Source organism: Diadema antillarum, unplaced genomic scaffold (genome assembly GCF_040938485.1).
Source record: "Diadema antillarum isolate AM-2024a unplaced genomic scaffold, OU_Dant_1.0 seq00000358_RagTag, whole genome shotgun sequence".
NCBI lineage: Eukaryota > Metazoa > Echinodermata > Echinoidea > Diadematoida > Diadematidae > Diadema > Diadema antillarum.
Genome location: NW_027271364.1, coordinates 1,296,616 through 1,355,059, shown reverse-complemented (window position 1 = coordinate 1,355,059; position 58,444 = coordinate 1,296,616). Strand labels below are relative to the sequence as shown.

General features: G+C 39.6%; 1 protein-coding gene across 1 annotated transcript; it reads left to right on the top strand.

Annotated features, from left to right (window-relative positions):
- Positions 1-11,091: 11,091 nt before the first annotated feature.
- Positions 11,092-53,145, top strand: LOC139731119 (coiled-coil domain-containing protein 77-like). Its single transcript, XM_071642000.1, has 10 exons — positions 11,092-11,394; positions 13,171-13,334; positions 14,511-14,635; positions 15,626-15,751; positions 16,404-16,528; positions 19,113-19,207; positions 19,816-20,035; positions 50,262-50,387; positions 52,034-52,186; positions 52,999-53,145. The coding sequence occupies exons 1-10, from the start codon at positions 11,092-11,094 to the stop codon at positions 53,143-53,145; spliced, it is 1,584 nt and encodes a 527-aa protein (XP_071498101.1).
- Positions 53,146-58,444: the final 5,299 nt, after the last annotated feature.

Genomic DNA, 58,444 nt, shown 5'->3' with positions numbered 1-58,444 from the left:
ACATCATACTTCATCACCTGTTGTAACTTGAAAATCACCCAGAATAGCTTCAAATGATAAGCAATCAAGGAAAACTGTACAGCACAAACAGCCAATGACCAATTACAGAGAAAAAATTAATGTAATGCTGCACTTACAAAAGGTGCACTTTTTTCACGGACTGATGACGCTGATGTTACTATTTATGGTGATGACACATGGAAAGAGACCCCCAAACAGCGGTAGACGTCCATTATGATGGTAGATGCCTGTTTGTAGTTGTGAATATTCAATAGTACGATTATGATTCAGCAAATTTACAACATTAAAAAAAAAAGCCATTCCTGTTTTCGAGCTCAGCATCGTAATACAACGTAGTCTTCACAGCCATGCTTCGTAAACTGTCAACATTTTGACCCTTGCAGCAACTGCTGAAGATAAAAAAATGCTTGTTTTTACAGCTTTCAGCTTATTATAAAATCATGCACCTCTGTAAACTGAAGAGATTGCTTGAACTCACTCGTAGAAAGGTCACAGAAAAAGTTGTTTGCGGAAACCAGACTTCTCTTCATGTGTGCAACCATGGGTAGGATCATATGACAAATTTTTCTAACTTGCTTGTTTTTTGAATTGTGATTTGCTGGCTGGCAAACGAGACTCAGAAGTTTTTGTTTCAATTTGTGGTATTTCTCATGTCTGATGCAGGTGGTAGGAGCCGTGCTTATTTTATTATGTTGATGTATTAAAGTATTTGATGTATTGTATGTAGGCGAAGTATATGTCACTCTTTGACGTAGGTCCATAATTTCATATTGAAATTGGCCTTCGGTAAAGTTAGTACCATGCACATGGGTCTTGATTCAGGCTGTTACTGCAGCAAAACTGGCTGTTGTGTGATTAGGCGGAGCATGTAGCAAAAGAGATGATTTGAGTTTGGGGGTCATGTCTCGGGCGTACCCTCTGACCTGATGGTGATGATACGTCAGGTTGTTTGCAAATCTTTCAATCCATAAGGGCTGCACTAGGTTCGGAAGAAGATTTCAAACTTGACTGAGCAAGAGGTAACCTGTGAGATAATGGAAAATGTACCTTGCCTGTTATCCCAAATTGTACAGGACTATGAATACAGTGCAATGATTTGTCATAGAAAAAACAAAACAAAACACCGATTTGCAAGATCAATGAAATCTTAAAAGTTTTTATTATTCCCAAGCTTGTAAAAGTGTGTAATTTTCATTTTTTTTTTAAATGTGTAATTCATTGCTTTGAGCAGTTGCTTTAATTTATTATCAGCAGTCAAGAGCACTAAATTGCAAGCTGTCACAATGTTATATATCTAGATATATATGAGTTTGTTTATTGAAAAGGTATATTATTTTCATTCTTGAAAAAAAAAATTGTGTTCATTTACAGTATATACAGCTCGTGCATATAATTTGCAGTAAAATGTTAGTGAAAAATATATGATAGTCACATGGTTACATTGTGTTGAATATGTTGGTAATTTATCTTAGATATTGAATATGTGAATGTTTGTACATTGTAACACATGCATGTAAATGTAATGTAAAGAGAGCTTCAAATTTTCTTTTTAAAAGGAGATGAAACAAACACAACAAAAAAAGAATTGTCTATTATTTCAATAAATTATGAAAATCAAAATGGCTTGTGTCCTGTTGTTCATGTGCAGTAATGCGATCTGTAGTTTGCTACAATATTTAGCCTGTAGTGGTCCATCTTCAAAATTCAGCCACTCGGGTTTGGTACCTGGTAGTCAATGTATGACCTGAAGATAATTGACAAGATTTTACTCTTTTTTTTTATATTCAAATTGCAGTTTGGAGATATATAAATATATATAAGATCAATATATTTTAATGTTTGTACAGTGTAGGTAAATGTACATGTATACATACATATATATATATATATATATATATATATATATATATATATATATATATATATATATATATATATATAATACACTGAAAACGTAACTTTTCAATCACCATCATACATAAGATCAATAACAAGCTATAGCAAGACAAGCATTTGTTTACAAAAGTCGGGCTGGTTCATACAGGCAACTTATTGATGCAACATCCTAAAAGTACAAGGTACAATAAGGCTTATGAGGTTATAAATACATCAGTTCGTTATTCTGAAAGTTCTTTAATTTCCGAAAGCGAAAGAAGGGTCGTGAGTTACGCACCTTTTTCTCCACGCATTTTCTGGTTAACGATCATGACATATTCGTTTTCGGATTAAAACGTCTATGTACACTGATTTTGTGTGTTTCGGAATAGCGAATCTTCAGAATAACGAACGACAACGACAATCATCACCAACCCCTGCAGCTGTATAGCAATGGCACGATACCGCCATGTTGTTGGAGGGCATATTAATAACCTGTTTATGTCGCATTGCTGGTTTTGTTTGATTACAGTATGATTTCGTTCAATTTTTGTTGCAATACCCCATTGGTTGATTTTCGTCATGTTGATTTCCAAAAGCCATGAAGAAGACCAGTTAAAAAGGTCGAAAGCTTATATTGGCATTAAAGGCATTCAAATCGAATTCTATACCTGCGTCTGCTGGCTTCCACTTGTCGAATTTTTTTAAATGAGGCAGCGCCCATCACTTGAGGTGGTGGTCAAGGCAACTCTACTCTATACTTTTCATACTCCGAGTCCTTCTGGCTCTTGGTCCGCACCTCGGGATTCCCTACTCGGGATTACATCCCAGATCCGTGTGGGGAAGGATTACAGATCACACCATCGGAATTGAATACTTGCACCACTATAACGCTATAGCAACCACCACTCCAACAACAACGACAACACAATCGTTAACAGCAACAACAACAACAACAACACCATCACCAAAGGCAACAACCCTCTGGGCAGTAACCTGAAATTGCACGACACTGCCAGGTCGGAAATCGTATCGATTCATGATAATGTCATATTGGTTTCGTTTGTTGTTGTTGTTGTTGTTGCTTAACTAGGATTTTGTTCAATATTTGATGCAATTGGTTGCTCTTCGTTATTATGTTGAATTCCAAAAGCCCTCGAAGAAAACTCGGAATAACGGTATAACACTTTGATCAAATCACAGCATGTCTTTTAGAGTTGGGAAATACGCCATTATTTTTCCTTGATAAAATTATCTCATCCATCAGAAACGTATTTTTACTATGATAGTTTACAAGTAACCTCTTGTTTATGCTCATACAAATAAACCAATCTCCTCAAAGAAAATATTCAAAGTATGTGATTTATTCTTGTATAACGACTATATGCATAATATATCCCCAGATGATCTCCCCGGTGTAAACATGGGAAAGACAAATTCTTTTTCAACTGTAAATTGCATGTAAAAAAATGCATTTTTTATAACTGCTATAGGAATTACAATGTATATACCATACGTCTCATACCAGAAATGTTTATAATGTAGGTTATCCACTTCATATCATTAATTCTCTTGTTTGTTGCATTCGACAAATCGAACATTCAATTCTTGATATGTATATGATTTACGTTGAGTATGAACATGAAAATAACAACAAACAAATTCCATATATATTTTCAACCCATAAAGACATCCATTCCATTTACCAGAAATGGAGAAAACAATCAAGCATATTATAAACACGATAACGTCCTAAAATCTTTGATGACCTCCCTGATGACGTCACTATTAGCCCTTCCCTTCCCATTTCAAAAGCCACATTAAGATATTTATTATCATAAAGACGCGACAAGGAAACCATTTCGTGTGCACGTTGATAACAACATTGTCTCTCCATTATTTTTTTTTTTTTTGGCGTTCAGGCAATTTGAGATTCAGTTTGACATGTTTCCATGCTTTTCCATTAAAAAAAATGGTTAGAGAGGTGCTTATTAAAGTTCACTGTCCATTACCATGTCACTATCATTTCAAGCATATATAGGATTATAGACGGGCGGTCTATTTAAACTGCATTTTTTCCCTTCATGAATAAAGTATATATATTCCTTTTCTTTGACATTGATTAGTCTTCGTTCATAAATAAAAAAAGACAAGTTCTATTTAGATTGTTTACTCTGTCGTCAGTTTGTTGAAAAACAATTATCAATGATGTTATTTTGTATTGACATGGGATCATAGAAAAATGCAGAAATAAAACCGAAATAAACCAAACCAAACACGGTACTTTTTGTTACTGTATTTCTTTTTCTTTTCCGATTTCTTGGTTTTTTTTTCTTTAGGATAAGCACAACTTGACAGGATTATTCTTATCCTCAGGAATAATCTATGCCTCAAAATTATTATTTTTCTCCAACCACGAGACGCACTCGACCGAGTGAATCGACTATATAGTTTCGCTACAAGCATTATACGTCATTTTCACACTCTTCCTCGTTAGCAGAACAACTTTGGTTTCGTCATTTTGTTTAAATCTAACCTTGTTTTGTCATTAGCCTGAATATGCATGTTCTCCTTTTGTCAGTTTGTGATTTATAGTTTCTATGTTCATATCATGTATTTTGATGATTTTGGGATTGTTATGTTCACTGATTTGTATCATACTTTGCTTTTGTTGCTGTTGTGAAATAAAACGAATAAACTCAATTAATTTTAATTTCCATGAGCAGGCATGAAACTTACAGTTTCATGATTTGCGTATCCAGACATTGATGTCCGATACTGTATCGATCATTATCAAAATCAATTTATAGAAATCAATTTATGGAAGGACCCGGAGCCAGATGTCCACGGGGAAGGGGGAAGGGAGGGGAAGGGTAGTTGGGAGAGGGAGGGGGAGGGGGAGGGGGAGGGGGTGATTAAAGAGAATATCGATTCCATTTGGTTGTATATCGATTTTATTTGGGTGTATATTGATGTGTTGAATATTCTTATTTTCTTATGAAGCACTGTCATGCTGAAAGTACAGCTCCATTTAATATAAATATTCTTTTTTTTTTAATGAATGCATGCACTGTCATGCTAAAAGGACAGCTCCATTTGATTTTGATGAAAGCAAGTAAGCAGTGTATGTTGGTTTTTTTTTCGGTGCATTGTATATTCTTTACGAATGCACTGTTTCTGCTGAAAGTACAGCTTGGCTTGATTTCATTATAATTGTGTTTTGTTGAATTGTGGATTCTGTAATACATGTGATTCGATTTATCATGAAATTGTATGGAATATGGAATCAATAAAAGATTATGGAAAAAAATTAACGGAATATCATTGGTATACAACACATATTGGACGTTTCATTTTCATTTCGTTTATTTTTTCATATTTCTCAATAAATAATAAAAATACATCAAATGTAACAAAATGAATAATACATGATACACGTGCATGAATGCAACGGAAGAAACTTTGTAATAACTATCAGAATATTATTCCACGATGCGTCTTGAACTTAATTTCTTTCTTTTTTTTTAATGGACGCGCGGATTAGTGGATATCAAAAGAAACCAAAACCCCAAAAGAAATGTGGATTGAGTGAAAGCAACAACATACGTAGAACACAACAGTGAGAGTTTGAGGGAAATCGGACAATCGATGCAAAAGTTATAGATTTTTAAAGTTTTGGTGTTGGAACCAATCGATGAGGAGACTACTTTAGTTTATGACATCATTGTGGACAACAATACCACATTATAAAGATAATTCAACATGCTTTCACTTTTCTAGCGCATTGAAAGAGCATTTGACTTACCACTTTTAGAAAGCAGGGGAATAATAATTTTCATAAGAATGAATTTATGTGGAATTCTCTTTATATTGTACGAACCAACCTTTTTTTTTTTTTTTTTCGTTTCCGGAGCTACATATCACTTTCATCAGGCTCTGATTTATTTTATTTTTATTTTTTTTAATTTGGGATTAATGACTCTTGGGACGAACTCTATTCTTTTTTGGATAAACAAATCGTGGACTAACGAACCTTACTCATCTCTTTCGGATCAACAAACCTTCAAAATAACGAAAATTATTTCATTTTCGGATTGACGAACCGTCATGATAACGAACCATGCGTTCCTTTTCGGAGAAACAAACTTTTGGAAAACTGGATACACTTTATGCATAGATGAAAAAGAATGACAAAATAAACGGAATGTGTTTGTGAGTACGGGGTGTAATACGTTGTAGTCCTATTTATGTAGGACATCGTCCATGAATTTGCAACTGATTGACAAATTGCCCTACATTGACGTAAAGGCACTGAATTGATCAGTGTTTTAGAAGTAGCCATGATAAAAATCATGGGCGTATACATACACACTCGACCAGGATTCGAACTCACGACCTCCTGATACACTGGACAGGCGTCATCTCCACTAGACCACCGAGCTTTCGCCCGACAGCAAGTGCTGGTTCTAATCCTTATAAAAAAAAGCATGCAGCGGGTATACTGCGTAATTATTCAAATTCATGAAATTCTTCCGTCGAGATGTTTTCATTGCAACTGACTGACAAATTGCCCTACATCGACGTAAAAGCACTGAATTGATCAGTGTTTTAGTAGTAGCCATGATAAAAATCATGGGCGTACATACTCGAGCAGGATTCGAACTCACGACCTCCTGATCACCGGACTGATCAATTCAGTGCTTATTTACGTCGTTGCAATGAAAACATCTCGACGGAAGAATTTCATGAATTTGAATCGTCCATGAAGTCAAACTTCTAGGCAATTCCATCTTGGAGGTTGGGGATCGGAGAGATGTTGACACTTATACAATATCATAACCACACCAGTTCTAATATCAATCATTAATTGAGTACAGATAGTGTGTGCATGACATGGGGTTAAAACGGTTGTACATGTATTTCAATATCTCAGAGTCAATCTTAAGCTGTTCTAGGCAATTTCATAAACTTATACTTCAGTACCATATACCGGTAACGAATAACATAATTTTGAGTTATTTTATGTATAGTTAATTGTATAAGAAGTGGTAGGTTACATACAAAGCTAGACGTGATACATCATGAAGGATTATTACATCAAGATTATTAGTTAGGTTATGTTAATAATCATACCAATGAATGAAATCTTGGTTTAGCAGGTGCAGGCAGAGCCTTCTACTATAGTATCTTGTGGAAGGCTCTGGGTGCAGGTAGAGTACCTACATAAGGTATACTAGTACTCTAGGTGCAGGGCAAAGAGATTTTTCTCCTCCCCACCGGCACCTGTCCACCAGTCACTGGGGAAAATCTCTTTGGTGCAGGGTCTGTGTGCTGCCCTCAACGGCAATTGTGCGGTATTAAGAAAAAATTTACCAGTAGAAACGAGGTAAACCTGAGCGAGCGAAAAGCTCATTCGACAACACCTAGATCTACAGCTTTTTATTCCAGATGAGTCAGTGAAAGGTATGTTATTAAGCTTGGGTAGCGAGAGTATCTGGGAGCTAGACAGTTGTATCTGAAAAGCCACTTTTTGTTTTGTGCAACTCAACGACATCAAACTGAGCTACACTATTATTACAACTGCAGCTGCACTCGTATGGCGGCAACATTTGAACTCAAGACAGCGTAACTCGTCTAACATTTGCGTAGACTCTAACGTTAGATTCTAGACTCTAATTAATGATATGTCAATGATATTAGTTTGTAGATAGCCTAAGAATGTGGTATAGATCTATATTCTGCTAGTATACAAGTAACTAGTTCGAATATAATCCCAGAAAAACCAGTCTTTTTACGCCCATTTTATTTTTTTACTGGAACTGCCTAGAGTCTAGACCTAACCAGGTTAATGAATGAAGTATGAATGATCTAGTATGACTAGCAGTACATCTTGTCTAGAAACTGTTGTCTAGTAGTAGTAGGTTCTCAAACTTACACTGGACTGTGTGTGTGTGTGTGTGTGTATGTGGACTTTACTGTGCACTCTGCTATTTTTTTATTTTTTTTATTTTTTTTGGGGGGAAGGGGCAATAAACAGGATGTCACCAGTCAGTCTGAGCAGTGAAAACTTCATAGCATTCAGCCTTTCTTTTTGTTTTCCTTTTTTTACTAGTTTAATAGTAGGAGATGTTTATGTCCACAAGTCGCACTCGAGCTCCATGAACCCCTGTGTTATCACAAGGTCAATGATTTTTACTGTATGAGGATTTCTGAAGCAAGATTTGTTGTCGGGCAGAATAGCCAGGTGCCCGCACCTCGTCAGGGGCCCGAATACCGTCACCCCGCTTAAAATCGTTTTGAGCGCACTGAACAAAAATGTATGCCCGGGACTGTGCTCTGTACGCTTGAAACTTGGCAGGACTACCACAACCAAGCAAATTGTGGTGAAAACCGAACAGTTTTTCGCGAAAATCTGAAATTTTAATAGGGCTATAGGAATATGTGTTATATATGTCACCCGCACGCATCTTTTACGTGTATGTCTATGGGAACATCACGGTCACCCGCACACGTCTTTTACGTGCTAAGTCTATGGGAGAGCGGGTGACGAGTTGCGGGCCTCTTCCTTAGCGCGCAACTTTTTCGCATCGTTCGCCTTTGACGACGATAGCTGCGAATTTTCAATATCAATCAGTGAACTTGTGATTCCATTGGAATTTTCAGCATTTTTCCTGTATGTGAGTTGGATTTCAAAGGATTTCAATGGCGAAATGTGATTCAATTATGGGCAAACATTAACTATGACGAGGTGCGGGTCACCCAAGTAAACATCCCCTGAATATAGACAGCTGGCTGAACTGACTTTGTGCCAGAGAAGCTCCAGAGAAGACTTCTGGAAAATGCCATTTTTTCCCTAGTTCTCTGTAGAAGCGCAATGCTGTTTTTTTTAGCTGCACTTGGTTATCATGTAGTTACTGTAGTTTATATGGCACTGTACATACACCATAGTGCACCAGACCCGCCAAACAGTGCGAAAATACACCAGATGCAGGGATGCCAAGTTCAAAAAATTTTTATGAGTGAGATTTTCATGACTCGGCATCTCGGCGAGCGAATGTGCTTGTGAGCGAGGGTGTGGGAGGGTTTTTTTTCCCCTGTGGCCTCCCACGGTAGGGAGCTTTTTCAATTTTTAGCTCTTAATCAGTAATGGTGCGATCAGGTGCATACTTCAGTGATATTTTGAAAGACAAAAGGGAAATACCTTCAATTGCAACTATTACTTTAAAGGACAAGTTCACCTTCATAGACGTGTGGGTTGAGTGAATGCAGCAATATTAGTAGAGCACATCACTGAGAGTTTGAGGAAAATCAGACAATCCGTTCAAAAGTTATGAATTTTTGAAGTTTCTGCTCAGCCACGGCTGGATGAGAAGACTAATATAGCTTGTGATGTCACATGAGTACAACGATATAAAGAAAGTATGAAGAAAATCCAACATATTTTCACTTTTCTCGCATAACAAAAGAACACTTGACTTCTCTCTTTCAGAAGGCAAGGGGAATAATATTTCCCTTAACACACGTCAGTAACGAGTTGAAGAATAATGTGCACTTTATTCAAAAACAAAGTTTTGTGAAATTCTCTTTTTATTTCCCTTATACCGTTGTACGCGTGTGACATCATACACTGTAGTAGTCTCCTCATTCAGCAGTGATTACGCAGATGCTTTAAAAATTCATAACTTCTGAACAGATTGTCAGATATTCCCCAAACTTTCAATGATGTGTTGTACTAATATTGTTGCTTTCACTCAATCCATATGTATATGAAGGTGAACTTGTCCTTTAATCTTTTGAGCTATGCTCATTATTCATGTTTAGATTACAGGCCCAAAATGCAGACTTCGCTCGATGCGTGAGAAAAATGGGTGCCGTGCGTGAGATCGTGAGATGGCCCCTAAATTCTTGAGTCTCACGTAGAATGCGTGAGACTTGGTAGATCTGCAGATGGTGGACTGCACTTAATACTTGGAAGAAGAAGGGATGCTAGTTCCAGATACTTAGAGATATACTCCCCCCGCCCTTTCAAGGACAAGTCCGCTTTCATATACTGTACATATATATATGTGAATAGAGATTACGCAGCAATTTGAGTAGAACACAGTGAAAGATTTTTAACTGGCCATCAAAAATTATGAATTTTCAAAGTTCCTATGTACATGTAGTCACTGCTGGATGACAAGACTACTACAGTTGATGATGTCACGTGCGTAGAATGATATAAAAGGGAAATATAAAAACAAAATTTAATTTCATGAAAAAAGTACACATTCCCTCAGCTTGTAACTGACATATATACATGTATGTTAAGGGTAATGTTACTCCTCCTGCACTGCCTTTAGAAAGAAGCAAGCCGTGTGTTCTTTTGTTATGCAAGAAAAATGAAAATATGTTGATATTTCTTTATATTTTCTCTATATTCTACACATACTGTATGAGTAATTTGACATCACCAGCTGTAGTAGTCTCCATCCAGTGATACCGAAACTAAAACTTCAAAAATTCATAATTTTTGAATGGATTGTCTGATTTTACTCAAACTTTCACCAATGTGTTCTACAAAATTGACAAACACTAAGAAGCCACACTACTACATGTAGCTATGGTAGCTACTGCATGTCAATTTTTTTTTAAAGGAGTTTTAAACTAAGTCTATGTACAGTAGGATCCTATTTCAGGATTGTTTGGGGTAAGATTTATTAGAAATATTTTGGGATAAATACGAACAGACCCCTATTTCAGCAATTTCTCAGACTTTTCCTGAATTGAATTTCTAGGTCTATACTATACCCCTTTCCCCCAAAATGGGGAACGCACATGTGTTATGGATGACTGTCTGAGTGAGGAGCATCTTAGTCATTGTGTCAGACTATAGGTCAGAGAGTGGTGACGTTCATAATACCTGCAATTTATCTGAAGTCTGATCGGTAAGCATGATTTTTTAAATGTTTTTGTGGTGGTGGTGTCACCTTTGTATCACCTTTGTATCACCTTTGTAATTTATACAAAATTGTGCATTGCAGTCAAGATACCACTTCGCTCTTGGCAGAACAAAATAATAAAAAAAAAACTAAAACAGAAAATTCTTGAAATTATTAACATCATTCAACTTTCTACTCAGCATGGCTATGAACCAGGCACTACTTGGCATATGCCGTTTTTGTGAATGTTTGCACCTAATATTCTGAAACAGAAATGGCTCAGACACCAGGGTCAAGCTATCGTCCATCGTCACGCCGCTCGTCGGCCAAAAAGCCGCGGCAGGAGGGCACTTTTGTGCACTTTGAGAATCCAGAAATACCCAGCATTTTTGTTGAGGGCCACGATGACCAAGGGGACGAGGGACCCTCCATCCCACCTGTGAGTGAGAGACTGGCCTACCTCCGGCCCTCCCGAGAGCTGCTGGAGTACTACCGGAAGAAGATTGCAGAATTCGACAGCGAGCACCAAGACATGCTGCAGAAGCTGGATCAGTACAGGACGACATATGAGCAGCAGGTAGGTACTGGTGTGTTCTTCTCATGCTCTCTGTTACAGTGGAAGATGCACAGGTCCTGGTAGTAATTCTCAGCTGAAAGACAACAATTGTTCAAGCGACTTCCGTCATGATAAAGTCCTCAGGATTTTGTTCATTGACAGTCAGTTTGTTTGTTTGTTTGTTTTTTGTATGTTTAAATTTTTGTTATAGCTGAACAATGAAGTATATAGATCATATATTTGGGATCTGAATTTGCTGTAACAAGACTACCTTTGTACACTTGTTTGTTATAATGGGAGTGCACTGTATAATGATGCACAACCTCAGAAGCTTGTGGATCAGCAAGAATTAGATGCAAAAGTCATGACTGCACAAGACATGACTGCACATAGCCCAACCAGACGCTTTGCAACAGCAACTGGGCTGTGTATAGTTAGACTGCACACTAACCCATTTTCTCTACTGGTCTGACCTGTGTGTTTGACCAGTACTACTGTAGGTACCCAGTTTTTTCATGTTTTACTGGTCCATTCCTGAAAAGTTACTGGTCCAACAGTGATATTTACTGGTCAAGGACTATCGAACCAGTGCCAGTGTGCAGCGTAGCACAAGTTTAACATGCTAGTTGGCTTACTGTTTGATAGACTGTTTACAAAATAGATCGGATCAGTGCATTCAATGTCGCCAATTCCTTAATTATGCCTGTGCATCATAAATTATGTTGCATAAAGACAGAGCATGAAAATGCTAGCATGGCAAAATAAAATCATGTTTCCCTTCATGTGACTAAAAGCACTGAGTCGTGCATCCAAGTGCGAATATCTATTGAGAAATTCTCTCGATGCTGGCTATGCACAAATTTGTTTGAAAAAGATTATTGGAAGAATTTTACCATCATATGGGTCAATAGTGTACTAAATATTGACACTGAATTGAAAAATCTGAGAAGTTAAAACTGCCCCTTGCTACTTGTAACTTGACTTGTTTACAATATACTACAAGATATCATTATGATATATTGATATGGTCAGTTTATATAGCGATAGCTTGAAAACCAAGTAGGTATATGCAAATCATGCTACTGGAAAAAAACAACAACAACCTTTCGATAAGTATTGTGTATACATGGATGTAGATGTGAATATGGCAACCATGAATACAGATGCAATTTGTGTAAAACTTAATGCTAGTTATTCCTCTGCACCAGAAGGCATTTGAAGATCACATTTTGTATGACTATTGTACATACAGTGGTTCTGCTGTGTATATGAAGAGTTTAATGGCAAAATGAAGTACTTCCATTCTTGTTATGCTGAGATATTTGCAGTCAAAGTTTCAGGCCTCAAATTTCGCCAGTTTTAGGGACAGGCAATTTTTTGGTTTTAGGGGCACTCTCTCTCAAAATTTTTTAACGGCAGCAAGGGAAAAGTTGCAGTAAACATGGTAATTTTGAGAGAGGCATTGTGGCAAGTAGATAGGGCATTGCGGCAAATTGCCTTTTGCCTCCCAGGTAATTCCAGGCCTGAAGTTTTTATTCATAACTTCAAGAATATACCTTGCGTTGTCACAAGGGAGATATGACTGGAAAGGTTTTATTTTGCATTATCTGATGATAGACTTACTTAAAAAAAAAGAATGGTGCTAGCCCATTTTGCGATCAAACTCTTTATATGCTATGGAATGAAAATGCATATTTGTAAAGCAGCATCAAACCTTCAAGATGACACTTGGTTACCAACACCTTCCTTTTGGGTGTTTGCGGCGTCATTGATTGCCATCTGTGTTTGCCCCAGTAGCACAAGATGCAGTGGGAGATGAGACAGAGGGAAGAGGAGATCGCTGAGCTCCAGAAGGCCTTGAGTGACATGCAGGTCTACCTCTTCCAGGAGCGGGAGCAGGTCCTACGACTGTACGCAGAGAACGACCGACTGAAGCTTAGGGAGCTGGAGGACAGGAAGAGGTGGGTGGACTGCTGACTACTTTCTCCGTTCCAAATCGAAAAAAAAAAAAGAAAGAAAGGAAGACAGAAGATACATATACATGTACATGGAAATTTAAAGTATCCAATGTTATTAAGCAGTGATACAGGTACTGTAAAAGTGGTTTCTTTCGTGTACAGATACTTTCACAGTTTCCATCGGTGCCGACTTTTTCGCGTGTTTAAATTTGCGGTCGGCAAAATCTGTGAATTCACAGTCGCCAAAAACTGTTTTATTTTGCACATGAAAACCCAAACTACTGTGTATAATCCAATTAATCTTTTATTAAATAGAAATTAAAAGTAAATGCAGGCTTACCTGAAATCCTGTCTCTGGAGTACTTTATAACATGCTTGTACCTACATTGCGCGGTATCGCTGTGTGTGTGTTGACCATCAATACACTCAATGTGCGGCATCTTCGTGTGTGCATGCATAATAGCGTTGTAACAAGCGGCGAGTTCAAAACATTTCCTTGCGTGGTTAATTTCGCGCGACTTTTCAAAACATTTTCGTGTGATGTTAAATTCGCGGTTCAACCTCAAAGCGCGAAAAGCGCGAAAATAAAACCACTGTGAAAGAAACCACTTTTATAGTAACTCTCGTTACAACAGACTCCTCGTGACTGGCAGTTTTTTTATTTTTCATTTTTTTGTTATATCAAAATTTTGTTATTGCCCAACAAATAAAGTACATAAAGATGTATGTAGATTTAATGATTTTGGACCTGAATTTCACTTCATTTTATCAGAAATTTTGTTATAAACTGTGTTTGCTATAACCAGAGTGCAATGTATTGGTCATTGTCATGTATGCTCTTGAAATTAAATGAGTCGAACAGAAATGCTAACCCTAGCTTTGCTGCAATATTTTGCACTGTTTTCAGCCAAAAATGATGCCGATTTCTTAAAAGTACTGTTATTCTCAAATTGTGTTCTATTGTATCAATTATCACAAAAGTAAAATATTGTTTTTCCACCAAAGATATGCCTTTTCAGCCTTTGGAATACCGTCCTGGTAACAAGGCTAGCATCCCTGGCTGAATATGCCTGTCTGCATGTATGATACAAGCATGATTCACTTACATTGTATCTCAATCTCCTGCCTTTATCCATTGGATACAAGATGAGTCCTTACTTTCTCTCTCATTTTCTACAGGATCCACCACCTTCTGGCACTGAATGGACCTGGTGAGCCCGAGGTCACCTACTTCCACAAGGAGCCTCCAGCGCGGGCAGTGGTCAAGCAGCATCCGGCCAGCAAGAGACACCCACATTCTGATGGTACGGGGCATGGTCCTTTTGACCCTTCGCTTTACATCTCCAGGAGTGCTTTCTTTGACGATTGGAACAACTGTCTGGAAACCAACTAGTGATGAATAGAGATTACTGTATATGCCGAATATTTCGAGATTTTTTATGTTTGTGAATTTCACGAGTGGAGTGCTATTCGCGGATTTAAAGACATGCGAAAATATTGACTCCAATCCCGACTTGAATGTGACGTGTGGGCATACAATTCTCCGTTCAGTACTAACTGTGCTCTACAATCGCAATTTTAACTACTTACGAAATTGTGGGGAATCCCTGATTTGCAAAATTTAGACTCGCTCAATATATGGTGTATACAGTACCTGATATTGCTGATTCCTGTTTAGTCACCATAATCTTCCTTTTGAGGCAAAAAAAAAAGAAGGACAAGGACAAGTTTGGAGAGTCATAGCCAAATGCCTGGGCACATAAATGACTAAAAGAAGTCAGTAAAATCTCATGCTGAAGGCAGGAACACAAACAAATTGGTTTTGTAGCTGCTAATCAGTGACATGCTGATTGAAGTCGTCAGATTGATAAAGAAACTGAGATTGAATTTTGCATTTCAGGTAACATTTTTTTTTTTCCTCATGGGTCTACATTAGACGTAATCCTCTTGACCAAATGGAGGTTAGTAAACAAGAAGATGAATGAACGGATCAGTGACAGATTTTGAGTCAACTTGAGGTCATTTGTGATCAAGATAAAGTTGTCAAAGGTGGAAGGCTTTACTGGTATATGAAATTGAAGTCTGATGTATTTTATATGAAACCAGCCAAAGATACTATCATTTTTCTTATCCATATCAAATGTAATTAATCACACACACACATAAACACAAAGATGGACTTTTACAAGTTGTATTCAGCAGTTTTCAGATAGTGCTCATGTTAAATATGCAATAAGAATTGATATCGGCTTTAGGTCTCACCATTTGAAACATCCTTGTCTTCACATCCACAGAAAATGGGTTTGGCTTGAAGTTGGCCCTGCCTCTCCGGGGGAGCTCAGCGGCCAACATCAGAGCATCATCATCATCAGCTGCAGCAGCAACAGCAGGAGCAAGACATCCGAAGAGAAGTCAACAGAGTAAGAGGAGCTGTGGTGGCTCATTACATACGACTGCAGGACTTGTCAATCCCAAGGTTCCTGGTTCAAATCCCCCTGCAGCAGTGGTTGAATCTTCTGGGCAAGGATGCTTCATCCCCACTGCCAAGTCTCTGTGTATGGGACTTACCATTTGCCCTATGGTTGCTTCTTTGCAAGCATTTATTGTGCTCTTAGTGGACTTCTTGAATGAAACCATAACTCAATTCACTGCAAAGGCCACGTCCACAAGGAATGCAGTGGCTACTGAAAACCTGGGGGCATTTCATCAAGCATTTTGTCAAATATTTTTTTTTCAAATTTGCTCTCAGCCAGTCAGATTTGTACAAGGATATCAGCAGCTTAAAGCAGTTTGTCAGAAAAAAAAATATGTGACAAAATGCATGCTGAAATGACCCCTAGACAGCTTCAATATGATGCTCTAAATTCCATTGTGTTGAAGTTCTAACAAATAATTTCTCTCTCTGCTTTCAAGCTTGGACAAACATTGATGAAGCTTATCAGCACACTTGAAGGGGCACACGCTCCATAAGCTTTCTTCTCCTGTGATACCGTCCAAAATTTTTTATGTTTTATTTTTGGGACTTTTGTAAAGGTTGATTTTGTGCACTTTGTGTGTTTGAAACCTGCACAGGCAAGAAGGGGAATGCCGAGAATGCATCTGATCCTGGCAAGACCCAAGACGTGGAGGTGTTGCTGCTACAAATTGAAGCGCTTCAGAGTCAGATGGCTGAACATGCAAGGTTGTCCAAAGAACAGGTAAGTGTTGTAAAAGACAAGCTGTATGTATGCTTCATTAAGACTTACCCCCTTCCTCCCCACCCTCCCCCCCCCCCAAAAAAAAAAAAAAAAAACACAAAAAAAACCCCCAAACAAACAGGAGAGAGAAAAAGACATCAAAACATAGATCAAAAGTCAGCCAATGAAGAATTAGTACTCATCAGATTGATTTCAGAAGGTTGATATTCAAATTCATGAAACTCGTCCTTCGAGATGTTTTCATTGCAACTGATTTACAAATGTCCCTACATCGATGTAAATGTCGATGTAGGGCAATTTGTCAGTCAGTTGCAAATTAATGTCGATGTAGGGCAATTCTCGCTATCGCCAATGACGTAAAAAGTACCCGGATGTGGCTTTTTCGTCAAGATTTAGTGCACTTGGTAGCAAGGGCACTTCCGGCGCGGGGCATAATTTGCACAACGCTAGCGTGCGCGTACGTGTACCTTACCTATAGCGCAGTGCCGACCACGGATACTATAGTACAGTAGGCCGCTGTACCGCCCGAGCCAGCGAGTGGCCAGGCCTGTCATACTCGTACACTGTAGTCCCCGCCGGCGGCGAGGGGCCGGCCTTGCATTAGCATGCACCACCACTGCACGCAGCGCATCCAAGCTAACACATACCGGTACAGTGTACTGCTTGATCATGCGATCGATGTGCACATCACAGATCAGTCATCTCTGCATACACTGAAAATATGCTGGAAAATATTCACCCACCTGGATATACAGTATATCGTCATGGAATGCACATCTTTTTTCTTTATTTGTTCTCTGTCGAAATGTCGCGAACACAATCGGGAACGAACAGTGATCTCGAACTTACCCTGTCTCCGAAACAATTTCTTCCAAGTACATGTAAGTACAACCCTGTACGTACAATGTACGTAGGCACTATAGGCCTAATACCTAATGCTACTAGCTACCACTAGTAAGTCCCGCGTGCACGTACTGCGCTGTGGAGTCACCCGCAAACTTCACCCACGCTGCCACGTCACGTCTCGCATGCCAGTAAGGGTCCTATTTCTGCAGATTTTTTTCATTTATTGTTGTGCGAACAACACATGGCAGCTTCGCAGCAACAACCAAAAGTCGTATTAACAGCAATTTCTTAAGAATGGAGAAATTTCAAATCATATTAAAAGCTGTAATTCAAGTCGAGAAAACCGGAAGTACACGTAGAATACAGTCGGTTGTGTGTGTAATAGCATTAGTCACGTATCACGCGCGTACGAACGGAAGTGACTTTGCTACCGGACTATCCCATAATGCACCGTAAATGACACTTAAATCAACATCCGGGTACTTTTTACGTCATTGGCGATAGCGAGAATTTGTCAATCATTTGCAAAGATTAATATTGTATTTAAAAAAAAAAAAATTACAAAGGAACCAGAGTTGAGCTGTCCACTTGACTGGAGAAATTACTAGGAAATATTAACTTGTGTTTGTGTGTTTGCCTTTGCACACTTCATTTATATATGATTGCCTTTATTATGTCATATGGATATAAGTGGTAATGTAACAATGATTTGAGCATAATTTCAGTATATGATCTATACTATATAGCAGGCCTGCTATATAGTGCTTATTTGTTCATGACTGCTCTCATATCCGTACATTAGATGAGTAGGTGAGGCTTATTTGCAGCACTCATCAGGGTTAGTGCAAACTACCAGATGAATGCACCGCAATGTGTCAATGCATTGCGCAAAGCCCACACAAAGTTTGTATTTTGCAATGGAGTGATGCAAACATGATAGAGTAGCTTCCCATGAAACATGACAGTGCACAAGGTCTGATGCTGTAAAACTAATTAACATACTTCTCTGTCAGAATGTTGTGTCTGAATGCTCTCATATCGATATGACGCATTCCTATGCAATGTGTGGATGTACAGTAACTCGGTGTGTCTAAAAGAGACCTGAAATTGTGTTACCTCTGGAAGAGTGCCATGTTAGATGCTTTTAGCTTAGTTGTCATGATAGCTTTGATGAGTGGTAATGAACCAGACAGCATGACATGAAATTACTGTGGAATCATAATTTTGCCACTTCCCATTTACTAAGTCTGTTTATAGACAAAAATAATTGCATACTTGAACACAACTGTTTCATTCAATTCTCCCAGAAGGATGAATTTATTTGTTTGCCTTTGCCACAAAGTGTCATCAGCAGATCAAATCATGGGGTTTACGTAAACATATTACAGACATCAATTACTGTATGTTTGTACCCTTGAATTTTTTATTTTATTATTTTTTTTGTTCTTAATTTTTTTTTTTAATTCTTTTTTAACAAGATTGTTTTGGATAGGAAGCATGCCCAAATTTGAACCTTGCAAATGCTATGTGGAAGAGCTTACACTGTATCTTCATTTGTATATATGAAAATCAGATTATTATTATTTTCACTATTATTTGCTTTGGTCATGAAGATTCCCATGGAGTAATTGGGAATCACCCTGTAATGGAAGCATTCAAATAAAGCAAACATATTTTATAAACTTATTTTTAAACATATTACCCTGGTACATAAAATTGTATTGCCTTTATGGCATAGGTTGCAGCTTTGATAGAAGACCGAAGGGTGCGAATGGAAGAGCTCCAAACCATTGTAGAGCGAGACCAAGCCAAAGTGCAAGCATTGGAAGAGAGGTAACTTTTCCCTCAACAGACTAGTCTAACTATGAGATGGAGTTGCTTTGATGTGTCAGCATGGTAATGTAGTTTGCATGTATCATCTGCCTTGCACAAAAACACTACTCTACATGGCATTCACACTGAAATTAGTATATGATAGAGAAAAGAACCCGCCAACCATGCCTTTATTCAAAGTACCCACATTCTCACACCCATCAGTGAACTGCTATTGCTTTCTTATTCATATGAAACATCATTTAAAAAAAGCAGAAACTTTCTTGCCATTCTTTTTCTTTTTGTGATGGTTCACTCACAGCAAAGTTTGGTTGTGTATGAGTTTAAGAATGAGAGCATTAAATTAAGAATATATATACAGAGAGATAGGAAAAAACATAGATATTTCCAAAACTGTTTGCATTTTATAATTTATGTAGTACCAGTAGTTCAGTTTAAAGAGCAAAATGCCCACAAATATCCACACCACAAAATATTCCATGTTTACAGCTGTACTAATCACCTATAAGCACCAGTTATTTTGGTTTACAATAAAGCTGCTATTAAATTGCTGGCAACACAGTTTAAGCATCTTTGATGTGTGTGGGCCTCTTCCTGATCTGGTCCAGGCTCCACAAGACCCAGAATCTCCTATACGACAGCACACGGGACTACCTCCAGCTGAAGTACGAGAGCAGGGCCAACGAGAAGGGGTGGATGGCGGAGAAGGATCGGCTGCTGCAGGAACTTGACCGGTGCAAGGAACAGCTGAACACATCCCACAACGACGTGATCCACGTGTCAGACCAGGCCCTGGAGCAAAGGCAGGCCCAGACCATGGAGCTGGAGGTGAGGTTGTGGGGGTCTTTGGGTGTTTGGCACTGTGTAGTAATGGTAGAGCAAAAAATACACAAAGGAATGAAAGAGCCTGATTGAGGAGAAGTGTAGACAGTGTGGACATGAGTGTAGAAGTGATTATATTAATCCTATTAAACATTGACCCCCCCCCCCCAAGATCTTGAAGACTGATGTCTGATTCACACGAAATTTGCCACCCCTCCCCTGTTAGTATAGGGATTAAAAGGAAAATGAAACACAAATATATCCAATTTGCATTGGATTTGTACATGAAATCATGTTTTTGAGCAATTTTGAGTCTGACATGCGGTTATAAAATATTGCGTAACCGGGTGTCGCACATTTGGTTTCAAAAGTTGGGCAAGAAAAAGTCATGAAATGTCGCGGCGCAAGATTTTCATGTTACAGATTAATCATGCAAAATGCTGAGGGGGCCCATAATACCCCCCCCCCCCTCCCCCGATCTTTTTAGGGATAATGAAAAAAATAGTAATCTCCTTCTATTTTTAGGCTTTATGGCAAAAATTTTATGTAGTAGGATGTTTTGTGATACAACTGACCTACACATATGCATCAAAAGTGATACTTGAACATTTTTTAAATCACTGCCCCCAAAGGATAAACAGGACCTTTAAAACAAGTTCATAAAAATATAAAACATGGTGCATGGTGCTTGATTGAAACTCAATAGATATCATTTTAAAGATATCCCCCCTCTAATATGAATGGAACAATCTCATACTGTATACGGCAAATATTTTGCGAGGTTTTTATTTTCAGGAAATTTCACAAGTCAGGTGCTATTCGCGAAATTAAAGACACACAAAAATCTTGACTGTGATGCTGATGTGATTGTGACACACACATTTACATGTTTCCGTTTAGTTCAGGACTCAACATTCATGAATTTAACCACTCGCGAAATCGTTGGGAATTCCCGATTCACAAAAATTTAGACTCGCAAAATATTTAGCGTATGCAGTACTCCTCCCTGTTGTTCTGGTGTATTCATTGGTCAATATCACAAGATATGAATTATGCAAAAAAATTGGCACAATATATAAATTACTGTATGTATGATGCTCATTATTAGTGTCAAGATATCACTTTTGAAAACGCTCGCTATGCTTGCAACTCGTCGGTCGCGCGCTGTGTGTTCAAGTCTGTTACTCTCTATGTGTGTGTGCTGAAATTATAGCGAGCTGCCTGTGCAAAAGGCTATGTATGAAATAGCTGGTCAATCAATTATCCATTTTATATCGTAATTTCGTGAGAGATTACGTTATATATGAGATCCCGCTAGTGCGCGCGCCACTCAATTCTTTAGTCGCCGCCATCTTGCTTACACGCAAATTTCTGTGCTCGGAAAATTCGCCGGAATTGCACTTGAAAATTCAAGTTTCGTTCGAGTTGGATTGACGTAATAGCTAAAGTTACCTCAACGGGAGGTTTTGCCAGGTTTTTTTCTGGTTTTAACGATCATTCTTCAGCTGAACAGCAACGGAATTTATGGCTTCGACCAACGTTCCAAACGTGGGCGGCGCAGCCGCACCACCGCTGCTGACAGCAGTTGCGTCCCCGGCAACCACCGGTGGGGGTCGCGGAAACCAGCACACACAAGAGTGCAAGCAGAAAACTGCGACAGCCAAAGGTAAAACGCCTACTAGATCCGTCAAGGTAGGTACTAGTAATAGTACTACTGCAACTACAAGCAGTGCTAACCCTAGCGGTAGTACCGGTGCAAACAAAACAGTGAAACCACCTGCCAAACTGGCCTCTAAAGTTTCAACTTTGGAGGATAGACTAGGCAAGCTTGAAGGCCAATTAGCTGTGGTTGTTCAATTTGTGGAGGTACAGTCGGCAAAGCAGACACCAGCCCGTGAAGGCGGTGGCAATGGAAAGAGTATCGGGACTCATTCTGAATACTCCCCTTCAGACTCGGCAGATACTGACTGCCATTATGATGATGAATATGCTGCACCATTTCTGGGCCGAGATATGGATGAAAACTGTGTGATTATCCAACCAGGTCAAGGGGATAGTCGTCAGGATGACAAATTTGATATTGAAGAAGGCGAAGTTCCCCCTCCTGTAGTGGAAAAAGTTCCGAAGATTGCAGCCAAATTTGCCGTGGCTGAGGAAGTTGGTCCCCCCCATTGACCCAGAAATTGCGAAGTCTACAGCCTACCTTCTGACCCATCAGCTCGAGCCCAAAGTGGTAGATGAAACGATCACTAAATACCCCATTCCCAGCAACTGTGAGCTGGTGGATGTGCCGAAAGTCAACCAAAGAATCTGGAATGGGCTACCTGCCTTTTCAAAGACACAAGACCTCAAATTTCAGAGACTCCAAAAGAATCTCACGAGAGGCATCAATGCCTACATACATACAGTGTCGGCACAGGATATTACTGAACAGCAACAAGATGCACTAGCACTTCTGTGCAGTGCGAACTTTGAGCTAAATTCCTTGCGTAAGGAATTCATGAAACCAGACATTGGTTATCAATTCCAACATCTCTGCAAGCCCTCTGCACCGGTCTCCAAATTCCTTTTTGGTGACGACCTGGGAAAGCAAATGAAAGACATAAGAGATGAACAAAAAGCAACTGAGGGTGTCCTCAGGAGTGAGCAAAGCAGACAATACAAAAAGCAGCGTTTCGGCCCATATGACTATGGCAGGAGTGCATATGGCAAGGGCAGGAGCAAGATTACATCAGGAAGCTCGAATTTGCCCCAACAGTACCGCGACGCGGGCTGGACTACATCACGTGCAAGTACAAGTGATGTGACTAGGCCTACAGGTGCAAAAGGACCGTGGACTGGAGCTACCAGCCATGCTTTTTTAGGCCAGTGCCCCAAGGGGAGGGGGAAGCCGTCGGCTCCCCACACCTTCACACATCCCAGCCAGCACCAACCGCACTGCGGCAGCAAGCAAGGCTCAGGGATGAAGAGAGCACGATAACCTCCAGTTCAACTGACGAGGTAAATATAACATCCTTTCCTAGTGATCATGCAAAGCTATGTCATCATGATAATGTAGAACCTGTGGTCGGAGGTCGACTGAAGCAATTCTTCCCAAAGTGGCGCAAAATTACTTCAGACCCACATGTGCTAAATGCTGTAAATGGTTACAGGCTTGAATTCAGTAAAGAGATGGGTGCACCATCTCGAACTAAACCCCCTTACCTTTTTCGATGTGATAAAGCCGAAGAGGCTGATATTGATCTTAAAATTTCGAAACTCCGTGACAAGGGAGTAATTGAACAGTGCCAGAGGGAAACTGGAGAATTCGTGGCTGATATTTTTACACGGCCTAATAAAGACGGGGGTACACGCGTTATCCTAGACCTGTCTGATCTTAACAAATATCTCCAGTACTAGCATTTTAAGATGGAAAATATCCATACTGCTATTGAACTTATTTCAGAAAATAGCTTCTTAGCTTCAGTCGACCTTCGGTACGCTTACTGTACAGTACCTGTGCACCCAACACACAGGAAGTTCTTAAAGTTCTCCTGGAAAAATCAACTTTGGCAATTCAAAGTACTGCCTAATGGCCTGAGCACGGCGCCAAGGTTGTTCACTAAACTACTGAAACCTGTATTCACATTACTGAGAGAGCAAGGGCATGTAGTAATTGGATACCTTGACGATATACTCATTATTCAATTCAATTCAATTCAATTCAATTCAATTCAATTTATTTTCATATTTCTCAATGAAGGAATGTACATCAAATATAATAAAAACATAGTGAATCATGATATCCGGCTCGGATGCACAGTAAATTAATGTAAGCATGTAAAACATAGCGGTCAATCATCGTACGTTTGGTTCTATGTATAGCGCTAAAGAAATATGATGGAACCTACTTAAAAGCGAGCTTGTTAAGCGTAGGTCCCAAATTCTGAACAGAGTGTAAAGATGAGGAGCACGGATGCAACATAGGACCAAAATAAAGAAAAACGAAAATGAAAGGCAAAATTACCTGGGGCACTAACAGAACCTTCTCAATACAAATAGTGATATACAGACAACCACATTCTGCAGATGTAAGAACAGTTGATTTAACAATGTTGACAATAGTGTAATGATATGATTTGAATAATGGTGAAAAGAGAACAACTCGACATGCGAGTCCTCGGAAGAGATACAGGAAACCTAAAGAGTGAACATACAAGTACTAACATTCAAAGAAAATTAGAATTAGAATCAGAATTACCAGCCAGTATAGCACTGAGGGGAGTACAACAAGCCAGCTGTTCATGCATTCCGAAGTCTAAAAGGGGTACTGGTGTGAAGGAATTTAAGAGCGCAAACGGAGAGGCTTAACTGATTTGAATGACAACAACCAACACAGCAGGAAAAGGCACATAAACAAGAAAGAAGGAAATTTCAATAGACTTACGCAATGTAATTATTCAATAAATTCTGTCTTAATATGTATTTGAAGGTCGACAAAGACAAACAACCTGCGAGTTCTATGGGGAGATCGTTCCAGTATTTCGGCCCTGTATGCATAATTGTATTTTTCGCAAAAATGGTTAGGGTACGTGGTAGGTGATAATCGTCATGTTGGCGGGTGGGATAATTATGAATAAAATAATTTCTTTTAAACATATGCAAAAAAACATCAGGAAGATCATTTTTGGATAATTTATACATGAATATCCCTAAATTGTAATAAAACAAATCTGACAATTTCAAAGTGTTATTCTTATGGAAAAATTAATCTGTATGAGATAAATACCCAGTCTTATTAATTATTCTAATAGCGCGCATTTGTAAAAGAAAGAGCGAGTCAAGCAATGATTGGGACGTGTTACCCCATGCCAGTATTACGTAGTTGAGGTAAGGGGAAATCATAGTTGAGTATATAATTTGCAATATATTGGTGGGGAAGTAATCTTTCAGTTTATTTAGAATTCCTGCATTCCTAGATAAAACTTTGGTTAAAAAGTTGATGTGAGACTTCCAAGATAAATCACTATCAATATACAGTCCTAAAATAAACATACTGCTTTCTATCAGTAAGATAATCTCTAAACCATTCTAAAGCCGTCCCGTGAATGCCGTAATGGCATAACTTATAAAGGAGAATATCATGGTCTATCGTGTCAAAAGCCTTTGAGAAATCAATAAAAACACAGATGGTGTGTGAAGCATCGTCAAGAGCATGTGCCATTTTATCAATAAAAGCCAATAAAGCGTGGGTAGTGCTGTGTTGCTTTCTGAAACCAAACTGAAAGTTCGAAAGAATATTACAATTAACAAGGAATCTAAGAGTTCTTTTATGGACAAGCTTTTCCAAAATTTTTGAAATTGAAGTTAAAAGAGATATCGGGCAATAATTATTAACATGTTCTTTAGAACCCTTTTTTGTATATAGGAACAACTCTAGCGACTTTCATCTTATCAGGAAATTTTCCGCTTGATAAAGATTGATTGAAAATATAAACGAGAGGAGAAACTATTTCATTTATCACATTTTTTAAAAGAAAAATTGAAATACCATCATCACCTGTACTCTTTTTATTATTCATTTTACGAACAACTTCTTTAATTTCATCATCAACAATAGGAACAAAAAAGAAAGTCAGTGCGTTCCTATCCCCTAAGAACGTATGAAAAGGTGTCCGTGAATGCGGTATCTTGCTGGCAAGATCTGGCCCGAGGTTAACTAAGAAGTCGTTAAATACATCTGCCATCGCCCCTGGTTCATCTCCTAAACAATGGTCTTTAAAAATGGAATTTGGGGAATTTTTATCTACAGTGGAGTTTAAAGCTGTGTTAATCACCTTCCACGTACCCTTTATATCGAACTTACATTTGTCAAACTGATTGGTAATACTGTTGCTTAGCTGTACGTAGAGTAGATGTTTAGCGTATTTCGATAACGAATATAAAAAGATTTGTTTGAAGCATTTAGGGATTTACGGTATCTACAATATAATCTATTTTTCTTATTGATAGACTTAAGGAGAGATCTCGTGATCCATGGTTGTCTTGGTATTTTCTTATTTAAATTTGATCTAGATCGTTTTATTAATGGTACAACTATTACAATTTGTTGTTAGAATATTCATAAAAATTTCAAAAGACGCATTTACATTTCCACAACTGTTAATAGGAGACCAGTCAACTGACCTCAATCCCTCCCTAAGTCTATTCAGATTACATTCAGACATATCATGAAAACCAGAGTTATGAGTTGGTGTTCTTCTTGTGAAGAACTGGGAAACAAGTGCGAATACTGGGAAATGATCTGAGAGATCTGAAACAACAATACCAGGTGTAACATCAAAAGATAGATTATTAATAAATATATTATCAGTGAGAGAAGAAGTAGCATCAGATATACGAGGAGGTTTTCTTATAAGGGGAATATAAGATTTTGACAACATGAGGTTGAGGAAATCTTGGCAGATTGGAGTATCATTGCAATTAAAAAGATTTATATTAAAGTCACCCATTATAATACATGTCTTATTGGCAAAATATTTGTCAGAAAGAAATTTGTGAACTAACTCAATAAATTCAGAAGGGTTTGAATGAGGTGGCCTGTAAATTTCCCCCCCAAATAATGTTACCTTTGTGTGGAGTTATAACCTCAATGAAAATACTCTCAAAACATTCTGAAATGATACATTATTGGAGAAAGTGAGAATCAAGCATTGCAAACGGTTTTGGAAACCACTAGCATCCTTGCACAACTTGGGTTCTTGGTACACCCAGATAAATCAGTACTATGCCCCACTCAAGAAATACAATTTCTTGGTTTCATTCTCAATACTCAGACCATGACAATTTGACTGCCTGATAACAATTCAGAGGAAATACTGTCCTTGTGCACTGAACTTATGCAAATAGCAAACCCCTGTATCAGGCAGGTTGCTAGAATTATCGGGAAAATGGTAGCATCATTTCCTGCAGTCCAGCATGGACAGCTCTATGACAGGGCTTTAGAAAGGGACAAAATCAAAGCACTCAAAATGAATAAGGGGCATTTTGACAGAAAAATGAGCCTATCTTTGGAAGCAAAACAAGAGCTGCAATGGTGGATAGACAATGTGCAGTCTGCTTTCTCACCCTAACGACACCCTAAACCAATGCTCGAATTGTACACGGATGCCAGTGGCAAAGGCTGGGGGGCATCTGATCATACCACCCATACAGGGGGTAGATGGAATGAAGACGAGCTGCAAAAAGCCAGGGAGAATAAGATTAATTATCTGGAGACCCTGGCTGCTGGCATGGGACTCAAGTACTTCTGTTCTAATTCACAAAACATTCATGTCTTGTTACGGCTAGATAACAGTACTGCTGTTGCGTACATTAACAACATGGGAGGCATTAAATCCCTTGACTGTGATCGGGCAGCCCGAGAGATTTGGCAGTGGTGCGAAACTCGTAAAATTTGGGTCACAGCAGCACACTTGCCAGGAAAGCCGAATGTGGAGGCAGACCGCATGTCAAGAATTTTCAATGACTGCACAGTTTTCCAAGAAATAACTTCACGTTTTCGGACACCAGAAATAGACCTATTTGCCTCCAGACTTAACAAGCAGGTAGAGAACTATGTCACATGGCTGCCCGACCCACATGCCAAGGCTGTTGATGCCTTTACTCTCGATTGGGGAAAGTGGTACTTTTATGCATTCCTTCCTTTCTGCTTAGTTGATAAGTGCATTCAAAAAATCAAATCTGATAATGCAACTGGGATACTAGTAGTCCCAAAATGGCCAAGCCAGCCATGGTTTCCTCTCCTAAACAGGATGATGAATGAGGAACCACTTGTTATTCATAGGAGTGAATCCTTACTAACATTGCCAGTTTCTAACACTCCTCACCCACTTCACACTCAGATTGCTCTTCTTCTTGCAGGTTCTGTGCAAGCCCTTCAGAGATGCGGGATTGAATGCACGGATAATTGCTGAAATGGCCTCCTCTTGGAGAAAAGGGACTAAAAAACAGTATGCAGTGTACATAAACAAATGGAAAACATTTTGTGACAAGAAATGTAGCAACTACTTGTATTCAGATGTTCAAGCTGTCCTGGAATTCCTGAGTGACATTTTCTTTGATAAAGGGGCAGGTTATAGTGTCATAAACTTAGCACGGAGTGCTCTATCTTCATTTGTGATACTTCGAGATACTATGTTTACAGTTGGAAACCATCCCTTTATCCAGAGGTTTATGAAGGGAGTCTTTCAGCTACGCCCACCCAAGCCTAGATACATGGAAACGTGGGACGTTAACCTTGTTTTCAATTTTCTTCGTTCTTGGTCCCCAGCGCACATATTGGACCTGAAAAAATTGACGCTTAAATTGTGTGTGATTACAGTTGAACCTCTCGTATCCGGACAAGTCGGAACCGGGGCTCATCCGGATAAGGGATTTGGCTGGATACGGGAGACTCAATGCTTTATACATGTACATGTATATACACATGTACTGATGTAGCCCATTGTAGTACCACATGTAGTAATGTGTATACTGCAACCTTTTCATTGTTACACTCAGTAACAGACCCCAAAATAGAGGTTCGTGTTTGCAAGAATGAAATTATTTTCTTTTATAAATTCTTGGGATGATTTACCTAAATAATTATTAAGAAATGTATCAAGTATATGTAATTCATGTGTGTTTGTGTAGGAGTTCTCAAGGAGTTGGGAATCCTTCTTTCCTCCCGTAATTAAAAAAAAAGAATCACGGCGAGATTGCGTCCGTATAATAGAGAGATCCGGATAAAGGGAGGCCGGATAAGAGAGGTTCAACTGTATTGCACTAATCTCAGCACAAGGGATTCAATCATTACACTATCTAAGCTTGGATGGTATGGTGTTAAGAGAGAATGCAGTCACTTTTCACCTTCATGATCTCCTTAAACAGAGCAAACCTGGAAATTACTCACACAGTGTCAAGCTCCAGGCATACCCACCAAACAGGAGACTTTGTGTGGTCAGGTACTTGCAGGAATACATCAGCAGGACCCGCAGGATCAGAGCTACTGAGCGGTACCTTTTTGTTAGCTACAAGAAACTGTATCACAGGGTATCCTCTCAAACAATCGCTCGCTGGATTAAGGAGGTTTTGGAGGCTGCGGGTATTGATACAGAAATCTACAAGGCGCATTCTACTCGGGCAGCGTCTACCTTCGCAGCCAATTTAAAGGGAAATTTCCCAGTATCTAAGATACTTGCGCAAGCCGGTTGGGCCAACAAAAGAACCTTTCGCAAGTACTACAACAAGCCCTGTCCTGCTGAGAAAACCTTTGTAAAAACAATTATCAAAAAATAGACTGTGAAGCCCTAAGATTTGAGCAGACATGTCTTGAACTGCCTGAACTTCTGAACTCTTGGAGACACAATATCTCTGCAGCATTCAGCCTGAATGAGAATTGCAATGGAACCTCTATCTAAGGTATGCTCCCTACCCCTTCTCGGGGGGGGGGGGGGGGGGGGGGGGTTGCCTCGAGAATGTAACCACTGGCTTTGAAATCTCATATATGACATAATCTCTCACGAAATTACGATATAAAATGGAAGATTAAACGAGAACTTACTGTTTGAAGTTTAATATTAATTTTATGAGTAATTGGAGGGTGAGATTACGTCCCACCTCACCCTCCCCCAATTTCAAACGGTAACTTAATCTCTCGTTATCTTCCTACATCAGTAGTCACATTCTTGCTTCTAATATTGAGTGGCGCGCGCACTAGTGGGATCTCATATATGACGTAATCTCACCCTCCAATTACTGATAAAATTAATATTAAACTTCAAATGGTAAGTTCTCGTTTAATCTTCCAATTATCATCTTTGGCCTTCATAAAATGAATTTTGATACCTGATGAACACCAGAAATAGATCTGATATTGTATAATAATATATACCTCATTTTAAGAATTCCCTATTCTGACAGGATGAAATCGTGGGTGTAAATTCAACTGTTGCCCATGCTGGGCACAATGTTACAGCATCCAAGCTGCCCTTATAGCATTCACATTGCCCTCTTAATTGTTACATATTCAGTTTGTACACAGACATGTGTGCAATGCCCTCTTGTAATTTTTACATTTACATGGTACAATGTATGTATGGAACGTGTGTGTACATGTAGGTCCCTACGTGTACTGTAAATGCTTGGCTTTGTATGTCGTGTATGTACGGTATATTGCAAGTGTGTAGTGGTGAACCTGGCTTTGACCGTGCCTAGTGTATGCAATGCGCGCAATCGCAAATCCAAAATGCAAGTGGCCCAGCCATTGCAAATACAACTATTTCTACAACCTGTAATACTTTGTGCGAGGTTCTAGTTCATAGTGTGTGAATTCTATCACAGCAGGACAAACTTGTTGGAACCACTGAATCTTTGATTCGCAACATGACATTATAGCAGTCAGTAAGTGCAATTTAATATACCTTTATTCATTTCGGTATAGAAGACACATACTACTTGCAAATGCTAGCATTGTTATGTGGCTTCCACGTCTAACCAGTGCAATAGGTGCTACGTGGCCACTGCATTGTCCACAATGCAATCACTGTGCAAAAGTGCCTGATAATGATGATGTGAACTGCCTAGTGCGATTGCGATTAACCAAGATTAATATTTTTTAAGCTTATTTAGTATGTAAAACAGATATACATTGTAGACTGCTCTCATCTGGGAATTAATGATACTGCTGTACCTCGGGGTCTCAACTCCATGCTATGACACTCAGAGCAAGTTCCTTGGATCATACCAGCATGGAGTTGAGAGCCCTTGGGGCAACGATATCAACAATGCCCCCCCCCCCCAAAAAAAAAAACAAACAAACAAAACAAAACAAAACAAAACAACAAAACAAAACAAAAAAAAACAAAACAAAAAAACAAAAAAAACAAAGCAAAGCAAAACAAAACAAAACAAAACAAAAAACCAACCAAACAGTCCATGTCTGTATATTACTAGTAATTACATTTGCAAGAATATAAGACCAGGTTTAAGTTGTGAATAAAGTCATTTATGCAAAAGCCATGGCAGGGGGAGAAAGATTAAGTGAGGCTCAAAAAAGAAAAAGAAAAAAGAAGAGGGCAAAGTTTGATGAAGAGCATGATGTTGATGTACCAATTTTAGTGGCATGTCCATGTACATCTTTGTTTTATTTTCTCAAATGGAAGAGGAAGAGGAGGAATATGAATCTCAAGTTGTAGTAACAGAAAGCTCCGCAGTACCAGATCCAGTCCATTATGGGTCTGTGGGAAAGCTCCACACACTTATCCATGGATTTCTTGGATTGGTCAGCATACAATCTGAGTTCGTCCTGAAAACAAATCAAGATCAATTACAAAGTGTTTGCTGCTAAAATGCTGTAACATGATGATAGCAGATAAGTTTCATTACATTCTGTAATTGATGGAACCTTTCATTGCAGGTCTATGGGACTTTTTGCTTACCCTCACTTATACATTACACGTTCAGAGTGCTGTTAATAGAAAATGGGACTCAGACCATTTTCCCATGCAAGTTGCCCACTGAAACTTTTGTTAACCATTTGCATTGCAAGAAGTAATTTTATGGAACCGTTCCTCAAACATACAAGCTACACATATGGATGCAAGACACAAATGGAGAGCAGAAGAAATAAAAAGTTAACAGAGATGGCATACTAGTTGACAAAAAGGAAGAGCAAAGAACAAGAGAAAAAAAGTAGTATGAAACATTTCATTCATATACATTTCAGAGTTATTGCGCTTTAACAAGCATGTCATTTGAACATAATTTGTACCATAAATTATGACATTGGTTGATTTCAAGTTTGGTTCTAGGTGTAGTGCCAATGCTATCTCAGCACAGGCACCAGCTATAAAACTGAATTTAAAATCATGTCAATGTCTGGAGATTGACATAAAAATTATGATGTATTGCTGGTACATGTAGTTAGTGTTGGGCCTGGTGTTGAATGCCGTCTGCTGAACCAAGCTCCACTGTTTGTGTTCGCGATTTTTATGAAGAGCATAAAATTTGGGGGGGGGGGGAGATATTTACAATCCTAAACAGATTAACTTCTCCACCTCCCTTAATTCATCCCTCTATTACTGTGTCCAAAACCCTGATGGCTCTACTCTCCCCTCCCCCAAATGATAATAATAATATAGGTTTTCCTGCCCAATTTTATCAGATTTGCATCCGAATTAATGAAAAGGCATTCAAATTCAAGCGATTTTGGTCACTTATCTACTCTCACGGTTCATTTTAATTCTTTGAGTATTCAATTTACTACCTATCATTCCTTTTAGATTTTATTTCGTTCAATTTAGAGAGAAATTCATTCAATTTAATGACTCAAAGTTTTCATTCAATTTCACATCAGCTGGATAGACGTTCAAATTCATGCCTAATACCAGTTTCAATTTCATTTATAGGAACACAACTTCATACTTTTAACATTCTCATTCAATCAACAATCACACCTTCTACGGGTCTTTTTTTCACTGTCATACGATTTGATGATACAATTTCATTTTCATTTCAAAGTTTTATTCAATTATCTTAATTGTATCGGATGTATTTCTTTCCCGTTGACCTTTCTGTCATTTTTAATTCATCCCTAACAGTATGGATGTAACATTTACAGAATAGCCACATCCCAGAATATCTTAGGGTTCATATATATTGTACGTCCAGATCCATATTGATCCATTTTTATCATAAGTTGCCGCCATCTGATCAGCTGTAGATAGACCTACATCTGTATTTCACCAAAGGGTTATATCGCCATCTTCTTTTTTTTTCTGGTTGTCAAGGTCATGCTTCATCCACTAATCCTGTCCGTATTCGAGATGATCACGCATACCCTCTAATGAAGCTGTGGCTAAAATCGTATATGAATAAAGTGTAAATGTATATGTGTGAAAGTGGGGTTATGGGTTATTAGCTTGTATGAGTCAAAAGTCACATTTCAAGGTATATTTTATCTCGTAATGTACGGTAGAGAATTCAGCCATTGGCTGAATTTGCGTAATATGAGAGGCTGTTCCGTGCGCAATCGCCATCTTCGTTCCAGCGCAATGTTTGATCGTGAAGCGATTCTTATCTGACCGAAAAAATCAGAAAATATCATCGAAATCCGTGGAAGTACCGAGCTAATTTCGTGCTCTCTAACAAGCGTGAATATTGTTGGTTTGTTTCGTACTCGGCATGGATGAACCAGCTGACAAATCGGAGAATGCAAAAGCCCAAAAAAAAAAATGCCTAAGGCCAGCCCAGCTCCGGCAGCGAAGAAGAAGGCTGCAGGCAAAACTCTGTCTAGCGGCGGGAGGCCTAAGGCATTCCGCCCCGTGGCTTCGGGGAAGGCACAGCCGAACCCGCCCGCACCAGCTGCTACAGCTCCGAACCCGACTACAGCAGAGAATAGCATGGAGGTTATGTCCCGCATTGGGAAACTCGAATCAGTGTTCGAGAAAATGATGGAGACCTTGAGCACAGCTCAGCATAGAGAACAACATGCCAACATGCCGCAGGATTGTTTTAATGAATATGGCGAGTGCGACAAGCAAAGGGGAAGCAGCTCACCACCCGTCATAGAATTGGCAGATAATTGCAGCGTGGCTGATTTCCTATCGGCGAACCGTGATGATGCGGTCAGCTTGTTTTCGGACGTAGGCCTCCAGGAGGCAGATAAAGACAAACGGCCAGAATTCAAGATACCACGAATGGCTCAGAAATTTGTGGCTCCCTCGAAAGGATAGGATAGGGGAACCACTCGATGAGGATGTCGCAGACACTATTGTATATATGATGGGACAGAAACTTGACAAAAAATCTCTCGACGAAGCAGCAAGACGCTACCCCAGCCCATCGAACTGCACATGTCAGGAAACCCCTAAAGTTAACAGCACGATCTGGGAGAACATCTCTACGGGGACGAGACACAGGGATCTGAAACTACAAATGATCCAGTCATCCCTCTTGAAAGGGATAAACGCGTTTGCTCGTACCCTTCCAGCGACTTTGTCTGAAGCTCAGCAGGATGCTACAGCCTTTCTCTGCCATGCAAATTTCTTCCTCAACTGCATGAGAAAGGACAGCATAAAGCCTGACATGAACTCAAATTTCCACCACCTGTGCAAGCCCTCTCACAAAGTGACAAAGTACTTTGGAGATGACCTGGGGCGTCAAGTGAAAGAGATCCAAGATCAAAGGAAAACAATGTCAGGCATGATGAAATCAGATTATCACGCTTCACACGAGAGCAATCACGGTTCCAGCCGTACAAGAAACTGGATGTGACATCTCGCCGTCAAAACACGTCAACTGGTTTTGCCCGTCCTTCGGGGAGGGGTTATGACCGCCGAACATCACATTCCAACCCCATGGCCGGTTCTTCTGCACAGCCTTTTTTTGGGAAGGCTTGGAGGGGGAGACCACGAGATCCTCCTCACACTTTCACACCGTCAGCAGCGAGGGAGGGTTGCAACAAGCAGCCAACCTACCACAGGCAGAGCCAAAGCCAGGGGAGGAAATAGAAGCAGACATTACTTCTCAACAGGTAGGTGACGATCTAGTAACAGCACCAGCTGTTGTCGGAGGTCGTCTGAAGCCATTTTTCCCTGCTTCGGAAAATATCACGAGAGACCCACTCATCTTACAAGCAGTTCATGGCTATATTCTAGAGTTTGACCCAGAAAAATTTCCCCCTTCTCGAGAAAAACCTTTGCATTTTTACAAATGGAATGCTGAAGAAACAGCCAAGATTGACCACGAGATTCTTGTTCTGGAAGAGAAACAGGTCATTGAAAAATGTGTCCATGAAGAAGGGGAATTTATTTCAGAGGTTTTCACGAGACCAAAAAAGAATGGAGGAGTTCGATTAATTCTTGACCTGTCTGAACTCAACAGAAGTGTTGAGTACCAACACTTTAAAATGGATAATATTCAGTCTGGTATTCTACTCCTCTCAAAAGGGTGTTATATGGCTTCAGTAGACCTCCGTGATGCATACTACACAATTCCCATTCACCTAGACTCTCGTAAATATCTCCGGTTTAAATGGAAAAACCAATTATGGCAGTTCATAGCCTTGCCAAATGGCTTATCCTCCACCCCAAAACTGTTCACCAAAATAATGAAACCAGTGCTTGCTTTACTAAGACAACAGAGACACACAGTTTTGTCATACTTGGACGACACACTGATAACTGGGGACAATAAAGCAGACACTCGCTTAGCTGTGCAAGCCACCACTGACCTTTTGACTAATCTAGGGTTCATTATTCACTCGGAGAAATCGGTACTTGAACCATCTCGTTAGATTGACTTTCTGGGTTTCCATTTAAATACATCTGAAATGAGAATCACCTTTACAGCTAGTAAAAGTGATGACATTCAAGATGAGATGGTGCAGAGGTATGAGTTACCAAGCGTAGACCTTTATGCTACCAGACTGAATGCCCAGCTCCCGACATACGTCTCCTGGAGACCAGATCCAGGGACATGGGCAGTAGACGCATTCACCATTGATTGGGGACCCCTTTAGAATTTTATGCCTTTCCCCCCTTTAGCCTACATGTAGTTGCAAAGTGTCTCCAAAAAATCGAACTAAGATGGTGCTAGGGTATTTTGATAGTGCCTAATTGGCCAACACAGCCCTGGTATACCGTACTACGTAATATGCTACTGGAGGAGCCCTGGGAATTGCGAAAACACAAATTGTTAACTCAACCCATTACAGGTAGACCCCATCCACTTACACATCTCTCCCTCTTATGTTGCAGGGTTGGAGCAAACATTTCGTAGCTCAAGGGCTGACAGAAGAGACTGCTGATATAATGGCAGCGTCTTGGAGGAAGTCTACCAAGGATCAGTACATGGGGTATATCAGGAAGTGGCAAAGGTTTTGTCGCGAATGTCATTTGTGTTAGGACCCATACAAAGGTGGGAAATTTGTTTGCTTTCTTCTATTCCCTTTACAAAAATGGAGCAAGCTACAGCACCTTGAATACATCAAGGAGTGCATTCGCATCAGTTGTTCTTTTACGGGACAAGAAATACACCATTTCTACACGTCCTTGGATATGCCGGTACTTCAAGGGCATCTTCAATCTCAGACCACCCACTCCGCGATACAGCTTCATATGGGATGTAGGGAAGGTGTTGAACTACTTCAGACACGTTACTCCAGCTCACAAGATTTTGCTGTGTCAACTGACACACAAAGTATGTTTTTTACCCGTGTTGACTTCCGCCCAAAGAGTGCATACACTTTCATACCTAACCCTTGACAATGTGAAGGTGTCCAAAGATTGTGTGGAGATAGCAGTGGCTGATTTGATAAAGCAGAGTCAAACTGGGAATGTAGGAGTGAAAGTAACTCTGCAAGCCTTTCCCGAGGACAAGAAACTCTGTGTTGTACACTACGTAAGGAATACACGTACAGAACAAGCACATTGAGGAAGGAGGTGAATGCATCGTTTGTCACCTACAAGCAACCTCATGGGAGGGCATCAAAGCAAACCATCGCTCGATGGATTAAAACAGTGTTGAAAGCATCAGGTATCAACACTGATCTCTTCAAAGCACATTCAACAAGATCAGCGGCAACCTCGTCTGCCAAGAGGAATCATTTTCCATTAGCAGACATTCTCAAACATGCTGGGTGGAAAAGTGAATCCACGTTCAGGAATGTTTACCTGAAACCCACATCCCAGGCAACGTCTTTTGGACAAGCAGTTATGGGACAACAGACCCCTAGGAGGGGACAAGATACAGTTCTGTAAACATAATAGGTAAAGTTGCCCAAAAACATTATATCTCTGTCATATATCCTCTGAGAGCAATGACTACTGTGAAAATCTTTGAAGTCTCATATTATGCAAATTCAGCCAATGGCTAATGTGCAGCCAATGGCTCAATTCTCTACCGTACATTTCGAGATAAAATAGAAAATTAAATGAAAAACATTGAAATTTAATTTATATTTTATGAGTAATGGGAGGATAGAAAATTCAGCACCCTCCGCTCCCTCCCTTTCTCTGAACAGCTTTAAATGTGGCTTATACAAAAACTATTTTATCTTGAAATATTTTTCACAGTAGTCATCAGCTTTTAAAGATGGCAATTGCGCGCGGAACAGCCTCTCATATTACGCAAATTCAGCCAATGGCTAATGCGCAGCCAATGGCTGAATTCTCTATCTTCCCATTACTCATAAAATATAAATTAAATTTCAATGTTTTTCATTTAATTTTCTATTAAGTTTGCATATACAGTATTCAAAACAGCTGAGTAACTACAAAGAATAAAAGCAACAATGAATAAGACTGCCCATACTTTGTAGTTGTTTGCCTTATCGTGAATTTGAATTCCCTCTCTACAGTGGTGCGGATGCAAATTTTAATGCGTTGCACTTGCACTTTTAATTTGAATGCCCTTTTTACACCCTTGTGTGAAAAACTCATGAAATCGCATGCCGATGAAATCAGGCGGGAAAACCTGTAATAATAATAATAATGATAATTATAATAGTAATAATAATAATGATAATAATAATAATGATAATGATAATACAGGCCGATGCAAATGAATGGGGTGGGGGATGCTACAATTGTATGATCCATAATTAAGGATGGGTGGAAGAGTGACAAACAGGTGAATTGTTTTAATGTTCGAAAATAAATATAAATGATAATGAAACTACTTGAACTGTTTATCAAGTGTTGAGTAACCTTTGTATTACATGATGGAACTAGAAATGTCGTTAAGACGACTGGTATGCCTCCGCCATAATGCATGATTCTCCTAATAGGTCTATAGTACATGTGGACAATGTGAGATTACATTTTCACAAAATTGGCAAAATATTAAAATGACAAGTTTGTCACAAATGTGTTGAATGTTCACCTTCCTTGACCTAGGTTTGATTGGATGAATAGGAGAGCATGTATTTGGGGATTTAAGGACTTTAACTTGACTTTGACCCATTCATAAGTTTATGCATTGAGTAATTTTCAAGGTATGGAGAAAAAAGTGCAATTTCTGTATTGAAAAGTACATTGTTACCATTTTCATCTGGCCTTTTGACCCTAAAATTCATAGGATGATCACTGTCAGGCAGAACATGCATAAGTACATGTACAAGTATGTAGAAAGTTTCAAGATAACTTGAGCCACTTCCGAGATACGGAGGAAAAAGTTAGTTCAGCACCTTCCCTTGATCTTTGACCTTTTGACCTTTGAGGCAAAAAAAAGAAAAAAAAAGAAAGTTTCCAGAGAATCTCTATTAGGTTAAACATGCATACACCAAGTGTAAAAAAAATAATCCTACTGGCATTGCATAAATGAGGGAAATGGTAAAATTTTGAAGTGTTGCCCTTGACGTTTGACCCCTGACCTTTGACCCCATGAACCCTAAATTCTGTAGATAAGCACTGCCAGTCAGTACATGTATATACTATGTTCCATGAAGATACCTTGAACAATTTCCAAGTTACGGAGAAAAAAGTGAAGTTTTAATATTTTTACTTGACCTTTTGACCTTTGACCTTTGACCTCATGACCCAAAACTTTCACCAGAGAATCTTAATTGGTTAATACATGTATACACTAAGTTTCAAGAAAATATCTTCAAGCATTGCATAGATATGGTGGAAATAGTGAAATTTCATGTATTTGACCTTGACCTTTGACCTTGAGCATGTGCACCCAAAAGTTGATAGGCACGACTTCACCCTCTAATACACATACATGCCATTAGGATACCTCAAAAGGATTTTTAGTTACGCTGCCCACAAAATTCATTACGGACGGACGGACGGATGCTAGAGACCGGGGGCCCAGAAGATTTATTCAGCTGAAAAGGGTCACACTTTTTGATGGTTTCATCATATAAGGATGTGGCCAATGGTCAATAAAATGAATTGCTGGCAAGTCACGTCCTGTACCGTAATCCTAGGGGCCACAAAAAGGGGCCCAGAAAAATGGATTTATTCAGCTGAAGGGGGTCCTGGACAAAATTTGGTGGATATTGTTCCTTTGGTTGTACTTTATATGAAAACAGCAATGCCAGCTATTTTATCCTGTAAGGGGCCCCAGACAGTAGCCCCAGGGGGCCCCACAAATATGGTGTTATTCAGCTGAAAAGGGTCACGGCTAATTTCTTTTGCAATGGAAGTAGTTCCCATCAGAGATATCCAAAACACCAATGCCAGCTATTTTATCCTGTACGGGACCCCAGACAGTAGCCCCAAAGTGCCCCACCCCCTATAGGCCCTACGTACAAACACACACAAACATTAATTTTATTCAGCTGAAAAGAGTCACGGTTAATTTCTTTTGGAATGGAAGTAGTACCCATCAGAGATATCCAAAACACCAAAGCCAATTATTTTATCCTGCACGGGGCCCCAGACAGAAGCCCCAAATTGCCCCCCCCCCCCCACCACACACACATTGATTTTATTCAGCTGAAAAGGGTCACGGCTACTTTCTTTTGCAATCGGAAGTAGTACTCATCAGAGATATCCAAACACTAAAGCCAGTTATTTTATCCTGTACGGGGCCCCAGACAGTAGCCCCAAAGTGCCCCCCCCCCACACACACACACATGCACACACACACACACACACACACACACACACACACAAACACACACACAAACACACACACACACACACACACACACACACACACATTAGTTTCTCGTAGCCCCAAATTGCTCCCTCCCCCCCCCCCCCCTCAAACACACATTGATTTTATTTAGCTGAAAAGGGTCATGGCTACTTTCTTTTGCAATCGGAAGTAGTACTCATCAGAGATATCCAAACACTAAAGCCAGTTATTTTATCCTGTACAGGGCCCCAGACAGTAGCCCCAAAGTGCCCCCCACCCCCTACACACACACACATGCACACACATTAGTTTCATTCAGCCGAAAAGGGTCATGGCTAATTTCTTTTGCAATGGAAGTAGTACCCATCAGAGATATCCAAAGCACCAAAGCCAGTTATTTTATCCTGTACGGGGCCCCAGACAGTAGCCCCAAAGTGCCACCTCCCCCCCCCCCCCTCCCACTGCCCCTCTTCACATACACACACATACACACATACACACACACTCACACACACACACACACATTAGTTTCATTCAGCTGAAAAGGGTCACGGCTAATTTCTTTTGCAATGGAAGTAGTACCCATCAGAGATATCAAAAATACCAAAGCCATGCAGTTATTTTATCCTGTATGGGGCCCCAGACAGTAGCTCCACAGTGTCCCATACATGTACTGTGAATCAGCTGAAAATGGTCTTCCAAATTCTTTTGTAATGTAAATATCAGGGCCTACTGAACAGAGATATCACAAACACCAAAAGCAGGTCATCTTATCCTGTATATGGGGTCCTATAAGTTACAGTAGCAAAACACCCAAGACATTTGCAAAGGAAGCATACTTCTGTATAGTGCACAATCGAGATGACCATATTACGAAAACCAGTCATTTCATCTTGTACTGGGCCCGGTACAGTAGCCATAAAGTGCCCCTCCCCCACATAATTATTATGACATCATTTAGCTGAAAAGAGTCTTAGTTGTTTTTCATTTACAATCGAAGTAGGCCTTAGTTTACATCATAGATACCCAAAACATCAAAGCCATTTAGGTTTTCCCAGCCAATTTCGCACTTTTGTTGGTTTATTTGATAGAAGGTTCGAATTCGTAAAATGGGTATTCAAATTGGCTGGTGCCTTACGTTCATTCAAATTCGCCTTGACTTGCCAAAAAGGGTATTTCAGTCATTAAATTTCGCGAAAGACAGTCAAATTTCAAACATGTTCATTCAAATTTACATCATGCTATTCTTTTTTTTAAAGGTGAGAACATTTTAACGTGTCTTTCTATATGCGTTTTTTTTTCATCTATAAATTACTGTTATAAAGCAGTAAAAGTATCATATTTTTATCTAGTATAACTGGATTTGGTTGTTCTGTAACGCTCCTTCTCTTTCATACACGTCATTATAGGCCTATACGTGTACCAGTAATGCAGATTAACTTCATTTTTTATAGTCATGACAGCACAATAGATACAGACGTATATCTCTAGAAGACATAGAAAGAATTATTTTAAAAAAAAATTTGAGGATCATAACCTTGACTTCCTGGAACTGGCCGACCGCTCGAAATAAAGAGCTCGTAATGGCCAGATAATTTGTGGCTTCTTACTTCTTCGGATTCGATAAGCACGTTAAAAAAAAACTTTTGTCAAGGTCTCTTAAATACGAAAACGTGAAATGTTATGGTGCTTACAAAACAATAACTACGATGAAAGAAAATAAGGAAAGAGGTCAAACATGAACATATCTGTTTAATTGACTGCAGAACATGTTAAATTAGATGCCCAGAAATCAATTTGAACGAACGAGCGCAGCATATAGGTGATCACATGACTATATCATTATGAATTTATGAATGAACGAATAGTGGAATGGTGCTTGTCTTAAATATGAATTTCAGTTGAAAAAGCGTTATTTAGAATAAGGTTAGAGGTAATGTGAATGTTTCAAAATGAATTTGAATGAAGAGATCATGACATTGAACTACCATGTCATCTAGGCTACATTTTTGCTAAATTTAATTCAGCATTAAAGAATTGGATTAAAAGAGGTGCGAAATTGGTCCGGATGCAGGGCCCTTGACAGGTATAGCCCCAAGGTATTCCCACCCCATATGAATTAAGCGTTTTTAGATGAAAAGAGTCATGTATGCCTATTTTCCTTGGCAGTGGAATTAACAGCTGCGATACCTAAAACACAAACTCATCCAAGTATTTTTATTCTTTAAGGGGCCCCCAGCCAGTAGCTGGAAAGTGCTCCCGTATTATTTTATTGTAAGTGAAAAGAATCACGGCTATAATTTCTTTTGCAATGGAAGTAGTACTCAAGGAGGTATCAAAAACACCGAAACCAGTTATAGCTGTATGGGGCCCCACAGAGTGTTCCTAAAGTGTCCCCACATGTAATTCCACTATCAAGATCTGCATCCCGATCTATTCAATCTGTCAGATCGGGAGAGAGCGGCAAAAGTGTACGGGGACCGGGAGCATCGTAGCAGCAGCATTTGGGTGATGGGGTTGGTTCTGGCAATTTTACAGATCGGGAAGAAATTTTGAACTTGTTCAATATTTCTTTCCCATCTCCCCATCAAGATTGACCTATTTTGAATCGTAGCTCAAACGGGGAGAGAGCAGTGACAGTGTAAATACTGCGGGATGAGCGTAACAATTCCAGGTTTTTCTGACCGTAGTAACAGCGGCACAAGAATGGGAAGTAGTCTAAACTAGACACCGACGTGGTCCCGCTGCTGCGCCGCTTTCTTGATCAAAGCACGACCTTCCCGCTTTAATGACGCTCTCACTAAGTTCTCTACTCTCGTATAAAATCAAGGCCTGTTCCTACTTCGCTTCATTCCTGCTTCAATAACGCGGTTGACCGCTTTAGCCACGCTGTTCCTACGCTTTTCCAGACTCAATTACGCATGTCTTCCGCTCTCACCGCTCTAAAATCGAACGTAGCCGATATGCTGGAAAATGTTTGCCAGAACAGCAAAACTGATGATGAGGAGGAGGACATTGTCGTTGTCGCGAAAATGAAGACGAAGGAGCGCATATTTAAGAAGAAGAAGAGATGAAGACAAAGAAGAGAAGAAAGCAAAGCACTTTGGAGCTACTGTCTGGGGCCCCGTGCAGGATAAAATATCTGACTTTGGTATTTTGGATATCCGATGGGTACTACTTCCATTGCAAAAGAAATTAGCCGTGACCCTTTTCGGCTGAATTAAACCAATGTGTGTGTGTGTGTGTGTGTTTGTGTGTTTGTGTGTTTGTGTGTTTGTGTGTGTGTGTGTGTGTGTAGGGGGTGGGGGCACTTTGGGGCTACTGTCTGGGGCCCAGTACAGGATAAAATAACTGGCTTTAGTGTTTTGGATATCTCTGATGAGTACTACTTCCGATTGCAAAAGAAAGTAGCCGTGACCCTTTTCAGCTGAATAAAATCAATGTGTGTGTGTGTTTGGGGGGGGGGGGGGGGGGGGAGGGAGTAAGGGGGCACTTTGGGGCTACTGTCTGGGGCCCCGTACAGGATAAAATAGCTGGCTTTGGTGTTTTGGATATCTCTGATGGGTACTACTTCCATTGCAAAAGAAATTAGCCTTGACTCTTTTCAGCTGAATAAAATCAATGTATGTGTGTGTTTGTATGTAGGGCTTATAGGGGGTGGGGCACTTTGGGGCTACTGTCTGGGGCCCCGTACAGGATGAAATAGCTGGCATTGGTGTTTTGGATATCTCCGATGGGAACTACTTCCATTGCAAAAGAAATTAGCCGTGACCCTTTTCAGCTGAATAACATCATATGGGTGGGGCCCTTTGGGGCTACTGTCTGGGGGCCCGTACAGGATAAAATAGCTGGCATTGCTGTTTTCATGATAAGTACACCCAAAGGAACAATATCCACCAACTTTTGTCTGTGACCCCCTTCGGCTGAATAGATCCATTTTTCGGGGCCCCTTTTTGTGGCCCCTAGGCTTACGGTACAGGATGTGACTTGCCAGCAATTCATTTTATTGACCCTTGGCCACATCCTTATATGATGAGACCATCAAAAAGCGTGACCCTTTTCAGCTGAATAAATCCTCTGGGCCCCCGGTCTACTACGACGGGCGGACGGACAACCCGAAAACATAATGCCTCCGGCACCACTTCGTGGCAGAGGCATAAAAAGATATTTTCTATCCTTGACCAATTATCTTTTTTCCTTCCCTTGATTCATCCCTATACATGTATGTTCATAAAAACTAATGACTATGATCACCCCCACCCCCAAATAATAATGAGAATAATGATAACACTTATAATGATGATGATGATGATAATAATAATAATAGTAATAGTGATAACAATGAACAGTCGGAAGCAGATAAACGGGTGGTTCTATGATCCATCAAACAAAATTGGTTGATGAAAACAAAAAGGAGGGAGCAAATGTAGACGAAAATATTTTTCTCTCATAATGTGGGAAAAGAAATATGAATGAAAAAACAAACAAACAAGGCCCTGAGACCGGTGGATTCTCATGGGTGCCTGGAGGCACTCACAGGGGGTTATATCAAAGTGTCAAGGGTATATATCTCCCCATGTGGCAGTGAATCTGTGGGCAGAACTTTCGGGGAATCTCATAAGCATTTTTAGTCCTTTTTCCTTGATTTTTTTTGACCCCCGCCACACATAGTGTGAATTGGGTATATAATAATCACCGCGATGTTGATCGGGCAGGCGGTCGGTCGGGCAGTCGGGCCGGCAGTTGGGCGGGCGGTCGGTCGGTCTGTTGCAAAATCTTGCATAGCGAACTCCTCCTGCAGTTTTGAAGCAATTTAAATGAAACTTAGGGTAAATGATGATATTGAGGTATAGATGTGCAATACGTGTTTTTTGTGGTTGTCGGACAATGCGTTGCCATGGTAACCATAATTTTACCAAAACCTTGTGGATTGAATAACTTCCATAGTATTTAAGCAATCAATTTCAAAATTGGTATCTATGATGATCTATAGGTGAAGCTATGCAAGACACTCTTTGTGCTTGTACTTGACAAAGCGTTGCCATGGTAACCGCATGTTTTCTTTGAAATCTTGTGGAGTGAACAACTTCCACAGTTTTGAAGCAATTGAAATCAAATTTGGTAGGCATTATGGCCTTGAGGCATAGATGTGGCACACATAATTTTTGTGTTTGTCGGACAAAGCGTTGCCATGTTAACCATAATTTTACCAATACCTTGTGGATTGAATAACTTCGACATCATTCAAGCAATTAAGGTCAAATTTAGTATGTATGATGATCGGGAGGTGTAGTTATGCAAGACACCAATGTGTTAATATAAGAACAATGTGTTGCCATGGTAATTACTCATTTTCATATCAAATTGAACCATTTAATCTATGAAGGTGAAATTTGGTGTGTATGATGCTCTTTAAGTGTAGTTTTGCAAAATGTCCTTTGTATTTGTATGGGACAATGCGTTGCCATGGTAACCGCATTTTTTTTTAATCCTGTGGAGTGAACTTCTTCCACAGTTTTCAAGCAATTGAAACCAAATTTGGTAGGCATTATGGCCCTGAGGTATAGATGTTGAACACATAATTTTTGTGTTTGTCACACAAACCATTGCCATGGTAACCACAATTTTACCAAAACCTTGCAGATCGAATAACTTTAGTATGTGTCATGATCTAGAAGTGTAGTTTTGCAAGACACCAATGTGTTACTTTAAGGAAAATGTGTTGCCATGGTAACCACTCATTTTTGTATCAAAATAAACCATTCAAGCTATGAAGGTAAAATTTGGTGTGTATGATTATGGTCTTTAAGTGTAGTGATGCTGGGGGAAAGCATGTTTCCATTTGCTGTAAGTTTTATACTCAGTGTCAACTCTGTAATTGTGCAGTAAATTAAAATCATTCTGTTTCCAATTCGACAAATGCATATTAACGTCCTTGCCCTCATGACATTTCATACTATAAAGCAACACTAGGGGCGGGGGTATTAATCACCTTCAGTGATAATTCTAGTTTGGTTTTTTTTCCGTGGGGGTGGAAATCTGTGTGTGTGTATGTGTGTGTGTGTGTGTGTGTGTGTTGCGGGGTGGGGGGTGGGGGGGGGTTGGAAGTAGGTGGGTGAGGGACAACAAGACAACCACTGGACTTCAATGGGTGCTGCTAACACCTCGAAACTTAAGTTCTACAATAATAGCAAGTGGCGGGAAGATCCCAACCTCTCAGACTGGATCACGGCAAGTATTAATAATATTAAATTTCTGGGAAGGGTGGTCATGGGTAGAAGAGAGCACAATTGAATGAAGGAATGGGAAAACGTGGGGAAAATGTGGAAAATCATATATGAAAAAAATAAAGGCCCTCAGTCCCGTGGATTTCCACAGATGCTGCTAGTTATATTATATTTGTGATATCACTTGTAGATTGTGAAAAATCATGCTGAAGTTGGGGTTGGGTCCCCAAAATTATGGCCCTTTTGCTTTGTTTTCATGAATATCTTCATGACTTTCCACCAAGATGTCTTCCATAAGACTATCAAGTATATGAAAATGAAGGGACACTGAATCATATTTTCACAATAACTTTCTTGAGACAGTGCTTACCTTTCTCTGTTGGGTGAGGAGTTCCTCGTGATTTATAGCATAAACAGAATAAGTTTATATCAGTATCGACTCATGTGAATGTAGATTCAAATCATACAGATTTGTGTCAGCTCTTCTTTTTACAATTCCCGCTATGTCTAGTCCTCTTTTATATTCTTTCTTCAAATCAATCTTGATAGCTTTTCATTATGCCGTTATTTTCACCTGATTCTAGCAAGCTGTCTTTGTTACGTGCACAAGATGGTACCCGAAAGAATATGCTGTACAAAAACAAGCAACTCGCTTCTTGTATGAGCATGCTACAGTGACCTGCTATACTGAATTGTGCAGTTTGTGCTCACCTACACCCACTTTGTCAATTGGCTCATGGAGCTATAAACATTTTTTTTAACAACTTCCAATTAACCTAATATACAAGGTACTTACTGTTGTTCGATCATCCATTTCGAGAAGAAAGGGTGTGGTTCGATGGTTGATACGGTCTATATGTCATGTGGAAATGCGTGAGGTATGTTGGGTAATGAAAAGATCCAGCTACAGCTGTAAGAGCAGAGAAAAACAGCAACCCCATATATTTTCATTAATTTGTTTTAGGATAGATATTCAATATTGATATTGTGTTTTTCACTATTGAATATGAATGTTTATCTTTTTTTTTTGTTCAGCAAAAAAGATCCATAGTATAAAAAAGTGATCATTGATATTGATCGAGCCATATACGCTTCCGGGTTCTTTTAGCGTCGCGATATCGTATATTTATCGTCACACAATTCAATGATGGAAGCATAGGGCATGACAGGTTTTGTTGTATCGTTAAAGAAAAAACAACTTCTAAACTTCAAAAGGTATGTATGTGACTTTATTTCTTTGATAATGGAAATAGCAGCTCTAGCCAAAAAGTTATTGAAGTCAATGAATTATTGTCCCACACTAAGACATCTGTGTCATGCAAGCACCGTCTGGTCTAGGAGTGTGGCAAAGCAGAGTGTTCTGGATGCCTTTTGTTTTGTAGTAAAACAAGCAGGAGAACAGAACAGTAGAATATGTACACCATGAATCTAATTTTCATGTATGCCTCGCAATAGTGAATCTTTTATTTTTCCTTTCTGAAAGAAACAATCAAAAAATGAAAATAGAGAGCTTTGCAATAGCAATTGATCATAAGTTTCAAGAAGATAGCCAAATGTGTTACAATTGATTTCACAATCAATTATGACTCTATGCAGGGGACCTTTTACATCTGTATCACATGTGACCCATCATCAAAATTCCCTAATGGAATAAGGTTGCAGACATTAACCCGATGAGGACGAGTCCCGAGTATACTTGGGTAGTTGTCTATGGAAAATGCGTTTTGTAGCAAAATCAGTCCGTCCGCAACAGGGTAAAGAAAATGAAACTATAGTGAGGTGAATTGGTTGAAGATAAATTTGACTCACACTTAGCTCAAATGTAAGTTTGACACCACAACCAGCTTCTGCCTGCAATTCAGACTCTGATGATATTCTGAAAGACAAAACCTTTTTTTTTTTTTTTTGTATTCATGTAGCATTTTACTCTGGTGTTTTGAATTTACCCATTACACTTAAAAGCTGTCCCAAACCTGTTTAGAGGAGAAGTCCGGACGATTTTGATTAAATTTCACCATAATCTACATAAATCAAGGACCTAGATGACTAAGTTTCATTGAAAAATACCCTCCCAACTCGTCACAATCGATTTTTTAGCATCACTAATTTTGAATCGTAACTGTTCAATTTCTGTACGCCGGCTAGAAAGATCACGTGACGGCGTGACGTATTGGCCCGACATTGCTCTGTGTTTGGAGCGTCAGCTGGATCGGGGAGCCCTGCATGAGCAACGGCGATACGGGTCGAGCAAGCGGTAGCGTGCCGCGTGGTTCCGGCCATGCAGCAGATCCAGGGATGTTCGCGGCATGATCTATGTTATTGCTTCACTTCGCACGCGAAAATGCCGATGTGTCAAGCGTTTGGCCAGAAGAAGAGTTTCTTTGCCATTCGGAACCCAGAAAATGAACGGGAAAGGTGCACCAGATGGCTCTCCAATATTAGAATTGACATGTTTGACGTCAAAACTTACAAATACTTCTCGATGCAGCCTCGTCATACTCCCCACGGGCGGCGGTACAATGATGAAGCTGGCGCTGGCGTTTCTTCCGCGGTTCAAAGTTATATGGTCGTAATTTACCACCGTCAGACATACTCAACAGTCGCGGACAACAAGAGAGGCAATAATTCTGAAATTGACAGACTGAACTCAGATTGTTCACACTCAGAAGTCGAAAAAAAAAAAACAATCGCGGATTGTGATAGCATTTGGCAGCAGCAGACATACGTCTGTAAATGTATGCCTGATCACTCTGATGGCAACAATACATAGCCGATGAATGTACATGTAAATGATGGGATGGACACAAATAAGTACGGCATTATTACAATACATATAATATTTCAATAAAATTAAAATGTCATAAAATTGCAACTATTCTACATTAATCTTTGATGGATTTTAAATATATTTATATTGAAGATGATTTGAATATAGGAATACAGTGTTTGGCAACATTACTCCTAAAAGGTGTACGGACTCCTGCAGTAGCGCCAACTCGACAGCCCTTGGCAGGCATGCAGATACCGTGCCGCAGTCAGCAGTGCAATGGGAGATCGATGCGTAGCTGGGCTGCGCTCGCGGTGCTCTCAGCTGAGGAAACTGAGCCTGATATGTCACGTGCAATGCATCCTGGGACAGATAGTACGAAGGGCTGCTCGCGACGGATTTGAACACAAAGAATTACTGTAAAAGTAGATATTTTCGCGTGACTAATTTTTCGCGCTTGGCCCGTTCAGAAGAGTTTCGCGTGTTTGTAATTCCGCTGAATCAAGACAGTAAGTACGAGAACATATGGCAAGCAAAAATATTCGCGTGCTTTTATTTTCGTGCTACTCTGTTCCTCTGGTATGTACACTTAATTGATATGATTAAAATCATATTTTCATTGATACTCATCATTGCTAAATTATCACAACACTGCAATATTTTGATGTCCAGGATGCAAGTTAATCTATCTTTGAATACCCTCCCCCTTCCCCCCCCCCCCAAAAAAAAGTGAGAAATATTCATGAAGATTTGTGTGCAAATCGGTCAATAGAAGAATTGTGATGTCATGAGGTGATGTCAGACTTTGATGCACCTGTCTTTTGAAACTTCTATCTTTCTCATTTTTGTATTTTTTCCTCTATGTAAAAAATACTTGAATATGAAGTGACATTGCCCATGAAAGCCAAAACATAGTTCATTGTGTGATCAGAAGAACAACGTGCTGGCAAGGCCCTTAAGTATAACATGCACCTCGCATGCATTTGTGTTGATCCCCCGGGCATGGATTCCTTGGATTGCGTGCATTCGTTGTTCTCCCGGGCACACAAGTTCTCAGAAGGGCTGAAAATTCATCTTCCACCATTTGGAATTTGCTTGCAATATATCGAAAGGGTCTACCAAGAAACATACCTGGCTGAAGTGATTTGCCGGGATGATGAGTTGTTTTGTAGTATTTTGAGATAAAAAATATAAAATGATTTTGATTGTATGCTTACAACTTTTGTTCTGCAGTGTGGATAGGTAGAATGTTATATAATGATTGATCATGCCTTACTGTAGCAATCATTTTATTTTCTAAGAAGCAAAGATGGGTGGATCACTGCTATGGCGTGATCTGGTGATTATCAATCATTGATTTATAAAAATGCACAAAGCAACCAAGATTTGGTATGCTCTTTAATAGACGGTTTTACTTCCCGCAAAACTATTTGGCTAATACTTCACATTTTCAATATTACCCTAACAAAAATTGTGTTAAAATGACAGTGTTATTTCACACATTTCTTACACATACATGCATACCTTTTAGAGCAAAAATAAAAAATTCTGAAGGTATGTGAGAATATTGCTTTCACTTTCAATGCTAAATGGAAGTCGTTTTGCTTGAATGTGTACAATGTGCTAGGTCCTAGAGAACCAGCTACAGCAGGCCCAGAAGCTGAGTGATATGTACCGAGAGCAGGTCATCTCACTGGAGTCGGAGCTAGCGGCCATCAGGGAGAAAGAGGACGTCAGCAAGGAAGTCTTCAAGGTAACGCACTCGTCAATATTATGGTCCTGACCCTTGGGTAACAGGAGATGGCCGAAACTTGCATCCAAGTGTGCAGGGAATTTTGGCTCTTTTTTTTTTGCCCATGTCAGTCAAAAATATACCAGGGTTTGTCAGGAGATTCACTTATTTTGCCCTGGTGGGTCAGGAATATACTGGGATTTGTCAGGGGAAATTAAGTTATATTGCCCAGATGGGCTGAGAATATACCATTGTTTGTTGGGTAAATTCACTTGTCTTGCCTGGTTGAGTCAGATAAAATCAGGGCTTGAGGACAAACATTTACACTGAGGAATCTTTCAGAGTGCCTCAAATGCTGTCCAGTCTGTTGTGAACTTGTTTGGGGATTCCTGGGCAAACGTTGCACATCCCGTCTGAGAATTGGCTGAGGATTTCTACTTGACTATTGCCCAGCCTGACAGGGACTTATCTGGATATGTATAAATATTGACCTTTCTGTTGCGGACTTCATTGAGACTTGGCTGGATCGTTTGACATCCCAAAACACAATTCGATGCAAGTCCGACCATTCCCTGATACCCAGGGGTCACGACTACAATTGACAAGTGTACAGTGCCCTAGGTGATGGTGGTGTAATGGTTTGCGTGCTTGGTGCGGAATCACAACATTAAGGATTCAAATCCTGCCCAGTCCCTGTGCAGCTGAGATATTGCTGCTACAGGTGACTCTGGTCACCTGTTGAAATGCATGGAGGTCCAGCCAGCAGGTACTGTGAGCATGCAATCAGATCCAACAGATGAACAAATCTTTAAAGTATTTTTTTTCCCACCTCACATCAGTTATTGCTATTAATTCTTTAATAACAGAGATTTTTTCCTTAATGTACATGTTAACTTTGTGAATGCAGAAGATTATTGAAGCACTTAATGAAGGTCAAGGAAATGTTATTTTTTAATGTAACTGTAACTGAGATGAAGGCAAATGTTTTTTTTTTTTTCCATGCCCATTGGAGGAGCAAGGTCAAATGCTCTTTTGATGACTTAGAATTTTTATTAGGTGTGAAATTCCTTATTCATTTCCTATACATCTTTTGAGAACTGTGACATCACATATTGTTGGAGAGAAAGCTGCATAAGGAATTGACCAAAATTACAGCAAGCCATTCTAATCAGGGCAAGACCTCCAGCATTCTAGATATTGCTGTTTTGTGACAGGATTTCACTGATTTTTAGGCAAGAATATGGCAACCTGTACAGACTAATTCACTGACAGTGTTTTGGTATGACAGAGGGTACATTATGGCATGTGTTACTGCATTTTAAATAGTCTACATGATACTGGTTGGTGATTGGTCATGATGGGTCAAAATTATTACATAGCGAGCTGCGACATGACGCCAGGTTATATTCCAGAATTTGACTGGCTGCCAACAGGGCTAGAATTGAATAATGTGTATTCATACTGACCATATAATACAAATATTGCCTTTTTTAGCTTTCTAATATACTTCATACTCCCTCTGGAGATATATTTTCCTTGTGGGGGCAATATTTTCCACAGCACCATGCACTTTGGGAAAATGCCTCTCTGTGGGGGATGTCAAGCATTATATTACACCTCTTACAGAGGCATTATCTGTGTCATATTGCGTGCTGTTTGCCTGACAGGGCCGAACAGAGAAGCTGAGCAGACGTCTACAGCTGATGAACCAGCGCTACGAGGCTCTGGAGAAGCGACGCAATCTGGAGGTGGAGGGGTTCAAGAACGACATCAAGACACTGAGGTCAAGGCTGAAGGATGTGGAGAAACAGCTCTTTAAGGTAAGGAAGGTGGCCTTTGGTAGATAGAGACTCTTTTCCACAGTCTAATGCTAGACAAAAGTTGGTGTGATGATCAATTTGATTTCTAACCCAGCCTAGTCTTGTTCAAAAGATATAGCAGATCAGATATATTGATGAAATACCTGCCATCACACCCTTTGTGTTTTATGCCAATTTATAAGAACATACATGTGCATATCCATGCTTTTAATGTGCATGAAATTTTGTCATTATAAAGGCATTCTACTTTAGAAAGTTCTTTCTGTCCCTCCTGCCAGAATATTTTCTCTTCGTTTCCTCTGCTATAGTAGTTACACTATTTTCAGCAAATGAATACCCATATTTTCAACTCTCAGTTCTCTAATTACTGATAGAATCTTCCTTTATTTTGGATTTGTGAATGTCAACACTGCTGTGTTTTCTGTTCTTTACACATTTTGTTTTGAGAGCAAAGACGGCACGAGAAAGGAACTATTTGTTTCTTGTCAGAATTTTGACATTGATGTGTGGATGTGTGTGTGTCGATCACCAGCTGTTATGAAATGTTAGGATAAAGTTTGGAAAAAAAAGAATGGAGTGAGGAAATTTTGATAACTGTACATCAGGGGGGGGGGAATCCAAGATATTATGCACATATTCTCAGATTTGAAGGGATGATGCTTGTTCATTTTGAGATATGGTGTCCTTTCATGAGTATTTGAAAAAAAAAAGTAATATCTTTGATATGTTTTGCTGTAAGGTACAACATGGCTTCATCTCATTGCACCCAAAACTGTCTCTCTCTGAATTGTTTTCTTTGTTATTCCCACCAGGTTACACTAGGGGTAGGGGAGGACGGGGACCTGAGAATGCTGCGTGATGTCCACACCATGGCCCGCAAGTCCAAGGAGATGCAGGGGGAGCTCCACCGGCTGAAGGCCATGGTGTACGGCATGGAGAATGATATTAGGAGACTCTGATGTGTGAGCGTGTTCGGTGATTCCAGTGCCAAGACAATCCTACTCACTGTTGCCCTGGGCAACAGGAAACCCAAGATGCATCAAGGTGTGCCCTCTGTGGGAAGAAGCTGCGAGTTTTGTCTTCCATTCTAAGAGATGGTGGCTGAGACGTCTCATGCATTGTGCTTTGCAATGTCTAGGCAAGTGCTGTGATGATCTCACAGTGATGATCCCACCGGAATCGATGAGTTCGATGATGACCTAGTTTTGTAGTCTCATTGACAGTGTGGTACTCAAAATGCTGGTTGAAATGTTGGATAATAGGCTGACATGTACAGAGAAATTTGTCATCTGCTATGACATTTTTGACATCTTTTACCCTATTCAAAGCAGTTTCCTAAAATGAAAGGATTTATAGAAAGGATTAAAAAGAACTTACATTGAGAAGTTTGATCCTCATTTTATGAGGTACAATTGTATGTGGAGTGAAGAAATAAAGTCAGAAGCCCATTCAGTTCTCATGCGTTAGACTCGAAAGTGAGGACATAGATTTGATCATCCCATGGTTACCTTGCTATCGTTTGTGTGGAACCTGATTAGAGTACCCATGATAAAAATAGTTGTTTTATATGGGTAGGGAGTGGTGGGCATTTTATTTCTCCACTCTACACATCTCCTTAACTAATTTGAAATTGTTGATAGCTTGGGGAATGTGGGGGGGGGGGGTTCTTATTTGGCCCCCAAGATCTCGGTTGTCAATCGCGCATTTGGGGTGAAAATTGGCATGCAACCTGTTACATTATCTCCAAGTATTAATTATTCATTTTTTCCAAAGCATGGTCATTTTTTCTGAATTATGCTTATTATGACAATTTATGCATATTTTTTTGCAACAGATTTTAAGCTCTTAATCCCTAAGTAAGCTCCAAATGGGCTATTTTTTTCTTTAGATATTTGTTGTAGTATTATTAATGAATTTATGTGAAAAAAAAATTGTATCAAAATGAATTTCTTGTGTATTTTATTGTTTTTTACGTTTAATTTTTTATCTAGAATAGTTATTGATAACCAAAAGGGATGCTATTTGAGAAAACCAGGGTAAAACATTTATCAATGTGGGTGTAATCATTGGAAGCAACCCAACCTAGTCCTGATGCATCACTAGGAATGCATATAGGAGGGTTTAATAGTCTTGTCTTTATTGCTGTGTTCAGTAGCCACACCCTCTACTCACCAGTGCTGCTAGTCACATATTGTACATTGCTGGGACATTTTTCTGTCAAAATGCTCTATGTTGGCATTCAGAACTCAAGTTTTAGCTTTTTTTGAGTCTAAGATAGTGTAGAGGTGCCTCCAGTATGACTGAAGCTACAACTTAAATTGTTGGGGAAGGTTAAAGCAGGTCACAACATAGATCTTGCATTTCTAGTACTTTCTCCACAGCATAACAGACTTAAATTGTATCCAAAAACACACTGAATCCTAGAAATTTGTGTTGCATTTGGTTCAAAGACTGACTTATCAGGATGTACTGTATTTCGAACGCTAACTCGGAAAGAAGTTCAGCAATTTCTTTGACTGCTTTTGTTGCCCCTTCTCGTGACTTTGAAAATAGAAGTGTGGCAGCAATGTATGCAATGACTATGTGACTCCTGCTTCTCACTTTGACAATGAGAGGTTTTAGTATCTTTATTTAACACCCGCAGCCCTGAGCTACGGTGTATGCCCATTTGGCAAGGCTTTGAATTGCCACATGTTCCCTTTCCAAAGAAACTTCAGATATTTCCTGTGTTCATTTGCAATGGGTACTGAGTAGTAGGCATCTCGCAGGTCGATTGAAGCCATATAGCAGCCTTTGGTTATGTGCTGGAGTGTGATATCGAGTATATCCATTTTGAAGCGATGGTATTTGATATGACTGTTAATTCTGGCTCTGCTGAGCTCTGCTGTGTCTATGGCAGCAGGCCGACTCTTTTTTGGAGGTAGTTGATGATGTCCTCGATGAGACGCCAAAAAAGGTTACTGTGGCTGAGGATAACTAGTCCAGCCAGCCAGCCTCTTGAAAGCGATTTAGCTGCAAAGTATGTACCTGTTAGTCAAGTAAACGATCCCAACATAGGCACTTTATACAAGTGGCAACCTAATCCTCCCCGCCACATTTGCATGCACCCTGTGCTGATTTTCTTTCATATGGTTTCATTACTCCCATCTTTTTCTTTTACTGTTCATCCAGCTCACGGACAGTCCTGTGCAGCTCGTTTCTGAAGACAATGGCAGTGGTATTATTATTTGGTTTGCATTAATGTGTGTCTTAACTGCTCTGATCGGCAAAGTTTGTGGTCGATTATTTGTCCCATGTGCTGCTGGGGCTCGTGATTGTCGAAGATGAATTGGTTTGCTTCGTTTTGAATGCAGAGGTTGCTATTGCTCCCTGCTTGACCGGCAATCAATTGTTGAGCCTTCCATCACGTTTTCATTGTGTAGGAGGTATGGCTATGCACATGCTCCTTACCTACGAACGATTTTGTTTTGCCTGCAATATTGCAGAAAACAATTTGTGGCTAGGATTTGGACTTGCATCCAGTCACCAACATGGAATTTAGCAAATTTTGCATTCTCTGAGTGTCAGTGTACTCTTTTCGCTCTTTGTTGTTTTTCCGCCGTGCAATCACGAGTTTTGATATCCATGGTGATGAGTCAGTATGCTCGATGATCCTGTCTGTTTCTAGTCGTTGAGGTTATACTGAGACTTCTGCCTGTACTGCGAATGGCAATCTGCACAGAGATTGTGATACAGGGCATACAGACTGATCAATGCCCAATTTGTGTTAGTATCCCCATTCTTCCCCGGAATCGGTGAACATGCAGCTGAGAATCGCTGTTGATAACCACTTGTTGTGATTGCATTGATACACGTGCCTGTAGAGTCGTGGAGTTTGAATCCGAGATTATCAAATAGGTTAACTCCCATGAGGCTGCATCCATGTGGTATGTAGAATGGATAGTTGTTACTAAAAAGAGACAATTGCCAGATCCTGAATGGTGGATTTGTTTTAGGATTGTAATTGTTTACTGGTTAATTACAGTACAAATATTGAGAAATTGCTTCAATAATGTGTAGCTTCACTGAGTATCGAGGCTTTCGCTCAGATGTCCACGAGACTGACTGACGTCGCGTCAAGATTAACCATGCACTCTTTGAAGTTTCCGCCAGTGTGACCATGTACGGTGTATAAATGTTGTGTATGTGATGAGTGGCTTTGTTGATATTCATTGTCAATTTTTCATCGACACGTCTCACATGTTTGCTTTCTTTCTGACTGGCACTGCATACTGATGTGAAATGATCTGCCTTGCTGCATGAATAACATGTTTTCCCATAGGCAAGGGCGGGCCTTATTGTGATATTTGCCTGGTAGCTTGCATTCTATCCAATGGGATGCTGCTGTTTGAATGTTGTCCAAGTTTTTGAATCCTGCATAGCTGATTCCGGTTCTTGTTAACAGCGAGAATTATCAGAGAATTATCAATATTACACTTCAGTACACTTGAAAAGATCATGTCCATTCTCATTACAATGTCATAAAATGTGCATATGAGATATTCATCGCCATCTGTGAACAAGATTAAGTCAAACGTGTACCCTTCGTAAACAATGATTGATATTCTCCTTAAGTTTATGACACTGTTGACGCTCATTCAGAAAGTGTTCCTGACCTTGGACCTGAAATCTTATTGATTTTGACATCATAATTCTCGCTGTGACAATATCTCATTACGATTCTGAAATATCACTATATAGGGATTTGCTTGGTACACCAACACATATCCTGTGAATGGAACCCACAAGAAATTGTTACAATCTGACAAATGCCACACTTAGATAAATATAACATGTAATGAAAGATAAATTGTGACAGTGCACCTCAAAACGAACATAAAGTTGCACACACTGATTTTGCGTGAGGACTGAAAATAAGTGAAATGGGTCAACCTTGCCGAACTTGACTTTTTCATATTTTCTGAAAGATCGGGTCTTCTTTTACATTATGCTAAAATTTGGTATCGTGAAATGGACAGGAAAGTGTGTTTTTTAGCAGTTTATCTCGAACATTTTTGGTAGAATAGTGTGATTAGGTGTGTCTTCAGAATCCCTTTTTCATATCTGAAAAACCTTGTCCACACTCTTCACTTTCAACTCTAATAACTTTTGAAAGGATAGTGCTACTGCTTTGAAAGTTGGCATTGATTATGGACAGAATGTGTTAATGAGGCATGCTTAATTTCAGTTTAATCTGATAATCCCTTCATTGTTGTTACTCTGGTGGTTTACTTCCTGTTTTTTGTCCCATTCATCGCTCAGCCAGTGCGGTTTGGTAAAGATTAAGCGCTTGAATAGACACTGTACTTCAGAGCCTCTTTTCTCAGTTCACAGTTTCCCCGAGTTTGTGCTTTCTTTCCAATATTTAGATAGGTTAGGAGAGTCCATTTGATTTGAGTTATGCATCATTTTAAAGCTTAGAGTCTGCTCTTTCGGAATATGGTCTTAACTAGAAATTCATGTCTGGCGACTTTTTGTTTGTTTTGAGGTGCAGGGTCACAATTGCCAGCTAAATACATGCATGCATGAAAACTTGATAATATACTGGTTACTGACACAATCTTTAGTAAGAGGGATTGATATGATAGACAATATTCACCTGTTCATGAGTATACGAGTGAGGGTACATCTCAGTAAAACCTGAAATCATAATTGATATTATGCTGCGTAACTATCTTATTAATATAACTACTCATTGCTAAAGACACAAAAAAGTTGGATGTTGCTGATGCTATTATTTGCAGTTGCCCCTTCAATAGAAAGTGTACTTGAAAAGGCTGAATTACAGAAATAAAACAAGTGTCATTGGTGATGTTTAGAGTTATCCTTTTGGATTATTGCATCGATAACTTCCATTCTCACTGCAATGTCATGAAATATGCATTCGGGATATGCAATGCCTTCTGGGAGATGCAATTCAAATATGCACACTCTGTAAGCGATAACAGATACACACAACAAATCATGAGCCTTTGTCTCAGTCGATGACACTGTATAGCAGTCATTCGGAAGAATGCATTCCTGACCTAGGACCTGAAATTCATCTTAAATGTGGTAGATCTCGAAACATAGGATGCAACATGTCGGCTGCCCACAATGCCGACAACATGTCCTAGTCTGCCTTCGCCTTCCCCTCCTGCAGTGTGAGCACATGTAGCAGTCAGGACGATAGTGTTGATCTGCGAACTTCGCTGGGAAGTGATGCTCAGTCAATAATGC

Coding starts and splice junctions, on each gene's coding strand:
- LOC139731119 (XM_071642000.1), top strand. CDS start 11,092: ATGGCTCAGACACCAGGGTCAAGCTATCGTCCATCGTCACGCCGCTCG. Junction 11,395..13,170: donor GGACGACATATGAGCAGCAG/GTAGGTACTGGT, acceptor TTGCCCCAGTAG/CACAAGATGCAGTGGGAGAT. Junction 14,636..15,625: donor GAGACACCCACATTCTGATG/GTACGGGGCATG, acceptor TCACATCCACAG/AAAATGGGTTTGGCTTGAAG.